General features: G+C 39.5%; 1 pseudogene; it reads right to left on the reverse strand.

Annotated features, from left to right (window-relative positions):
* Positions 1 to 39100: 39100 nt before the first annotated feature.
* On the reverse strand, positions 39101 to 39466 carry LOC122739812 (annotated as a pseudogene).
* Positions 39467 to 72089: the final 32623 nt, after the last annotated feature.

Consider the following 72089-nt stretch of genomic DNA (forward strand, 5'->3'; position numbering starts at 1 on the left):
TCAAATCCGGCCTCAGACACTTGACACATACTAGCTATGTGACCCTGGGCAAGTCACTTAACCCCAATTGCCTCACCACAAAATTAATTAATTAATTAAAAATTTTTTTTAAAGAGTTGTGGTCAAATGATTCATTACCAATTTCAACCTTCCAGGAATTGGCATCTCCTTGGAAAGTAAGGACAGTCTTTGGGTAACAGGTTTATTATCCTCACCTCCTAGTTTAGTAGCACCTACAGGAATTTTTTTTTAATTCTGTTGTCATTGCCTAGGAGAATCCAAAACCAATTCAAAAACAATTTAGTAAGCATCTGTTAAGCACCAACTACATATGAATAACTGTTCTAGAAATTGGGTAAATGTTTTTAAAGAGTTTGAATGAAAGATAATCCATATTCTTATGGATCTTATAGTCTAACCTGAGTTATGTCTGAATTATAATGAGTGAGGCATTGGGGTAGGGCTTAAGTGCAGAATGGTAATGATAATATATAATACCAACAAGCATGTACTAAATGCTGACTATGTGCTAGATGTTGCACTGGGGGGCTGAGAATACATAGCAAGGGACAAAAAAGGAAAAAGTCCATGACTATAATAATAATAATAACAAAAATAATAACATAACATAATATAATATGACATAACATAATATAACCTAATACAACATGTCACAACTTTTGACCATATGTCTTTTCACAAAGTTGATATAGACAAAGTTTTGCAAACTTTAAAAAGCTTTAAGATCTCAGTTGCTGGTAGTAATAGCAATAGAAGTATTAGGCCATCACAAGGTATAGTACCTCCTCTTCCTTCAGTAACATGGCCTTATGTGATATTGCTGTGAGGAAATGATACATACATGCAAACACAAAACAATTCCAGGGGAAGGGCAATAACAGAATATAGCACTTAAGACAGTGTATTATGGGCATGAGGGACAGACAATCTTGGGAGATGGAATACCATGTAGGGGGAAGAGTGAAAAGGTAAGTTTGACAGGAATGTAGAATGCCTGCATAAGAGTAATAGTTATAAAACACATTACAAATGTTATTTCATTTGATCCTCAAAACAATGCTGTGGGGCAAGAAGTAAAAGCAATATTGTCCCCATTTTTGCAGATAATAAAAACTGATGTTCATAGAGTCAAAAGTCACTTGACAAGGGTAACATTTGCTACTTCTATCCAGTTCTCTCCCAATTCTAACATGGGAGGAATATTAGCTTCTCAAGTCATATTCTTTTTTTTTTTTAATTTTCCGGGCCAATGAGGGTTAAGTGACTTGCTCAAGGTCACACAGCCAGTAAGTGTCAAGTGTCTGAGGTCAGATTTGAACTCAGGTCCTCCTGAATCCAGGGCTAATGCTTTATCCACTGCGCCACCTAGCTGCCCCCCTCAAGTCATATTCTTAAGCATTATCATTATTATTATTACTACTACTACTATTACTATTTCTGTTTTTACCCTCATAAGTCTAATTTTCAGCTGATTAGTGACAGGAGGCAGAAAATTTTCTTTCCCATGTCTAATGAGTATGAGGCCAATATCAAGATCCATTTACAATCCAGTTAAATATAATTACAAGTAATGATAGAAAGTTTGGCATGTTTTCAAATATCACAGTAGCACCACAAAGCACCTTATTATCCAAGGCACTGGAACTTGAGAAGATCTACTATTAATCTACTATTCATGCTAATAATAACTGACATTTTAAAGTTTGCAAAGCACTTTATCTGCATTATCTCTGTGCAAAGGTCTTTAGAAAAAGAACTTAGGAAAAGAAATTTGACCTTTTAAAAAATTATATGGTTAAAAACTAACAAAGATCTCTTCTTAAATATATGTATGTATATACACACATACACATACACACAGAGAGATGCACACATAATTTTGATCACTTATTAAGATGTATATACCAAAGAGCCCAGTGGGGACATTAATCAGTCCCTGAAACCATATTGTTTTAGAATACACTGGAATGGTTATACTTATATTTTATTTTCTATAACAGAGGCCTTCCATTCATTTCTTAGTAAAGTGCCTATATGTTATCCTGCCCTTCTTTAGTAGAATTGGTTTCTTTGCCCATTTCTAAGCCAAATCACTCAGTTTACCTCTAAATTCATTAATTCTTGTTTGGGTCTAGCTCTTCATCAGGTCTCGGGAGAGGCAGCAAGGCATAGTAAAAACATTAAATCTGGGGCCAAAAAGTCTGGGTTCTGGTCTTGTTTCTACTGCCAACTAGATAAGTGACATTGAGATAGTTGTTTTATCTCTCTGAGCCTTCTTTTCTTCATTTGTAAAATCTGTGAAACCTCCTCCTAGGCATGTTGTGATCAAATGAGATCAATCAGATAAGAAACACTCTAAGTGAATATTATATGCCAAGCTCTGTGCTGGGTTCAGGGTCTACAAAGACAAAAATGAAGCAGTATATTCTATCATATATGCCTATGCCTATGAAAATGCTTTATATAATGCTGCACAATTTGCAAATCCTGAATTACTCCCACAATCTGACTCTGATAGTCTCTTCTAAGTGCTCAAATAAGTTTACCATTATAGGTTTCTCTTGACTCTTCTGTTTGCATTACAAAGTTCCTACTCAACTCTGGTCTTTTCCTAAGAAACAGATCTCTATTGAAGACCTCTATTCTATTAAAGCTCCATTCCCCCCACCCCAAGAATTATACTCAGCTTTGGAGGATAAATTCTTAATGCCTAAAATCCTATATCTTATGTCTTTTGAAATACTCAGTTGCAAGATCTCATCTCATTTATTTCATTATTTATTTGTTCATTCATTTATTTGTTTATTCATTTGATTGTTTGTTTGTAGGTTGGGTCTTTTTATCTCACTCAGGCTGAAAGTACAGGGGTCACTCATGGGCCTTATTCACTTCAGACCTGCAAAGGAGTTTTGACCTGTTCTATTTCTGACCTGGGTCTGTTTACCTTCCTTAGTCAGTATGGGGTGACTCACCTCCCCCAGTCCCTAGCCCCACCTCTGGCAATGCTGATACTATACACTGAAGCTCAGAACTCCTCAGCTCAAGAGATTCACCAGCCTCAGACTCATAGTAGCAGAGATTCAGGTACACACCGTCATGCCTAGCAGCCTCCTCTTGTTTATGAAAGAAGGTACCATCCTCCTTATTTATAGGAGAAGCTATCATCCTGATCTTGCTTTTCTCCTTCTTACTTGAACTGTTTCTAACAACTTGGAGCATTTCTCTTTGATGTAGAAGCTCTGGTTTTGGGCTATAATATTCCTGAGACTTCTTTTGGTTATTTTTATTGGTTGTTTTCTTTTTGTTTGTTTCTTTGTTTTTAGTTTTGGTTATTTACATGTTGTCTACCCCAATAGAATGTGAGCTTCCTGAAAACAAGGATTTTTTTTTTCTTTATTTGTATCCCTAGTACTTAGTCCAGTGCCTAGAACACTACATTTAATAAATACTTGTTGATTTATTTTTATACATATATGTATATATACATATACCAAATAAATAGAAAGATAAGTACAAATAAATAAGATGCAGTAAAATGAAACATAGTTTGAGAAGGAGGATAATAGTATTTGAGAACATCAGGGAAAGTTTTGGCTGCCAGAAAACCTAGCACCCAAATGCAAGATAAAAAAACTGGAAAACTCCCATCAAAACCAGAGACTGCTAGACACAAATGTAGCTTGCAAGATACTGTTTCCAAAGGCAACAAGAGTGGAAGACTCACCTGAGAAAGCCTCAGGGGGAACTGGAAGGATGGCAGTAGCATTAAGAGAATTAGGAGTGTGGGCAGAGACTGAGTTTAGGGAGAAATAAATTGAAATCTGTTTTGGACATGATGAGCCTGAGATGCTTATAGGACATCCACATGGAGATGTCTACCAAGTAGTCAGTGATACAGAAATGGAGCTCAGGAGAGAGATGAAACTTGGAAATGGAGATCAGTCACACACCCCTGGATTCTCTACACTTTGTCCCTGAAATGCTGTGTCCTTTGCTAAACACAATGCCCCCAGGTGGGGTCTGACCAAGGCAGGGGACATCACTGATATCTTTTCTTTTGAACACTATGCCTGTTTGTATTGTCTAAGATGACACTGGTTCTTCTTGGTTGCCTTGTCATATCATTGACAGAGGTGACCAATTCTTTGTCACATTAACATCACTAACATGCCTCTCCCATCCTGTACTTATGAGGTTTGGGTTTTGGAACTCAAGTTTAGAACTTTACACTTAATCCTATTAAGGTGAAACAGGAAGGTGTGACTCTTTATATTTACACATTAGTCTCCATGGTCTTCTGTGGTTTAATTTTCCTTCAGGGTTGCCCTTGATGTTCTTAACCTGATTTTCCCTAGATAAAAATATTGGAGAAAAAATCCCACAGGGTGATTGCTCCATATTATTCTCCCAAAGGATGGGTTTTCTTCTGGCAAGCATGCCAAGTAGACAAGGTTTTATGTGACTCCTGAGAACAGACAGCCTATGAATTTATAAGCCCAAAGCCACCTTAGATGTTCCCATTACAGCCATTATCAACAGATTTAAAGCACGAGAAAGATAGTTTCAAAATCAAGAGGGTCCTGTCTTTTAAAATGACATTCCTTCTTTGTTTCAGTTTCTAATTTGTTAAAGGAAGACAACATGTGGTAATGGAAAGTACACTGAATTGAATACAGAGACCAGGGTGACCTTGAGTAAATCAATTCCTCTCACAAGGTCTCAAGTTTTTCATAACTAAATGGAACAGCTATGTGGGGGTGATGTGGGATAGAATTTGGGGTCAAATTGATTGTAAGTTGTCCCAAAAGAATTACCACACTCAGTGACTCGGTTTCCCAAGTTTTATTGCAATACTGTGGGTGTCCACAAGGAGAGAACCAGAATAGTGGAAAGTTATCTCTCAAAAAAGGAAAGGAAAGACAGTTATATTTGTAGTATGGCTAAATTGATTATCAGTCTCATTATAATAATCTCCACCTTGGGGAGGTACAAGGGAGGGCCTGCCCTACTCATTATAATATTCTCCACCTAGGGGTGTTACAGGGGAGGGCTTATCCTAATTTGAAGTTCCTGGGGGTCTTAAGACAACCCCTGAGGCAGGTACCTTTTTCAGTGGAGGTGTGTTTTGGGGGTTTATGCATCATAAGGTGAATCTGGGGACAATTTTTCCTTTTCTGCACATGTCTCTTTCTAATTCCCATGGCTAGTTTCAAAACATCTCCATTTTTCATTAGAATTTCTATAGGTTGTCTTTTTCCTTTATTGTTATTTTGACCTGATCTACTCTGGTCCTTTATGGATGTTGATCACTGTGGGTACCAGAACCTAGCATTTTGAATTGTAACTTATCCATTAACTGGGGTCTGACTCCCTTTTAGAGCTAATATCTGAATTAGAGCTTGGGTCTTGGGATTTTTTATTAACCCTTTTTTGCCTCCTACATCATGGGTACCATCCAAATCAATGCAATCGTGCCCACCCCTACTCTCCAGGTTGGCTTTCTCGCCCAACCTGTTATTACAGGGACAGGTGTGAATTCTCAAAGAAAAACCATGAACATTAAGTTACTATTAAAAATCTGTCAGGATATTAGTTGTAACCCTTCTGTGGGAAAGATACAATAATATAACATATGAGCCCCCATTGGCATGCTAATCCTCCACGTGAAATCAGTCATTCACAATAGTGATAGGATTAAGTCCTAAACATCCTTAACAATAAGGCAAAAGCAAAAATAATCCATGTATCACCAGTAAGGATTGCAACAGGCTTAAGTTCATTATATAATGAGGAAGATTTAAAAGCCCAAAATTCATAGCATCTCTCCTCTTGTTTGTATAGTTGTAGAACATTTAAATGGCTCATTATTAGGGCCCTATTGAAAGAGCAAAAACCCTCTTATAGTGAATGGGCTGGCAATTGGTATCTCAGTCCTACACTAGGAAAGGTCACTCTCTCCTGTGTAACTCCCAGAGTTGTCCCATGACCTCATTCTACAACAAAGATACCTAAGAAAAAGGAAAGGACAGGGACAACCACAATTATCTATGAGAAATATGATTAGATCAGTCAGAAGCCATCTTTAATAAAATAAAACTATACTTAGAGAAGGACATCAATCTCACCCAGAAGAAGATAGAGAAGGGGAAAATAATTTCTATTTCCTCTTTTTTTCCCCCTCAGCATTTGATTCACCTGAGTGAGGGTCCCATAATAAAAAGAAAATAAAACAAAATATAGTTTATACTCTGCCATTTATCCCTTTGGTTTTCATCTCTTAGAGTCTCCCTTGGAGGCTTGGTTCTAAGGAACTGAACTACTAATGTCACTGAAGCTACTACTAATGTCAGGGCTATTGTAGCCCTGCTACTGTTCCATGTATCTAAGAGAAAGTCTCTTCACTTTTCATGTGTTTTCTCATCTTTCTCAAGAGAAATCCTTAAAATTCCTTCTATAGAGGAAAAATTCTAGCCTCTAATCCTTATCTCAAGCTAGCTTTTCTCTCTTCCTGAGCTATGAAGAAAATATAATCCCCAGGGTCTTTAGAAACTTAGGACCCCTTGAAAGGCATCCAGTTTAAGCCTTGCCAAAAGGACTATTATAGATCTGTGTGACTCAATATAAACCAAATACAGAAATAATAAATATAACCCAGTCCATACATAAACCTGGGTTATATTTTTTTCTTCCTTTAATGTACACAGTATCTGTAGGAGAGGGCAGGCACATACTTTTGAAAACCTAACAGGAAGACAAATGAGTAAAAACAATCTTTGTGCTTGGGGCAGCTCATGTTTCTGGACTGCAGAGCCTGATTTTTTTGGTTCTTTCATGAACAATCTAAATTTCATGAAACTGCTTGTCTGATAGCTGCTTCCCTTCTGGTCCTTATCACTCTCCTGCTAGGCAAATCTGTTCCTCCCTCTTCTACTTTACAGCTGATGAAACAATGACAAGCTCTTTTAACTCACAATCACCTTTAAAAGGGCACTGCACACTATCATACTGACAGATAGTTCCCTTAAGTTAGAGAACTGAAATTTCCCCAGGTTAGCTTTCTGGGAAATTCAGAAAAATCCAGTCAGCTCTTCACTCAACAGGATATAATGCTGCCCAGTCCTCTCTCAGTTTAGTTTATAAAGCAGACCAGCTATAAAGCCTCTCTTGTCTCCTTCTGATTCTCACTACCAAACCAGATATGGCAATGTAAGAAATAAGCACCTCTGGGAGGTTTCATCCCTCTCAAGTTGTAAATAGCTAATAATAACAACAATAATAAAGTATTTATATTGCATCAACTAAGTACAAGCATCGTGCTAAGTGCTTTGCAAATATCTCATTTAATCCTCACAACTATCCCAGGAGGTAGATGCTATTATTTTCCCATTTTATAGTTGAGGAAACTGAGGCAAACAGAAGTTAAGCGATTTGACCGAGGTCACAAAGCAAATAAATGTCTGATACTATTTCTGAACTCATACCTGCCTGACTGAAGGTCCAGTGTTCAATTTAGTGGACCACATAGATGCCTCCAATCTGTCTCTAAATAGTACTAGAGAGAATTGTGGTCTGTCAGCCTTTGCCAATCAGCAACACCTAGTCCAGCAACTGAATCTTTCCTTTAAGGTGATTCTCTTGCTGTATTCTTAGCTGTTTCCTCCTATCTCTTCAATTCAGCTCTCTCTGTCCTTCTAACTTCTTTATCACTCTCTGTGGCATAAATAAGAGTCTCCTTGTATTCACTTCATCTTCCTCTGATGAGGTAAAACTTATAAAATCCACTTTCTATTAGCTATGGAACCAACAGCCCTTATTTAATCTTCCTAGACCCAAACAGCTATTTATCACTGTGTGAGTTTTAATCCTCTCAAACTCTAAAAACAGTTGCATGCAAATAAGCTGAGGAACAACAATGCCCAGGAGCATTGGTTATTCCTCTGCCCTTAACCAGGTCCTCTGGGTTCTCAATATGTACCTCATAAACCTGTGTCTATCTTAAAATTTAATGGGAAAGTTGCATTTCTTCACATATACAAATTCTCATACATAAAAGTTCTTTCTCTGCCCCTTTCAGGAAACCAAACTGTTCATATATGAAAGAGACAGTCTAGTGTAACTTTCACAAGTTTATTAATCCATTTTCTTTATATAACAGCTCACTTTCTGCCCCCCAAATTTATTTTCTTCTCCTTTCAACAACCAGACTAACTCCATATGAATGGTGCAATACCTCCCATAAAGTAACTAGCCTAGGTTCCATTAGTTCTGATATTCTAAGGGAATTGGAGCAAAGGGCTGTAATAAGAATATCTAAGGTAGCTTTGGACTTCCAAATTTTTAGTCTGTCTGTTCTAGAGAATCATATAAAGCCCCCACTATTTGGTATGCATGGCAGAGGCAAGGTCATTTGAAAGCCTACTGAAAAGAAGAAAGCAGTATTTAAATGAAAGAATACTACTAGCTGACTAAATATTCCTATGGAATCATCTTACAAAGTTTTACTCCACTCCCAGACTGGTTTGGATCTTAGATTATAACTCCTGGCATCCCCATTTCTACCCTTTGGTTTGCTGGACCCACAGGTGCTACTTCTACCTGTAACCACCTAATATATTGATTTCATCCACTTTCATATTGTCTGTGACTTATATTAGGAGTGGGAGTGAGGATTCAGGTGACAGCATCAGCTGTGAGGGCCTGAGTGGAATGTGTGGCTGCTATCTCATGCCACTGTTACAAACAGGGTAGAACTTGACTCCTATCTATTTCCACTTTCCCCTATTCTCCAAACTCCAAATACCCTAGGAAGTAATCCAACCATGACTGAACAGGGTTCTGTAGAGCCAGCTCTTAGTATTGTACTGAAGTCTGTTGTCATTCAGTCATTTTCCAGCCATGTCTGACTCTTCATGACCCCATTTGGGGTTTTCTTGGCAAGGAGACAAGAGTAGTTTGCTATTTCCTTCTCCAGCACATTTTACAAATGAGGAAACTGAGGCAAACAGGGTTAAGTGACTTGCCCAGGGTCACACAGCTAGTAATTGTCTGACATCAGATTAGAACTCATGAAGATGAGTTTTCCTGACGTTAGACTGGGCACTCTATATACTGTGCCACTTAGCTGCTCTACTATAGGTAAATTATAGTCTCTCTCTCCTAAGAAAGCCTGAGAGCTGTTATTAGCTGAGCCTAAACCCAAATGGAGGTTCTCAAGTTTCCATATTTTACTATTCTTTTTGCCTTTGATCATCCTTCTGAACCGGGATCCAAGGAGAATAGCAATCTGCTTCCAGTTCCTTGCTAGCTGATGTATCTGAGTAAGGATAGGAGCTGCATATGCACTGACATATTTTTTTTTTCAAAAAAAAATCTCTCTGGGGTAAAAATGTTAAGGCAACCTGTCATTTTCCAATGCTTCTTGCTGTTTCCTCCAGTGTCACCTAAGTGAGACCATGTAGATGTAACCCCATTCACAATGTCATGACTACCACCACTGTTCTGGCCTGTTGTACTAATCCTGCCTTGCCATCTGGAATTCTTGACATCAGTGAAGTCTTTGGCTTCACCTGCCTCTGAAGCCTGGCTTCCAACCTCATCATTCAACTGAAACTGCTCTCTCCAAAGTTACCAGGGATCAATGAATTGCAGAATTGATGTCGTCGCAAACCTTCTCTTTGATACTCTCTCTTCTCTAGGTTTTTATTATATTTCTTTCTCTTACACTTCTACTACCTGCCTAACTTCTCTTTTCTCGTGTCCCTTTCTGGATTTTCATTTTTGTCATGCTCACTGGCTCTGAGTTTCCTTCAAGACTCTATCCTGGGTCCTTGATTCTTTTCTCTGTATACCATCTTTATGATCTCTTTTCTTAGATCGAAATATCCCACCCTAGTCTCTCACCTGAACTTCAATCTGGCATCACCTGCCTATTAAGCATTTCTAATTGAAAGATTCATAGGCATCCCAAACTCAACATGTCAAACACAGAACTCATTATATTCTATCACCAACACCCCCCCCAAATAGCAAAACCTTCCCCTCTTCTAAATATCTTTATTACTTTCAAGGACATCAATATCCTCCCAGTCATTCATGCTTACAACCTCAATGTAAGCCTGGGATGCTCACTTTCACTTACTTCATATATACAGTCTATTGCCAAATCACATTATTTTATATTCACAATATCCCTCATGTATATATATATATATATATATATATATATATATATATATATACACACACACACACACACATACATATACATATACATATATATATGTGTGTGTGTGTGTGTGTGTGTGTGTGTGCGCGCGCGTGTGTGTGTGTGCTTTCTTACCTGGGTCATTGCTATGGTTGTTTAACTGGTCTCCCTCTTTAAGTCTCTCATCACTTCAATCCATTGTCTACATAGCTTCCCAAGTGATTTTCCTAAAGCACAGGTCTGACCAGTCACCTCTCTACTCAACAAGTGACCTTCCATTACCTTGAGGATGACATATAATTCCTTGGTGAGCATTAACAAACCAACCCCTTCCTACCTTTCTAGTTTCCTTATATTGTTTTCCCCTCCACACATGCTATAATATAGCCATACCGGCCCGAATGCTTGTCCCCAAACATGACAATCCATCTCCCATTCTCTGTACTTTTGTCTTGGCTGTCCTTCATGCCTAGAAGGCTCTCTGTCTTCACCTCTCCTCCTTAGAATTCCTGGCTCCCCTCAAGACTCAAATTAGATGTCACCTTCTGTAGGAGACCTTTTCTGGAACCTCCAGATGATAGAGAAGTCCCCTTTAAAGTTTCCTTCGGGGGACAGGTAGGTGGCGCAGTGGATAAAGCACAGGCCCTGGATTCAGGAGGACTTGAGTTCAAATCTGACCTCAGACACTTGATACTTACTAGCTGTGTGACCCTGGGCAGGTCACTTAACCCTCATTGTACCACCAAAAACAAAACAAACAACAACAACAACAATAAAGTTACCTTCCATTCACTCTGTAGTTATGTAATTAATATAATTATTTACAGGTTACCTCCACTACTAGAATGCAGTTTCCTTAAGGTAAGAGATTGTTTTTGCCTTTATTTGTATCCCCAGCACATAGCAAAGTGTTTGGCACATAGTAAGTGCATAATAAATACCTATCAAATAGAATAGTGTTCAACATGGGTGAAGGACAGTAATTTTTTTTAATTATAAAAGCATTTTATTGTTTTCCAGTTACATGTAAAGATAGCTTTCAATATTTGTTTTCATAAGATTTTTGGTTCCAAATTTTTCTCCCTTCCTCACTTCTCTTCCCTCCTCCCCAAGACAGAAAGAAATCTGATATAGGTTATATATGTACAATCACAGTAAACAAATTTCTGCATTAGGCATGTTGTGAAAAAATAATCAGAGCAAAAGGGAAAATACTCAAAAAAGTAAAAAGAAAAACAAAAGTAGAAACCGTATGGTTCAATCTGCATTCAGAATTCACTGTTCTTTTTCTTCTGGATGTGGAGAACATTTTCCATCATGAGTTCTTTGGAATTATCTTGGATTACTGCACTGCTGAGAAGAGCTAAGTCTATCACAGTTGATCCTCACACCATGTTGCTGCCACTGTGTACAATGTTCTCCTAGTTCTGCTCACTTCATTCAGCATCACTCCACTTAAACCTTTCCAGGTTTTTCTGAAATCTGCCTACTCATCATTTCTTACAGCACAATAGTATCCCATTACCTTCATATACCACAACTTATTCAATCATTCCCCAATTGATGGGCATTCTCTCAATTTCCAATTCTTTGCCACCACAAAGAGAGCTGCTATAAATATTTTTGTACATGTGGGTCCTTTTCCCTGTTTATGATCTGTTTGGGATACAGATCTAGAGTGGTATTACTGGGTTAAAGGGTATGCACAGTCTCATAGTCCTTTGGGCATAGTTCCAAAATGCTCTCCAAAATGGTTGGATCAGTTCAGAACTCCACCAACAATACATTAGTATTCCAATTTTTCCACAGCTTCTCCAACATTTATTACTTTCCTTTTTTGTTATATTAGCCAATCTGATAGGTGTGAGGTGGTACCTCAGAGTTGTTTTAATTTGCATTTCTCTAATCAATAGTGATTTAGAGCATTTTTTCCATATGGCAATAGATAGCTTTGATTTCTTCATCAGAAAACTGCCTGTTTGTATCCCTTGATTCTCTCTCAATTGGAGAATGACTTGCATTCTTATAAATTTGATTTAGTTCTCCATATATTTTAGAAATGAGGCCTTTATCAGAAAAAAAACAGTACAAGTTTTAATGGATCTAGTGATTTCAGAAAGGCCCTTGCCAGCAAGTTTTTTTTTAATATTTATTTATGTATTTACTCATTTTTAACAATCTTTTTTAAATTCCTAATTCCCTCCCTCCTTCCATTGAGAAGGCAAGCAATATGACACCCATTATACATGTGAAGTCATGTAAAACATTACTCTATTAGCCATGTTGCAAAAATATAAGAAAAATAAAGTGAAATACAACATGCTTTAAGCTACAGTCAGTTCATCAGTTCTTTCTTTGGAAATGGATAGCATTTTTTTACCATGGGACCTTTGGAACTCCTTTGGATCATTATATTGATAAAGTAGCTGTCTTTTCTTTCACAGTTGATCATTGTCACAATATCACTGTTGCTTTTTTTTTGGTGAGGCAATTGGGGTTAAGTGACTTGCCCAGGGTCACACAGCTTGTAAGTGTCAAGTGTCTGAGGTTGGATTTGAACTCAGGTCATCCTGAATCCAGGGCCAGTGCTCTATCCGCTGCACCACCTAGCTGCCCTTCACTGTTGCTTTTTATGATGGTCTCCTAGTTATAACTTCACTTTGCATCAATTCACATAAGCCTTCCCAGGTTTTTTTTTAAATTAATCCCCTCATCATTTCTTATAGCACAAGAGTATTCCATCACAATAAAATTCCTCAACTTGTCCAGTCATTCCCTAATTGAAGGGTATTCTCTCAATTTCCAATTTTTTGTCACACAAAAAGCTGCTATAAATATTTTTGTACATATGGGTCCTTTTCCTTTTTCTTTGAAGTCTTTGGGATACAGACCTAATAGCAATCGTGTTCGTTCTTTGTACTCAAAGAGGAACAATGATGTCACAAGGGTGATGTCTTAACTTGCCTATGAATTAGATTTAAGTGAAGCAGAGCTATGCAAAATCATCAGCTTCACTCTCTCCTCCAGAGTCATTAGAGTCCAGCAGCAAGACAATAGTCAAGATGACTGGTGATTTTCCAGTCCTAGTAACAGTATTGCTGGATCAAAGGGTGTGTATAGCTCGATAATCCTTTGAGCATAGATCCTAATTATTCTCCAGAATGGTTGGACCAGGTAAAACTCTACCAATAGTGCATTTTGCAGTAAATTATTCTCTACATCCCCTTCAGTATTTATCATTTTTTCTTTTCTGTAATGGTAGCAAATCTGAAAGATAGTATCTCAGAGTTATTTTAATTTGCATTTTTCTAATTATTAGTGATTTAAAACATCCTTTTATATGATTAATGGTAGAATTGCTTTATTCTTCTAAAAACTGCCTGTTCATATCCTTTGACCATTTATTAATTGAGGAATGGCTCTTATTTTTTGTAAATTTGGCTCAATTCTATATGTGTATGAAATGAGGCTTTTATCAGAGAAATTTTCTTGAAAAATCTTTTTTTCTCAGTTTCACAACAAGGTTTTCTTAGAAAAGTTAGGATAGGCCAAGATTTATACATTGACTTACTAATTGTAAACAAGTCACTTAGTCAATCAAAAAACATATTGAGCACCTACTGTATTCCAGGCACCATCGATGAAAATACAAATAATGAAACAATCTCTACAAATCAACAAGCATGTTTTCTAACAGAGAGTGTAGATATAAGTACAAACAAAATGAACATAAACGAATAAAATAAACATTTACAAATAAATACAAGGTCATTTGGTGGGAGGGTACTATCAGTTGGGGCATCAAGGAAGACTTCATTTAGAAAGTAGCATTTGAGCTGTATCTGGAAGGAAGAGAGGAATTTGGGGTCTCAGTTTCCTCATATATAAAATGAGGATGTTAGACTATGGGACCTCCAAGTTCCCTTCAGTGACTGGACCTATGAAACTATGAAGTTTATATGAATTCTATTAGATCAAGGAAATCATCACAGGTGAGTCATGGACCTCTTTGTCAATCTGGTAAAACCTATGGATCACCTACTGGAATAATTAATTTAAAGACATAAAACAAAATGCAATCAATTACAAAAGAAACCAATTATATTGAAATATAATTATCAAAGTGTGTGTGTGTATGTGCATGCGTGTGTCTGTGTGTCTGTGTTTAATTCACAGAGCCCATGTACAACTTGGAAGTCTTTCATTTGAGACAAAAGAGGTCCAACTGAAAGCTCACAGCAAATAACCTCCCCAACCCAAATATAAGCAAATATAGTGGATCAATGGGCATCTACCAGATGTTAAAATGCATCTACCAGTGTAGACCTATCAGACAGGACTATGATACAGGATGAATAGGGTGTCTATTACTCTACTACTCCCTCAGCAAAGATATCAGTAAAAAGAGAGCTTTAAGCCACTAAGGCCATCCATTCACTGTCTCTCCCCAGCTTGGAAATTCAGCACTTAAAGGAATAATTTTAAAATAATCATAAACAATTTCAAGGAGAAAGTTTGCTAATAACCTAAGAAATTCATGTTTTCATATACGCTGCCTATTAAATCTGTTCATATCGTATCAGCAAACATCATGTCGTCTTGGAGAGGTTCCTAGTTTTTCCTGTGAAATGTTTTTCAACGCCTGAGTGAATCAAAATGAATGTAAATGAGGTTTATTAAGTCAACCCCACATGGTGCTGTATTGTCAGCATTTGTAGGGGTATGACAGGTTAGTTATTGCAGTTTGAAGGAAATGTCACCAACACAGCAGTCAGCAAAAGGAACTTTTAAAAAAATCAAATTACGTCTCGGGACTTTCTGCTCCCTTTCAGACGCTTCTCCACACAAGATAGCAAGGCCTTGAGGTCTTTTGCTCTGCATTCAAGGACTTCTCTCTAGTGGCAAGGGGGCTCTGCTGGAAGTCTAATGCTACAGGTCGGCAGAAGGAACTTTGGACATCCTCTAATTCCATTCTCTAGTCTCACAGATAAGAAAGATGAAGCCAAGAGATCAAGCCAAGGTCACACAGGTTTGTCAGTGATAGGGCTGGGATTCAAAAATCTTAGACTTCAAAAAATCAAACCCCGGTTTCAACAAGAGTCCTATGCCTTGCCTCTGAGATTACCTCCCATATTACACTGTGTATTTCATTTGTCTATAGTTGTTTTCCCGTTGTTCACACATTAGAATGTTAACTCTCTGAGGGCCTAGGTCTGGTTTTGCCTGTTTTTGTATCTCTAGTGCCTGGCACATGGTAAGGAGTTCAGTCTCACAATGGATGGGGCTCTGGTGTCATAAGAGACTTGAGCTCAAACCAGCCCCATATACTTCCTAGTTGTGTGACCTGTACAAGTCATTTAACCTTTGTCTGACTCAGTTTATTCATCTGTAAAATGAGGATAATAAAAACATCAATCTTTCAGGATTGTAGTGAAGATACCTTAAAACACTATGTAAGTATGAGCTATTATTATTTTTCAATGTTTATGGACTGACTGTCTTACAATGAATGCATCGTGTAAAGGGGATATTATGAGATTGATTGAGGAGTACCTAATGTAAAAGATTCAAAGTGATCCTTGGGAGTCACTTCCCTCAACTTTCCAAGACACTTATTCTTCCTTTCAGGGCTAGTCCTGGGTCCCTTACCTTGGGCCCCAGGATGCTTGCCTTTCACTCATTATCAAGTTTCCCATATCTATGTGTCATTTTGACTCAAAGAACAGAGAGGCCATAGCCACTGAGCCAGCCAACTTGAGTAGCTGGCTTCAGAGAACTGTCCTACAACAGCCCCCCTTCTTCTGCTGTTTCCATTACCTCTGGATCCCATTTGCTATTTTCCACTTCTCTCTTACCCTTCTATCCCCTGCCTCCACACACTTCAGAACACCAAAAGATATTTTCTCTGATTTACTGAAAAAGAAAACGGTCCATAGAAATACAGAAATAATACACCATGGAAAGTAATTTGAAGCACAAATCAAAGAAAACTACGCAGACTCAGACTAAGAGATCTTAACTATCCTAATCTATACTATGTCTAAAATCCCCCACTCAGGCTTACCATCTTGCTTCCCACACTGAAGCTATCTCTGCCACCATGCTCCTATTTTCCTTTCATTACCAAACCAATTTCCATTCATCCCCAGACCAATTTTGAATCCACCTATCTGAGCTCCTGGACTCTTCTTCCATTCCAAGGTTCAATCTCAAGTCAACCAGGAACCATCTTGATAAAGTGCAGGGATTTTGGTACTCCACCCATAGATAATTTAGCTAAGTAGAAAATCTAATTTACTCCCTTTCCACCAAAAGACAAGTAAGTGTGGCAGGTAGGAGTTGAAGTAGAGAATAACTATATTCCCCAGAAGCCTGTGCCCAGAGAGTGGATGTTCATTGAAAGAAAGAAAAAGGGGCAGCTAGATGGTACAGTGGATAGAGCACCGGCCCTGGATTCAGGAGTACCTGAGTTCAAATCTGGCCTCAGACACTTAACACTTACTAGCTGTGTGACCCTGGGCAAGTCACTTAACCCCAATTGCCCCTCAAAAAAAAAATTTAAAAAAAAAGAAAGAAAGAAAGAAAAAAATCTCAAATACCCAGTGTGTGCCAGCTGAGCAGGTTATGTTTAAGGGATTGAAGGAGGGTAGGCATGAAAAGGAGACTCCATGAGACTTAAGTAGATTAGCAAACCAAAGTAGAAGCTGCATGGAGACTGAGAGAGGTCAGGTACACAACCAAGCCAAGGCTGCCCACACTGAAGCCTCTAACTTCCTTATTCCAGTTACAGGGAGAGATCTGGAATATATTGTCTGTATCTGAATAGTGAGTATGAAGGGATTCATTTCCCAAAGTGCTCTGGATGAGGGGGAAGAGATTATATATGTTCAGGAATATGTACTGATATTATTTCCTGTTACTTTACTACTGATTTCTGTCTCAATTAGATATTACTGTTTTAATTCTATTTCCTGCTTGAGTCTGTGGGCAGGGTGAGCAACTGAATACCTCTGACACTAAAGTCAATAGACTTTCCATTATCCCACTATTGGAAGAGGACCTTAGCTCAAATCTCATCTCTGACAATCTGTATGACCTAGGCGAGTCACTTACCTCCCTCTTCCTTGGTTTCCTTATCTATAAAACAAGAGGCTTAGACTAGATAGATGGTCTTTGAAGTCCCTCCCAATTCTATATTGATGACCCTTTGATTTATGTATTTATAAATACTTTCTAAGTTTCAATCACTGTGCTAGCTCCTAGGATACAAGGAGGAGGGAGGGAGGGAGGGAGGGAGGAAGGGAGGAAGGAAGGAAGGAAGGAAGGAAGGAAGGAAGGAAGGAAGGAAGGAAGGAAGGAAGGAAGGAAGGAAGGAAGGAAGGAAGGAAGGAAGGAAGGAAGGAAGGAAGGAAGGAAAGAGGGAGGGAGGGAGGGAGAGAAGAAATAAACATTTATTAAGTACTTGACTACATACTAGGAGGTAGAGATGCAAGCTAAAAGAAAGGTCTCAAAGAGTTTACCTTCTAATGGGAAAAGAACACATAAAAGGGAGTTGAAAGGGGAGGAAGAGGAGAGACATCTATTTGGAGGTATGGTTTTGAAGTTCAGAAGCCAGAAAAGGAGCCTGGGGGAGAATAAAGGCCAACCTAGGCCCCTCCCAAAAATGGAGGCTCCCGGAAGAATACAATGCAAGAAGGGAAATAGCTGGTTGAGAAGGGAGCAGGGACGGTTGGATATCCCAGGGTGAGGAGACCCTAGGTGCCAGACAACAAAAGAACCAATCCCTGATCTCAAGGAGCTTACATTCTAGGGGTAGGGTACCATACATAGTTTCCCATTTTTGTTTTTGTTTTTGTTTCTATTTTAACTGGAGGTGGGAGTGGGGGAGGTAAAACTGTGAACCGAAGCTGGTTAGAGCACTGGCTACTCAAGAAAAAACAAATAGACAAATAGAACAGTTTCTATTCATTTCAAATATGAATGATTGACTTTGACACACAGATTCCCCTCACCCGCATCAAAGCATACAAAAGAACATTTCTTCCTTTTATATGGAGAGCAGTGGCTGGAGACACCAGAGTAGTTTCCACCATGTTCTTTTCCTCTATAACTAGAATAGTTAGAAGAAAGGTATGATTGTAAGTGCATGTTCATGTACATGAATACAGGGACAGGAAGCTATGTAGAGCAGGACTTCTTTGTTGTTGTTGTTGTTGTTGTTGTTGTTGTTGTTGTTGTTGTTGTTGTTGTTGTGTTGTGGGGCAATGAGAGTTAAGTGACTTGCCCAGGGTCACACAGTTAGTAAGTGTCAAGTTCCTGAGGACAGATTTGAACTCAGGTCCTCCTGAATCTAGGGCAGGTGTTTTATCCACTGTACCACCTAGCTGACCTCTAGAGCAGGACTTCTTAAATTTATTCCACTTCCAACCCATTTTTACCCAACCCCAGGTATATAGGTATATAAAATAGGCATACATAACCTTTTACTATTGCCAAATTTTTCACGACTCCCACATTCAGTTACGGGACCCCTATATGGGGTTGCAACCCACAGTTTAAGAAGCTTAGATGTAGAGTGTTAGTATTGTCAGATAAGAGAAATTTTATGAATTATCAGAGGCCTAAGACATCATCATCTAAAGGGATTGAGGGTTCATGCCATCTCAGTGATTGGACTTGACCAGGGCAGCTAGGTGGCACAGTGGATAGAGTGCTGGCCCTGAAGTTGGGAGGATTTGAGTTCAAATCTCACCTCAGACACTTAGGAGCTGTGTGACCCTGGGCAAGTCACTTAACCCTAATTAACTTAAACATCTGGTGCCATCTTGAGTCATGCTGATATACATATTGCCACTGGACCCAAATGGCTCTGGAGGAAAGAATGAGGTAGGTGACTTTGTATAGCCCTCCCTCACTTAAATCCAATTCACTGCGAGTCATGGCTTCACCTCCTGATGTCCTTGTCCTGTTCCAGAAAGGACAAACAACAGCAATGATTCAATTTGACCAGTACTGAAAAGTTCCCATCACCAAAAATCTCTCAATACTCAAAACTTTTGAAATTTTACTATCCAAAATTCATTTACTCTGGTTCCTAAAGACTTTTATTCTTGAAGAATGCCTTATTAAAATGTACATACCCTTATGGGGTAATAGCTCAAGACTTTATCAGTAGTTAACACCTTAGTCAGGATTAACTTTCCAAGAATGACAGCTAGTTAAGAAAACAAGGTACTGAGAAAAGGAGACTCTTTTAAGGTAATCCTATAGATGGAGGGGGGGTGTGTATTATTTTAGGAAAGACACTAAATAGGCAGGTCAGTGGAAGGTAACCAGAATGATGGATTGACTTAACATAGTGCCATACAAGGAACTGATACAATTTAACCTGAAAGAGAGAAAAATGGGGGGATTGGGGGGTTGTATGTCTTCAATTCTTCAAAGGTTTCTCATGTGGAAAAAGGATTAGACTTGTTTTTCTTGTCCCAGGAGGGTAGAACTAGAAGCAATAGATTAAAGCTACAGGAAGATAAATTGGATTTCAACATAAAAGTAGAAAAAAATCCAAATAATTCGAGCTGCCCTCAAGTGGACAGAACTGACTCAATAAGCAATGAGTTCCCCATAATGAGAGGTTGTCCTAGGTCTCAAATGCAAGTTTATGATTTAGAGAGATTGAATCAGTCAGGCAGATTAAAAAGTAACAATAATGTTTTACAAAATACACTTGGTAAACACCAACGAACAAACCTCCAACAAGAATATCTAGGTGTAGCTTTCCAGGTCTCTACTTCAGGGGCCTGCCCCCCCACACACACACACCGCCCGCCCATCAACCACAACCACAGGCCACTGTGGGAATAAACAATTTGTCAAATCAGAAGTGCTACATTTCTTTCCTGATAATTGGTTTAAATAAGATTCCTCCAAAATCCATTGTCTATCCCAATCTGGGTCTCCATGGTTAAAGATTACATGTACATTTAAAATTATTAACTCCACACAGCCTGATCAGTCCCTTATGTCCTAAGGCAGAAGCAAAACAAATCACTACTGGATCTTCAAGAAGAAGCCAAATGACAACTTTTCAGAAATCTGTAAGTTGACATTTTTACACCCAGGATAAAATTAAAAAACCTTCAGTAGTTAAGGAAGGTGGGATGTGGGGCCACTGCAAGAAAACTAAGGGGCCAAGAAGGGAGAGAAGCTCACCCCATCAAGCCGAAGAGCTACAAGGACTTCGATAAATTTCTTAATTCAGCAGGCTGAGACAAAGCTCCATTCACTTCACTCTGCCTATATCTCTATGTAAAGGAGATTCATATTTTAGAAAGAAGTTGGGATAGAACACTTCCAAAATTCCTTCCAACTCTAAGATTCTCTGACTTTTATACATCAAACACAAACTTTTTCTGGTCCAAAACTGTATGCATATGCCCTGAATCTTCCTCCACCATTGCCACTGTCAATGCCAGATATTAGATTATAAATGGGGCTCATAAAAAACCAGGATCATGAGTGGGTAACTTTTGTCTCTCCCATCTATAGAGGCCATACCCAAGCTATCTGCCTGTCCTCAAACTTTGCATGGAGGAATAGAATAATAGAAATTTAAAGGTAGAACAGAGCTTAGAGTTCTGCCCACTTTCTTCATCATACAGATAAGAAAACTTCCCAAAATGCTAGGTAGACCTCCCTGGGGTAACACAGGTGACCTAACAAGTTGTTATCCAGACACTGTTTTAAGACCTCTGGTGATTTCAAACTGTCTCTCGAGGCAGACAATTTCACTGAGAAATGAACATCTGTTTAAAAAGATGGTATCTGAGAATGTCTTTAGCTTCTGGACCATGACTGGAAATAGAACAAAGGTAGTCTTCCAGCCAGGAATGGGGCAATACTGCAAGAGAGAGTAGATTGTATTTGCCCTATCCCATCACTGGTAGCCTGGCCCATTTTGAAATCCCTCGGTCTTGTAGTCTGATCTCTTTATTGGTGAGTTGTCTGGCCACGAATGCCGTTTCATAAGGGGCCCCAGCCATGTTCCCTTTCCTCCCAGCTCAAGTCATTCTCTAGATGGCTCCATATCCTCCCCAGCAGCCTTATTCCCACAGGGGTACTCTCTTACTCCATGAGGAACATGATTGCTTCCTTCAAGTACTTGAAGGGCTCCCATGTGGAAGATGAAATAGGTTGACTCATTCTACTTGGTTTTAGGGAGCAGAACTAAGAATGTCGGGTCAAAGTTTCAAAGAAGCGATTTCAGGCTAAATGTAAGGGAGAACAATTCCTAAAAGTGAAATGGATTGCCTTGGAGGCAGGCCAGGAAGGCAACCAGAATAATGGAAAGGCTCAAAATTGAACTGCCTTGGTGGGTAGTAGACTGCTCCTCAGTCCAGTTCTTCCAACTAAGATTAGGCAAGTTTTTCTCATGTATATTGAACAGCATTTTTGTTCAAGTATTTGGCGTGGACTTGCTGGCCTCCGAGGTCCTTCTGCACTGAGAAATCCTGTGTTTCTGTGACGCTTATATAATTCTAACTGTTAGAAATTTATTTCATATATGGATGGCCAGATCTAGAAGTCAGGCCTCCCAAATCGCATTCTACTGTCTTCCTTTTTACAGATGGGGAAACTGAGGCCCACAGAGGTAAGATGACTTATTCAAGATCCCATAGGGAGAAAGTGACAAAACCGGATCTTCTGATTCACAATCCAGTATTCTGTTCACTATCCAGTACACTCTACCCCCTTCCCCCCCCATCCCCCCAGGAGAATGTAAGCTTCATGAGTACAGACATTGTTTATTTCCATTTATCTACTATCTACTAGCAACTAGCACAATGACTTGCATATAGTAGTCACTCAATAAATGTTTATTGAACTAGTGCCTGGTAGATAGTAGATGCTTAAAAAAATATTTATTAAATGAAAAAATTGAATTTAAAGAGTAAGGAGGAGAACCAGGATAGTAGCATTATTTCCCTGAAGCCAAAGAGATGCACAGGTGAGCCAGAAACCCTTCATGCCAGCTTCCTATCCCCTCTTGCCTATCAAACCTGCTAACCAGAAGCAAAGTGCATGATTCATGTTTCTTTTTACAACATCTACTTGCCTCCTGATAAAATCAGTGAATGGGAAAATGACTAAAAGGCTGACAATAAAGGCATAACAGTAGGTATTTCCCTTCCACATCCAATTTAACTTAAAAAAATCATTAATGAGGAAGAAGAGATACAAAAGCTACATAGTTGTTGTCCTCAAGGAGTTTCCAGTCTAGAAAAGGCAGACATAAACTACTGGAAGGCACTGTGATTTTATATATATAACCACATACATACTTGTGTGTGTATAGGTAGATAGGTAGGTAGGTAGGTAATGGGCTAAGAGAAGTTGAAGAATGGAGAAATGACTGCAGGCTATTCTCCAAACTCCCTTTCCTCACCGCTGAAAACATTTATACCAAGCTTTTGCCTATTGAAACACACTAGTAGTTGAATTCTTATCATGTACTCCATGTGTCTGCCTGTCAAATCAACAAGCATTTATTAATTACTTACTGTATGCAACCATCTCCCCCTATATATATGCAAGCAGTTAAGTTATGTGAATACAAATATAAAGAGAGAGGCAGCCCCTGCCCCTTTATTCCAATCAGGGAAGACCAAAAATAAGGAAGTTGAAAAGTAGAAGGGGGTGAGGACAAAGGTACCAGACAAGGAGGCATGGTAGAGAAAGTCTGGAGCTCAGTCCAGACACAGATGAGACGAGGCTGTCCTGGGTACTCTTCTTATAGTGGTTCTGGGAAGAGCCATCCAACCAGAGGAAGAGGCCACAGGGCTGGAGAGTGCTTCTAATGTGTCACTCCTAATAACTAGATGGATGTGAGCTTTCCAAAGGTCCCTTCTAAATTCTTAGGAACGTTCTCCAGGTAACTGAAGGCTGGCTAGATGTCTGAGTTTTCCAGAAGATGTTTCTCCCTGCCCAGATCCTAATATTGGGAGTAAGGGAGGGAAGGAGGAAGGGAATGAAGGAAAAACAACACTCTGTGAGTAGTAGTAGCTGCCCCACTGGGGACCCAACTGGCCAGTTCCAGTTGGACAATGCTACTCCCTTCCTTCCTCCCTCCCTTCCTTCCTTTCTTCCTTCCTTCCTTTCCTTCCTTTCCTTCTTTCCTTCCTTCCTTCCTTCCTTCCTTCCTTCCTTCCTTCCTTCCTTCCTTCCTTCCTTCCTTCCTTCCTTCCTTCCTTCCCACCTTACCTCCCTCCTGCCTCTCCCTCTGTCCACATGGGGAATCATACCCTTACCTTGGGGAGCTCTGTCCAGCAGAGTATAAAATTTGATCGCTGAAATCTTGCAAGGTATCTTGAAGTTTACAAGTTAGATTTTTCTTTTCCCTACTTATTTATTCTATGATTAAAAATAAAACTGGGAAAAATGAACTCTTTTGCCCCATGTAGGTTCATTTATGATTTCTTGAAATACAGCACTAGAAAATCAGGCTTTGATAAATCCCATAGGGATTAATAAGGAGCTACTTGATCATACCTTAAATCCAAATCACTCTGGTTCTCATGAATTGGCCAACAACAGGTCCCAGTCCAAGCCTCACTTGGTCATTGTTTGGGGTTTTGATGGCTCAGGGTGAATGCAAATAGCAATTGTTTCTATTCTGGTCAGAAACCCTGAAGATCTTCCTCTCCCAGACTGATTCTCCCACCCAAACTGAGTAAATTAAAGAGGCCATTCTTTGTCTCATTTCTTACCTAGCCATAATCACTACATGGGCATTGCCTCAGACAAACAGAAGCCTGGGTAAGACCTTAGCTTAAAAAGGTCAAGGTCTCCTACTCCATCTGGGGCCATCTCCAGTTGTCCTGATCTATATGTTGCCACTGGACCCTCATGGCTCTGGAGGAGAAAGTGAGGTGGGTGACTTTGCACAGTCCTCCCTCACTTAAATTCAATTCACTGCAAGTCATGACATCACCTCCCTGATATCATGGTCTTCTTCGAGAAGAAGGACAAACAACAATAAATCTGATGTTACTAAAAAACAAAGTCTGGAAAAGCCCAGTCCTCATTCTTCATATGGAAGGGAGGAGGTTGAGTGGTCAGTATTAAGGAGGAAAATAGATTGGGTTTTTCTTGGGAAACGAAGCCTCAAGAACATGTTGAGAATTGCATTTCATTAATATTTCAAATCCTTCGCTGGTATTTATTTTCATCCCTCTTCAACCTAGAAATGTTCTGAGTCCCCTGGCCCATGTTCCTCCTTTAAGTCACTGCAGTTGTGTCCTGTCTCCTCCCATCAGCTCAGCCTCCTTTCCTCCTAAAAACCACATAGCCTGAATCAATCACCTTTGAACTCAGTCAGAGCTCATGTGTTCTCGTTCTCTGTCTCTCTGTCTCTCTCTCTCTCTCTCCCTCCCTCCCTCCCTCCTTCCCTCCCTTTCTCTCCTTTCTGTCTTTGCCTCTCTGTCTCTTTCCCTCTCTGTCTCTCTCCCTCTCTCTCAACATTCCCCCTTCTATCTTCTTTTAAAAATAAAATAACTTTTCTTGAGATGCCAAAACCCACAAAAACTGATTCAATTTGTTTTGCACTGACTTACACCCTCTCTAAGAAAAATAACCCTTATACTACTTGCAATACTTAGACCCAGGGGATCATTTAGTGCTGGAACAAGATAAAAACTTTACAGAGGAACGATTACCAAGAAAGGGCAAATAGGGTTTTCCTGTCAATGCCATATCTCAAGAGTTCTAAATTGACCAAACAGACATGGGAGAACAGCAACAGGATAAAGGCAGGAAGGAGAGTACATCAACATTCCTGATGGGCTCCACCAACAAAATGAAGTTGGAAATAGTCATCTTCCCTTCCCATATCATATTTACATACATTCCATAGAGCATCATGTACAACATTCCATTTCTTGTACCATGATGTTACATAGGCTGTCCCCCTACCTCATGCCTGGGATACCTGCCCTCTTTCATTCATGACCCCTTGGAATATCTATACCTTCAAGATTCAATTTAAATGTTACCTCCTACCTGAAACCTAATCCTTTTCTAATCCCCACAATTATTGGTACTTTCACTTCCTCTAGCCCCCAGTTACTTTGTATTTACTTACATGTTTACATTTGATTAGATTGTAAACTCGTTGGGGGTATAAAGAATTAATTGTTATTTGAGGTTTTTATGACCCCATCTTTTGGATAGAATTTAAAAAAAACAAACAAAAAACAAAAAACTCTGCACACACTGGCCTCTGGGGCTCCACAAAGGACATGGTGCTCCACCCACTGGTTGTGGCCGTCGCCATAGCGCTGGCACCTCACGCCATCACTACTTGCCAATGCCTACATGAGCCTGGCAAAATTACAATGACTGGAAGCCTAGTGAGGGCAGTCATGTGACTTTCAGAGCAGTGAACTAATTGGTTGGGGACTTCTGGGGTTTGCTGGGAAGGGGGAGGAGAATTGGCCATTCTAGCTGGAAGCTGGAAGGGAACAGGAGCAGGGCTGTGTATTCTCAGCTGATTCCTGGGCAGTGGTATTTTTTCAGGTTGTATAATTTCCCTTTCCCCATTTTATTTCCTTTCCCTTGATCCTACTGATCCTGTGTGTTTTGTTTTTTTTTTTAAGTTCATTTTTGTTAAAATAAATCCTGTTCTGTTTTGAGGGAGGCTGCCGGTCTCCTCCCTTGACCCAATATTGAGGCAAGCCACTTAGCTAACACTCCCCAATGAAAAATTGGTCCCCACAGGGGTAAAAGCTTTATCACTTTTGTTCTTTAATCCCATCATTTAGTAGTGTACCCGGCATATAGTAGGTGCCTATTAAGTGCTTTTAAAAAATGTTTAAATACATATAATGAATAACATTGAGTTATGATTAGCACATATACATAGAAAACAGAAACAGTCTCATACACACAAGTGTCAGCATTTGGGGTATCAAGTACCACAGGGAGGGGTTATAATCATATAATGTTAGAGCTAGGAGGGCCTTTTCATATCATTTAAACTAACCACCTCATTATCCATCCTTTGATGGGACCATGTTCCTGATGTGGCTGTTCCATTTCCTCCTGCAGATTCATACTCTGCAATCCTTAACTATGCCTTTCCACAAATTCTTCATTAGAAGATCCAGAAAAGATACTGGATATATACATCTACTTCTTTTGATATTCAGAGCTATGAGTGTTCACTCCTATACTCACATGATGGATTTACCTCTTTTTCCTAGCAAACATGGCCTTGATGGTGTCTGTTAGTACACCTCTCAAATGCAAAGCTGAGATAAATTATAACATAGGAATGACAACTTAGATTTGCTCAACATTATTCTTCAGAGAATCCTGTAATCCTTGATGCAATTTTGAACCTGCAGACAATTTAGTTTTGCTAATTCACAGAGTCATGAGACCCTAGAGCCAAAAGGGACCCTAGAAATAATCTGTTTCAACTCCCCTATTTTTCTGATGAGGAATTGACAACCATATAGGTTAAGTTACTTATCTAGGGTCATACAGGAAGCTAGAGGAAAAAGCTGGGACTAGAACCCAGGTATCCCTTACTGTGATCCACAATGCCATGTCCATTCTTTGTCATGAACAGGCAAATAAGCATACCCATGTCTGCCCTGGCATGCTTCACACTCATAACAGGAAACCTTCTGCTGTGACCCTAATGGAGAAAATTAAATTAGGTACTAATTGGTTAATTGGCAGCAGGCTCTATAGAGCAGTGAGGAACAAATTAAGTCAGAGCAGAAGTGCACATTTGTTAGGCCTGAATCCTCTTTTGTTAAGGCCCCCGTGGGCTTGCTGATTGTGCTCTGTGGGGAGGGGCTTGGCAAAGATTTCACATACTGAGGAAAGCTTTGCCATGGAGTTGGGGGACCAAAGGGGAGAGTTTCAACATCTAATAATACTAATGTGATTATCATTATTATTGTCATATTCATCACTATTGACATCCAAATGTTGAGTCTTTATGATGTTCAAGTCATTCTGTTGGGTCCTGAGGATACAATAAGTTATAGGACAAAAGACCTGCCCTCCTGGCAATTCCAATCTAGTGTGCTGATGCTTGCATGTTATCCTTTTTATTCAGTTGTTTCTGGTGGCACTTTGGAAGATCATTTTATGTTTAGTTAAATAGGAGGCAGTAGAAAATGATTAGGCAGAGCCCATCCCCATCTTTGGAAGGAGTGTTGGATTTGCAATCTCATGCTCTCCAAAAGTGAACTCCAGATCAATTATTTAATGAGTGATCATTGGCAAGAAATTATCACTAGAGGACCTCCCACTCTAAACCTCACTGCTTCTATCTATAAAATAGGGCTAGCTTGCACTTCTGACCTCAGAGTTTTATTGAGGAAGACACTATGGAATGTGAACTAATATTAGAAAAATGTCAATAGCTGAGAGTTAGTGTAGCTATAGTGGGCAGAAGGCCAATCTTGGGGTCAGGAAGATGTGGAGTTAAATCTGGACACATACTACTTTGATGATGATGTGATCTCCTTGAGGGCTCTCTTTTGTATTCCCCAATGCTTAACACATTGGAACATAGTAGGTGCTTAATAAATGCTTATTCAATGACTAAATGAATGTGGCATATGACTTAATCTTTCAGTGTCCCCAGAAAACTCTCTAAGACTAAACAATATATATGAGTTGTCAATACTGAATCATTGCAAAGAGTTTCTACACTGAAAGTTCCTTACATTAATGAAATAACAAATATGGACCCATTTAAAATATAGGGACATAGTATTTGTAACTCAATTAGCACAATGTCTGGCACATATAAAGTGCTTAAAAAACTCTTGTTCCTCAACTATCAGACCGGCAGAAAATGCTCGGTGTTCAAGGGGATGTAGGGAAATTGGGACATTAATGCACTGTTGGTGGAGTTGTAAAATGATCCAAACATTCTGGGGAGTAATTTGGAACTATGCCAAATGTCTACAAAATCGTACATGCCCTTTGATCCAACAATATCATTACCTGATCTGTATCCCAAAGAGATTAAAAAAGGGGGATGGGATGGAAGAATTTATCTGTAGAGAATTATTTAAAGCAGCTCTTTTTGTGGTGGCTAAGAACTGGACAGTGGAGGGATGCCCATCAAGTGGGAAATGGCTGAACAAGTTGTGGCATATGATTGTAATGTAATATTATTGTGCTATAAGAAATCATAATCAGGATAATTTCAGAAAAAAAGTTGGAAAGGCTTACATAAACTGATGCAGAGTGAAGTGAGCAGAACCAGGAAAACATTGTATATAGTAACAATAATATTGTATGATGAACAACTATGAATTAACTATTCTCAGTGATACAAGGATCCAAGACAATCTCAAAGGACTCATGATGAAAAATAACATTCACCTCCAGAGAAAGAACTGATGTAGTCTGAATACAGACCAAAATATACTGGCTTTCTTTTCTTTTCTTCTCCTTTCTTTTCTTTCTTTTCTTTTCTTTTCTTTTCTTTTCTTTTCTTTTCTTTTCTCTCTCTCTTTCTTTTTTCATTCTTGTTCGAGTTTTCTTCCACAAAATGACAATATGGATACATTTTACATATTTTACATGATTCCCCATATATAACCTATATCAAATTGTTTGCAAAGTCAGGGAGAAAGGAGGGGATGGAGAGAGAGAGAGAGAGAAAGAATTTGGAACTCAAAACTTGAAAAACGAACAAACAATGAATGTTTAAAAATTGCTTTATGTTTAATTGGGGAAAAATAAAATATTATTAAACATTTAAATTGCTTGTTTTTCTCCTCCACTCAAAAAATCAAATGCAACTCTGTATTATTATCAAATGGTAAGCACTAAATGAAAGCTACAAACAATAAATGCTGCCATATAGTTTACAAAACCAAACATTCTGAGACTTGGGCATAGGTTTCCCAGGGTAAGTGGGTTTTGCACTGAGCCTTGATCAATGGACAGAGAAGTGGAGAGAAGGTATTGTATGGGAGAAAAACAGGAGGAGCAGGGTAGAAATGGATGTAGTACACTGAGCTAACATGTTTGGTTCCAGGGGAAGGTTAGAACAGGAGATTAGTAGGGTAGGAGAGTAGTAACTTTGGAAAGCTAGACTAAGGCCAGAATGGAGACAGCCTTGAATAGTAAATTAAGAAATTTTGACATTATTCTGAAGGCAAAAGGAAGCCATGGCTGACAGAATAGAGCCCATAAAGGATTTTCTGGAATACTCAGGGACCTTACCTCACACTTCACTTGAATGTGTATTCTCATTGGTCTAGGGACTCTCTTCAGCAATGCAATTTGCAACCCACTCACTTAACCTCATCTTTTTTAACTTTCCTAAAGATTTTCCACAAGAGATCCATTCAACATTAAGAAGACTCCTTCTAAATCTCTTGACATTATCATTGCCCTTTGCTCTAGGTTTAAGTCTGGTCCACCTCCTTTTCCAGGCACATAATTTTTGGATCCTACATTTTTTTTAATGCTACATCCTATTTACACATGCATTGTTTCTCTTCTTTGGATGAATGACACTTCTGACTCTTCCCAGATTAAATTCTCCCATGCTTCACATCCTTATGTGAAGGTAGAAAAATCATTTTAAGAAGATAGTATTTTGTTTCAGGATGAAACTTACGGTCACTGAATTTGTTGTGAAATTTTCCAAATTCAATTCAGTCAACATTTTTTTCCTTCTCAGTTCTAAACCTGATTCACTGCCCATCTGCAGTGTCTGTTCAAGATATCTGAACTGATGAACTAGTTCTTTGGCTTATCCCTACAAATGCATACAAATGTAGACTATAGGACATTCTTTTTCAACTTTTTTTTTTTCTGGATGAATCATTTGGATGAGATTTTATGAGTAATTATAGATCTTAAGCAGGTAGGTGACACAGTGAATAGAGAGCACTGGGCTTAGAATCAGGAAGACTAATTATCATGATTTTAAATCCAGTCTGGGCATGTCACTTAACCCTGTTTGCCTCAGTTTCTCATCTATAAAATGAGCTGGGAAAAGGAAATGGCAAACCACTCCAGCATCTTTGCCAAGAAAACTCCAAATGAGTTCACAGAGTAGGACATGACTAAAATGACTAAGCAACAACAACAAGAGATTACTTAGGAGGCTCAGCAATGGTCTTAGGCTAGAGCAATCAATACAACATCAACCACAATCTAGAGGACCCTGCCAACTATAAAGAATCCTTTTTTTTTCCATTTAGACTCAACATTGGACATCCTCCATGACAGCAACATTTGGCAAAGTCTTTCTGGCTGTTCCACGAACAAGACACTACATCTCTTAGCTCCAGACATTTTCTCGGGCTGTCCCCCATGCCTGAAATTCCCTCTTTTCTCTGTTCCTACTATAGACTACCCTGGCTTCCTTTAAGTCCCAACTAAAATCCCATCTCCTACAGAAAGCCTTCTACAATCCTTCTTAATTTCAGTGCCTTCCCTCTATTAAATATGTCCTATTTACCCTGTATATAGCTCTTGATAGAGATATAGCTCTGGATATCAATATCAATATCAATATATTTGCATGTTGTCTCTCCCGTTAGATTGGAAGCTCATTGACACCTGGAACTTTTGCCTCTTTTTATATCCCAATACGTAACACAGTGCCTGGCACATGGAAGGTGATTAATAAATATTTATTGATTAATTTATTCATTGATGTTATCCTTAAGAACAAGATTCACAGGGCAGCTAGGTGGCACAGTGGATAAAGCACAGGCCCTGGATTCAGGAGGACCTGAGTTCAAATCCAGCCTCAGACACCTGATACTTACTAGTTGTGTGACCCTGGGCAAGTCACTTAACCCTCATTGCCCAGCAAAAAAAAAAAAAAAAAAAAAAAAAAAGAACAAGATTCACAGGATAAAAAAGACCCCAGGGGCTAGCTCTTCCAACCCTATACCTGCCCAGGAATCTTCTCTATATCATTACCTAACAAGTTTTCTTCCATTGTTCAACTGAATAATTCTACTAATAGGGAAAGCACCGCCTCATAGGATTATAGAGTACTTAGACCTGGCCACGACCTTGGATATTAATGAGCACAACATTCTCACTTTAAAACTGAGGTATAAAATGGTGAAATGCTCCCTATTATCTCCAGGATCAAATATAAATTTCTGTGTGGCTTTTGAAGTCTTTCACAACTTGATGACTTCCTATCTTTCCATTCTTCTAACAGCTGACTGCCTCACTGGCCTCCTTGTTCTTCAAAAAGGATCCTCTATCCCCTAATACTTGACTTTTTCACTAGCTACCCTCCCCGTTGCCTGAAATTCTCTCCTCCTCTCCATCTCCTGGCTTCCCTGGCTTTCTCTGAATGTCAGTTAAAATCCCATCTTCTTCAAGAAGCCATTCCTTATCCCCCTGAATTCTATTGAATTCCCTCTAAGATAAGCTACAATTTATCCTGTGTAAATCTTGTTTGTACACAATCATTTACATGTTGTCTCCTATAGATGGAGAAAAGGAATTGTTCTTGTCTTTGTATCCCCAGCATGTAGTACCATGTCTGGCACATAGTAGGTGCTTAATAAATGCTTACTGACATGGCTTGTTGGCCTACTCAAAATTGCACAGAGTTAAGTGGTAGAGTCAGGATTTGAGTGCGTATTTCTTCACTTCTATGGTTCTTTCCACTACATTATGCTGTTTCCTTGGAGAAATGTAGTCTTATGTTAGTATGGTTAAGTGATTTGGAACTGAATGAATGATTCTACCCAAGGAGTAATGATAAATGGATCCATGTAAAACTGGACAGAGAACTCTGGTATAATGCCCCCAAGGGTTTGTTCCTAAACATGCTCCGTTCGCTATTTTTTTTTTTTTGTAATCAAAGTAATCATACTATCCAACTCTTCACAGAATTTTCAGAAGACATAATTTTGAGGGCCATAGTTAAATTCCTCATCACCTCTATCTTGGATGTCTACCATCACCTTCTAACTTGTCTCCTTGCTTCACATTTTCCCCCAAGCTAATCCATCTTCCATTCAGCTGCCAAGGTAATTTTCTAAAGGGTAATTCTACTTATGTCAATCCTCCTTTCTCCACTTCCCAAGGAGCACTAGTGGCCCCATCTCAACTCCAGGATACAATATAAAGTCCTCACTTTGTTACTTTAAGATGTACATAATTTGGCCCCCTCCTACTCTCCCAGTCTGCCTACACTTTACACCTCTCCATGCACACTTCAATCCAGGGACACTGGCATACTTGTAGTTCCTCCAACATGACATTCTTAACTCCTACAGATTGGAACAGGTGGCCTACGGGGTCCCTTCCAGCTCTTAGATTAGGGAATTTAGTAAAATAAAAAAGATAAATATAAATAAACAACAAATGGAATAACTCTCCAGATAAAACCACAAAAATCTTAACTACTGACATTTTGACTGGGAAAATAATGATATAAATTACAAAAGAATAAATGCAAAAATAATTTGTTTTGTCATACTGCCCATGGTCTTAAAAGTTGTGTTACCTCAAAAAATATGACTATAGTCACTATGTGTAAAGCTCTTATTCCATTCATCTAACATTTATTAAATATCAAACTATGCTGTGCTTAGTTGTCTAAAGCCAAAGCAACCAATCTCTAAATGTAGAATTTCAGTTCATCAAGAGTAGAGGATACTTTCCTATTACCTGAAATTATATTCAGTGATTTTGGCCATAGGTAAAGACAGCTCTCATCCACAACCACACAGAGTTTGCTGAATATCTATCCTGCTATAATTCTCCCAGACTTCCAAACAAAGAGGCTGAAAGGGGTATTGATGGGCCAGAGAGGCCGACATGTTGCTAAAACAAATCTAATAGCACAGAGATCTGTGGCGCATGAGAAAATACCTTGATTTTCATTAGGGTATGAAGGAGTTCCCTGGTGCAAATAACAAAATGTCAGAGTTGCATTTTGCCAAACTCATGGACCTTTCCCTTGGGGAAGCCCAGCAGATGCCACTGAGGAACCTTGCATGTCTCCCTGCCTGCCTGTAATGCTCTCCGGCTGCCAGCATAACTGATGTAACTCAATATGAGGCCAAAACTCAGGAGGGGGAGACCCTGCTCCCTGGGGTTAGGCAGCTAGACATTGATTAGAGTTGACAGAAGGAGCGGGGGAGAGATTTCTGCTGACCAACAGCTATCTGTAGCCCTCTAGCAAGTCAAATTACTTTCCAAATGCCTTGATATCTGTCTGAACCCAACAGCTCTTCAAACCTGGAGCCATCCCTCTGAGCTGGAGGAGCTGGGAATGTTCCTGGAGGCATTTTCCATCTATATTGCATTCTCTGTGGGAGGATCCTGCCTCGGACAAAGTCCAGACACGAGAAGTTGGCAGGCAGGAAACCTAGTGACAGGTCGTCTGGCAAGTGAAAACAATGACAGATCCAATTCAAGGATCTGGCTAGTTGGATGAGACACACAGGATCCTAGAATTAAGAGCTGAAGGACTCTTAGAGAACTTCTTATCCAAGCCCCTCATTGTACAGATGGGGAAGCCTGAGGCTCCTCCAAAGGAGCAAAGTGACTTGTACAACGATAGGCATTTTGTATATCACAGATATAGGATTCAAACCTATGTCCTCAAAGATTAATGACACAGGACACCCCTAATGGAGAAATACCCAAGAAAGATTTTTAGACTATTCTTCAAACCAAGTCCTTCAACACTCTGTTTATGCCTAAGTCAGACTTCCATCAACATCTACATTTTAGAACACAACCAGAAGGGGGTACAAAATACCTCTGAGCATGTAAGAGAGCTCTCATGCAACACCCCCCCATACTATAGCTTTGTTCTTTAGAAGAATCCTGCAGCCCATCATTCAGAATCATTTTTCTCAGTTTGAACACAAAAATCATAAGTTTAGTCAATCTGGATTCTCAGTTGACTACTGACTAGAAGCAGCAAATATGAAGAGATAGACAACAGTGAAGTGGGAAACAGAAAGACTCAAAAGCAGATAGAGAACTGTGTAGTGTATGATTCCAGTGCTTGCAATAGTACAACATTCATGTCATTACAATGACTGTGCCATCAGAAAAAGATGAAAGGAGGTTTAAGACCCAAAGTAAAAAAGAAAAGGAAATATCAGAATGATGACCATTCAAAATGGTGAAAATAGATATGACTTTGGTACTTTGGAGGAAAGCTTCAGTTATCTGGAAAACTCATATAGATAACATTTTTTGAAGCAAAAGCACTTCATTTAATCACATGGTAATAAAAGTAAAACTGTAATTTATTCCTCTTAAGGATGGAGCTCATTTTCCCTCCAATACACATGCTGTCAGTGGGAAAAGTGAGCATGGGGAGGGATCATTCGTGGGATATATACACATAGGGAAGATGTAGTCAGAGCACATACATGGAAGGGTGACTCATTTCTCCTCATAGTAGACACTTAAGGAATGTTTATTGAATTCATATTTGGACTCATTCTTCAGGAATATATAAAACATGGTATAAACAAAGGTCACCATTTTCATAGGCTAAGGAAATAACAGAATTTAGAGTTAGAGAATTTAAAGGTTGTTGTTATTGTTCAGCTGTTTCAGTCATGTCCAACTCTTGGTGACTCCATATGGGGTTTTCTGGGCAAAAATATTGGAGTGGCTTGCCATTTCCTTCTCTGGTTTATTGTTCAGATGGGAAAACTGAGGCAAACAGGGTTAAGTGACTTTCCCAGGTTCACACAGCTAGTAAGTGGCTGAGGTCAGATTTGAAATCAGGAAAATTAGTCCTCCTGATTCCAAGCTTAGCACTCTATCCACTGCACCACCTAGCTGCCCCAAGCAGCTAGTCCAACTTGCTCGTTTTACCAATAGGGTGACTTTGTTGGCTTTTGTCTAATAGGTAGCAAAGCCACATGCAGCCAGGCTTTTAACCCAGGTCCCCATCTCCCGATCTTCTCGTTTCTATCCAATATACCATACAAGCCTGATAAACTTTTCTGTAGTACTTAATGTTTTAGATTTCTTTTTTTTTGAGGGGGGGGGCGGCAATGAGGGTTAAGTGACTTGCCCAGGGTCACACAGCTAGTAAGTGCCAAGTGTCTGAGGTCGGATTTGAACTCAGGTACTCCTGAATCCAGGGCTGGTGCTCTATCCACTGCATCACCTAGCTGCCCCAGTTGAGATTTCTTATATAGTGGTCCCCACCACTATATATACAGAGTCCAGGATAGCGGAAGATAGTCTTCCCTTTGAGTACCTCTTGAACTTCCTGATCAGAGCTTCTTGGTTACAGATCTTGAAGGATGAGTCAAGTCATCACATTGCTAACCTTTCAATCAATCACTTAGTCAATCAGCAAGCCTTTATTTAGTGTCTGTGTGCTGGGCATTAGGGATACAAGTAGCAAGAATGAAACAATCTCTTCTACAAAAAAGTGCTATTTGAGGAGAGGGAAGTAACATTTAATTACTATAATCTATAAAAAGAGAAGCTCAAAATCAGTTTAATCAAATTAGCTGGGCCCTTAAAGAATGAGACACAGGATAGGATCATAAAGTTAGTGCTGGAAGTGACCTTAGAGGTGATCTAGTCTAACCCTTTCTATTTACATATTTTGTAACTGAGATCCAGTCTTTGGTTAAATGACATGCCCAAGGTCATCCAGGTTATAAGTAGTAAATATGGAATTTGTACTCAAGTCCTCTGACTTAATAGAAAGCATTCTTTCCATTATATTCTACTGTGCTCCTCTATAAGCTATGGAGGAAAAGATCTGGACCATTCAGCAACCCTGATGGTTTGGCAGAATTGATGGTCCTGGGACAGAGAAAGATGATGGATGGCTAGGAAAAGTGGAATTATTTGGTGGAAAAAGCAGGGTTAAAGGAGATTTTAGGATAGCCTCCTGGACTTTTATTCTTTTTTTTCTTTTTGTACTGAGCAAGAAGAAATCCTTAAGACAGAAAAGTAAAATGTGTTATTTCTCTAGGCACATAGCACACTACCCCTCCAAAGTTAAGGTTTATTTATTTGATTATTTGTTTGTTGGTTTTATAACTGAACTACATTCCCGCATGACCCAAGCTACAGAGAAATGTTCCATGGCTAATTCTAGAGAAGTGACATTATGCCAGATATCCCAGAGAACTGAATTTCCTTTCCCAAGGGGAAAACTAGAATTTAGGAATAAGAATAATATATCTTCACACACACACACACACACACACACACAAGCTGTCAGGTGATTTTCCATGACCCATATCTTTTTTTTTTTTTTTTAGTGAGGCAATTGGGGTTAAGTGACTTGCCCAGGGTCACACAGCTAGTAAGTGTTAAGTGTCTGGGGCCGGATTTGAACTCAGGTACTCCTGACTCCAGGGCCGGTGCTCTATCCACTGCACCATCTAGCTGCCCCCCATATCTTTTTAATAGATTGTGAGTGTGGACTGCATTAGGACAAGCCTGGGTCTTGATTTAAACTTCACATCAGCATATAATCTATGAAAAATGCCTTAAAATATGACATCAAAGGTGCCTAGTCCTGAAAAAGGAAGTGGGATGGTCATAAAATAGGAGCAAGGAGTAACAAAAATCCCAAGGATTGCATGGTAGCCATGCAATATGAAAAAGAGCCAAAGAAAGTCCAGAACATTGGATAGCTCCTCTGAAGAGGATTTGTGGAAGGAAACAGACAACACTTGTACAGGGTGAGAGGGCATGGATAGACTCAGATATATACCCATGGAAGGAGTACCTACATTGATGAGATCTCAGCTCCATTGGAGAATTGAAATGTCATCTTTTCCACCATTACCCAGTACCCAGCTAAGTGATTCAAGCATCCAGGATTTTATGTGTAGGAGTATTCATTGCCCTGAAGATCATAGCCTCTTCATACCTTAGTAGATTTTTTTCATGTGTTGCTACAGCTGAAAAAAAATATTGATGGCCAAGAACCTAGTGATAAGTAGCTCAGAATTTAGGTAGACTAATTTCCAAATGCTACTCTGTCCATTGCAATCCCCATACTCAAACTTTTCTGGTTTGCCAAGAGCTTCCAGAGCTTAGATCCTGCCGGCAGCACCTTCTTCTAATGAAATGTAAGCTCCCTGAGGGCAAAGACTATTTCATTTTTTATCTTTTTTCATCATAATAAATAACAGTATTTATATAATGCTTTATGGTTTTAAGGCACTTCACATGTGTAATCTCATTTGTTCCTCAAAATAAGCCTAGGAGGTAAGTGTTATTATTATCCTGATTTTACAAATAAAGAAACTTTAGCAGACAGGGCTTAAGTGACTTGCCCAGGGTCATACAACCAGTGTCTGAAGCTAGGTTTGAGCTCAGGTCTTCCTGACTCTAAATCCAGAGAATTTTTAGTAGTAGTGAATAATAATAGTAATCGCTGACATTTATATAGCAATTTAAGGTTTACAGAGCCTTAATTAAATGCTAGTTGACTGACTTTATAAACATTGCTTCATTTGTGTCTCACAGCAACCACAAGCTAAGTACTATAGGCATCATTATGCCCATGAGGAAACTGAGGCTTTGAAAAGCTAAGCAACTTGCCCAGGGTCATTTGCACATAAATGAGTGTCAGGGACAAGATTCAAATCCAGGTCACTCCTTACTCCAAGTCCAGTATGCTTTCTAGAGATGCTACCATGTAATGAGGTAGAGTTTCCTTCACCAGGCCTTAGCTTCATGGCCCAGGTACCACACTGGGCTAGTCTCTCTCAGTACCCTTTCTTGGGCCAGAAGCCTTAATTATATTGAGAACAATAGGAGCCAAGTGGAGGAGATGAAGAAAGGGGGAAGGTAGAATGAAATGTTGGAGAATTGCTGAGGGAGAAGAAGAAAGAAGAAAAACAGCCCCCTCTGAAAGCTTTCCAATCACTCCAGTGAACACCATCTCTAATTCTTTTCTTAAAGTATAAAATCATTCTTCCACTGATCTCACTTGTGGTCAGAGCTCAGTCCAGGACCATCCGTCACCAAGCTGATTTGGTTCAGCAGGTGTTGGCTGGGCAATCGCTCATTTCAGGCTAATCTGCTAGCGGCTGTCAGGGGTTATGGAGTATTTATTGAGTTTGTGTCAGGTCCGGATGACCAATAGCCAACAGCCGGTGGATACGCACTGACATTGATGATATTGCTGAATTAAACGAGGTGATGTATACTGAACTTGCTTAGAGCCAGGAATGAACTGAGGATTATTTTATATATGATACAGAGAATCCCTGAGCTTTCCTTTTAGATGAAAATAACATAGATGTGGTATTTCTATTAAAAGAATATATATATATGCCCCTACTAGGAGTAGACAAGTCCTTATTTAAATGTAGGGTATTTCCTGGGAAGAGATGCAGGATAAAGGGAGGCCTATGCTTTTTCCCAAGCCCTAGCTAACTGAGGGGGGTCCATTCTACTCCATTCTCCGTAGTGCTCAGTTTCTTTAAGGTCCACCTAAAAGGCTTTGACTCTCAGGTCTTACCCAAAAGAGAGATGGTAACTAATGGTCACGACTTGTTGAATTGATCCCTAACAAAACCCCAAAACAGCCAGAAAGCTATGTAACCCTCCTATAACTTAGAGAGATTTCAACATAAGAGACCAAGACTTCTCTAAGGCTCTCTATGTGAGCAGAGGCTTAGCCATTTAAGGAACAGCTAATATTCCATTTGATTTCCAGCTCCACCATTGACTGTAAGCTTTCAAAGACTCATCATGGTACGATCATTCCTCTCTGTTTCTGTCCCACCATACATACCCCATGCCACCACAGTCAGGAATAGAAATCTTTTTTTCCCCTTAGTCCAATACGTTTATTTTTGAAAATGTACACAAAAATGTTGAACCTTTTCATGCATCTTCAGCAGCTGGAGCATCTCCACCCTTGGTGTTCCTAGTATATATCACTTGTGCTCTGTGTTTGGAAACTAACTTAATCAGACCTTTACTAAGCAGTTCCTGAAGGGCTTCCCAGACTAGAGAACCTGGAATCTTCAGTCTTTCTGAGACCACTGTAGGGGTGATAAGTTTATAGTTGGGGGCCTCCTTGCAGAATTTGTCATATGTTGCTATGTCAAACAGAACCAGATTGTTGAGCTTGTCTTGCACTTTTCTGTTGGATTACTTCTTACCTTTGCCCCCAGACTTGTTCATGGGGTCCTTGTCCTTGGCCAACTTGCCAGCATCTTTCTTCTTCTTATCATCCTTAGGCAGCATGGTGAGGCTCCAGGAACTCCTGCTGCTGCCACCTCCAAGGTAAAATTAGAAATAGAAATCTTCTGCCCATAAGTGAAGTCTTAACTGGTAGTGTAGAGTATGAAAAAACACTGGGAGATATTATATAATAAAATAAACTTTTGCAAAGCATTTTCTCTGGACAGTAAATTATGCATTTCACTGGGGGAAAGAGAAACCTTACATAAGGTTCCGTCCTGTCCTCAAGGAACTTATAGTTGAATAAGGGGATAAGATACCATTATACATATTACATGACTAGGGATCAAGAGGACTTGGGTGCAGATCCTATTAGCAATATGACCATGATAATTCATTTAATTTCTGAGCCTCAGTTTCCTTATCTATAAAATGAGGTTCATAATACTTGTAATACCCACATGATAGGATTGCCATAAGGATCATGAGTTAACATGCATAAATATCTTTGCAAACTTTGAACTATCATAAAATGCTAATTATTACTGTTGTTATTGCTGTTGTTGTTGTTACCACAAGTGCATAAATTCAGCCAGATGGCAAAATGATTAGAGCACTGGACACAGAGTCAGGAAAACCTGAGTTTAAATCCTGCTTTTATCATTAGCTGTGTGAAACCAGGAAAGTTACCTAACCTCAGTCTGCCTCAGTTTCCTCATTTGTAAAATGGGGGGGGCAATAATAACACTTAGTTACAAGATTTATTGTGAAGATCAAATTAGATTGTACATGGTAAGTGCTTTGCATACCTTAAAGAATTATAAAAATGTTAGCTACTGCTCTTTTTAAAATTAAAAAAAAAATAAAGTGTCATATGAAATACCTTTTATATTTTTAGACCAAGTATCCCTTTTCTCATGTAGGCTGAAAGGGTAGTGGCAACTCACAGGCCCAATCTCACTACTGATCATCACTATGGCCTTCTCCATTTCCAAACTGGCTTGGTCTGCTCATCCTCAGGCAATCTGGTGCCCCTTCCCCCAATCTGAGGGGCTCAATATATTGATGCCAGACTTAGTAGACACTCAATCAGCTCAGCTCTCTGTAGCTTAGAATTCCCAAGTTCAAGATCCACCATCTCTAGCCTCCTGGAAAGCTAGGTTTATAGGGATGTGTTACCATGCCCATTCTTAATTGAGTCTCAAAGGATTAGGTAGAAATTTAATTGATCTGAATTTGTTTGCTACAGGAAGGGTAGCAGATTCCCTCTCACCTGAGATCTTGAAGCAAAGGCTGGATGACCACGTCCTGGTGTAAAGAATTAATTGTTATTTGAGGTTTTTATGCCTCATCACGCACTGGCCTGGGGCTCCGCAAACCCCAGGGTGCTCTACCCACTGATTGTAGCCTTTGCCATGGTACTGGCACCTCACGTCATCACCACTCGCTGACACCTACATGGGCCTGGCAAAATTATAATGATTGGAAGCCTAGTGAGGGCAGTCACGTGACTGTTAGAGTGGCCATCCAATTGGCTAGGGGGTGTGGAGTGTGCTGGGAGGAAGGAAGTTTTGGGTTTTTTTTTCCCGCCATTCTAGCTGGAAGGCCCAGGAATCAGCTGAGAATACACCACAGCCTCTTCCAGCGCCTCCCAGCACACTCCACACAGCCCCCAGCCAATGGGATGGCCGCTCTGACAGTTACATGACTGCCCTCACTAGGCTTCCAAGCATTATAATTTTGCCAGGCCCATGTAGGCCTAGGTGAGTGGTGATGACTTGAGGTGCCAACGCCCTAGCAATGGCTACAACCAGTGGGTGGAGCACCATGCAGTTTGCTGAGCCCTAGAGGCCAGTGCGTGCAGAGGCATAAAAACCTCAAATAACAATTAATTCTTTACACTGGGAATGTTGTCAAGGGGATTTTTTCAGTTGGGAGAAGGTTTAAGTAGTTGACCTCTGAGATCCCAATCAACTCTTAAGTCCTGTGATATCATGTGATTAACAAGTCACTTTACTAGGTCTCAGTGTCCTCATCTGAAAAATAAGAAGAGAGGACCAGATGATTTCTAAGGTCCCCTTCCACTGGAAATCCCCTATGAATGGGAGAGGCCCTAGTAAATATAAATAGAATCTCTCTGGTAGAGCTGTTTGTTCCATAAAGGAGAAATGTGCATATGTCAGACCTTTCTTAGACTCTTTTCAGGAAGGGTTAGATTGTAGAAGTATGAAAAGGAGATTGGAAGAAAACAAACTCATATACGGGAGGGCAGGTGTTAACCCCAAGAACACCACAGACAGAGCAGGAGCCATACACGGTACAGTTCAGTTCTATATAAGAGAGAGAAATTCAATGCTTAGGCTCTTAGAAGCCTAGCTACACTATTTTCTATCTTTCAATAAGGAGCAGTCTCTAGGGATCTGTTTCTGTCCAGTAGACTAAAATCAACAAAGGATTATCAGTAAGGACTGTTCTCCAGGGATTTATGCCTATCCCAAAGCTAAGATCATTAGGAGATTGGAAAGTCTTCTTAAAGTGACAAGGATTTATTCTTTTTTTGTTTTTGTTTTTTTGGTGAGCCAATTGGGGTTGTGACTTGCCCAGGGTCACACAGCTAGTAAGCGTCAAGTGTCTGAGGTTGGATTTGAACTCAGGTCCTCCTGAATCCAGGGAAGGTGTTTTATTCACTTCGCCACCTAGTTGCCCCTGACAAGGATCTATTCTACAGGGAATCTTGGAGTCACAAATACTATATTCTGGCTAACAAGAGAGCATAGGGTACACACAGCAATCTTCACCTTCCCATGCTTCCATGTTCTACACTCTACTCCTGTCCAGGCACTCCAAGTACCCAGCCTGGGCCCTGGGCTTCTTATTTGTCAGTATATGTAGATTGTACTCAAACCTACCCTACCTCTCCCAGTCCTCTTTGTGCCAGGACACCATATCCATGCACAACCTCCCCTCTTCCTACTCTCTGGCTCTGAAAATGGAATCAACACTATCAAAACTCTTCTCTTTGGTCACCTTTCCCCTCTTCCCTTATATGTATTGCCTTCCTCATTAGACTGTGGTTACCTTTAAGGGCAGAAGGTTTTTAACTTGCTTTAATTTGTAACAAAACAAAATAAACAAACAAACGAATGAATGAATAAATAAGTTATAGCATTATGGGGGAGGGGATTGCATAACTGTGGAGATATGGCCAATAAATGAACTTTTGCATTTAAAAAAATTGTATCCTCAGTGCTTAGAACAGTGTCTGGCACACAATAATCTCTTCACAAATACTTTTCTATTCAATCAAAAACAAAACTCGCAAAAGATTCCCAAACTAGATTTTTAGTCCATGCTTTCTTTGTGCTCACCCCCTCTTTACCTCCAAGATCATAGGATCACAGATTTAGAGATGAAAAAGACCTTAGAATCCATCTGGTTCAAACCTCTTATCCAAGAAATGGGGAAATTAAGGGCTAGAGAGGTTAGATGATTTGCCCAAGGTCACACACGTACTAAATACCAAGGTTGACATTTGAACCCAAGTGCATCTTTCTACAGCACCACACTTCATCCCTTTTCACATCTCCTCAGCTCTTCCTTCTCTCCACTAAGAGGACAGAGAAGGCTCCACTTAGGCAATGAGAGGAAGAATCATTATCCCTTGAATAACTAAGAAGTGGTTGAATAAATATATATTTCACACACCCAGATTAATATAAATGATAGATATTGATGTACATGAACACCCCAACTGCATGCACACATATACACATGTGCAAATACACACGCATTTTTGCCACATTCTCAGGTGTTCTTTGGCGATCTGACAAGTTCTACCATCCTCTTACTAGGATGTAAATTGAATTTAAGTTACAAAACATCTTCTGGTCCAGTTGCCACTGAATTATTCTGCACTAAATATCAAAGTTAATTTCTGGCCCTGTCAGTCTGCTTGAGGAGTTGGGTGACTGTCAGCCTGGCCGCTATAGCCTTCAGTGCCAGAGAAGAATCTGAAAGTCACACAATCCAAATGGCAGCGACCTTGGCAGGGACGGGGGTTAGATTACCAGCATGATTAAATGCCAAAGTGAAGGCTCTGGAGCTAGGATTTGAATACCTGTTTACATGTAGCATAACAGATAGCCGCCTACTGACTGCAAGGTTGTAACTCACTCCCAGGAGCGCTGACGACACCATAAAGCATGAGGGCCTCGCTCAGGAAGTCTGCATCTTGGCAGGAGGGCCCAGGGAGTGATTTAGGGGCTACATTCAGTCAGAGACTATCTAATCTATTGTCTTTTATTACATGCACTACCCAGAGTATCTGTGTGTGTGCCTATCTCTGTCTCTGTGTGTCTCTCTCTGTCTCTCATCTCTTGGTCTTTCTATTTATCCCTGTCTCTGTCTCTCATCTCTCATTCTTTCTATCTATCTCTGTCTCTGTCTTTCCCAACTTTCTTTCCAAAAAAAAAAAAAAAAGGACTAGCAATTTAATCTTCCTTAAAAGATAGCTAGGCTTCTGCCTTTGTGTCAAGAGCATGATAGAGGGGGAAGGTAGAGAAGGGCACAAGGCTGAAAAGTGTGGTAAAAGCATTGACTCTGGAATCAGAAGATCCAGGTTCAAGTCTTGCTTCTGCCATTTACTAGATATACAACCTTGGCCAAGTCACTTAACCTTTGTAGGATCCAGGGTCCTCATCCATAAGCTAAATGTCTATGACATAAGAGCTGAATTTCATGTTAGAAGGCCTGGAATCAAATCCCAGCTGTGCTATCTACCATGTAACCTTGAGTGAGCAATCTAGAACCACAGGTCTTGAACTAGGAGGGACCTCAGAGGCTGTCCAGTCCAATCACCAGTTTTATTGCTGAAACCCAGGGAGGTTGAACAACTTAACCTGAGGACACACAGGGAGCAATAGTCAGATGTCATTCCCCATCCTGTGGATCTCCCAACTTCATCGCTGTCCCTAGTAACTCATCTTCCTGCAAGATTACATCAACTCTGAGACTCACTGCTCAGTGCTGACTGGCCCTGGGTTTAGATAAGGAGAGTAACTGATTAGAGAAGGCAGTATAACCTTTAGAGAGCTCCTCCCAGATCCTCTACTTAAGGAGCCAAGCCCGGTACAGACGCCTCATCATTTCCCATCAAGCTGCAGATCTTCATCTTACCCTCTCTTTTTAGATTGCATTCCCCCATTAAATTCTGGGCTCCTTGAAGGCAGCCACTGTCTTTTGCTTTTCTTTGTATCCTCAGAGCTGAATACAATGTCTGACACATAGTCAAAGGTGCTTAATAAATGTTTATTGACTAGTGAGGTGGAGGATTTGAACCCATAGAAACCCATAAAATCATATTTTTTTAATGGGGGCAATGAGGGTTAAGTGACTTGCCCAGGGTCACACAGCAAGTAAGTGTCCAGTGTCTGAGGCTGGATTTGAACTCAAGTCCTCCTGAATCCAGGACCGGTGCTTTATCCACTGCGCCACCTAGCTGCGGCACCCATAGAATCTTATGGCAGCAGAGACAGTTAACTTTCCCCCTAGGCTTTAGCTTCCTTCTCCATGAAATGAAGGGACTGTATGACGTCTACAATCCCTTCCAGACCTAGTTCTGTGAGGTGAGGTACTGCAGCTATGATCCAAAGATCTAGGTCTTGCTCAGCTCTCAGGGTCTATAAACCATCAATACAAAACATTTCCTTCCTCACTGACATATCCAGCTTCTCCTAACTTTGTCTCCTCCTCACTATTTAGTTCCATCCCTCATTTCTCATCCCAATCTGCACCTCTGCCCCAAGCCCACCCTCATCTCCCCCAAGGACTCCCCTTTATTGAAAGATAGGGGTGGGGTGATTTCTTCACATCTCCTGTGACTAATTGTCTCAGGGCATCTGACGTTGAAATAATCCATAATTGCTTAATCTATCCCCGTCTGTGTGGTAAGAAACGGAAAAGCACTTTAGAAAGATCAATCATCTAAAATCATTGAGCAGCATATTGGAACGAGGGTCGCTGCCTGCTCCCTGCTGAGAAAATGATGGTGGTGAGAGATAAAGGCTTGGAGAGGAGTCTGTCTCTGTCTCCATAGCTTTTTGATTCTAAGATAGATTACCAGCAGCATTAACTGCTCTCTGTTTCTGCCAAACAAAGATAATAGCATTGGATGTCGCATCCCCATAATAAACGATACAGCAATCAAAGGAACGACCCTTGGCCTTCTGTCCCCTGCCAGCACTAGCACACTAACAGATGAGGCAGCATGGTGGGGGGAAAACCTTTGTGGTCTGTACTCTGACCTCCAGGGACCAAAAAGGGGGGAAAATCTGAGTAACTAAACAGCTGAAAAAACATAAAAAGCTCCATCTACTCTCTATAAACGTGCAGTTAGAGAAATTCAGGCTGGAAAACACTTGGTGGAATAGGGTCAAATCTCTCATATGAATCAAATTAGTGGGCATTCAACTACAACTACAGTACACGAGACTGCAGGGACTAGGGAAACACAGCTATTTCCAAGGTTGAGTTTCTCAAATTCGTGTCTCCTCCTCCTCCTTTTCCTCCTCTTCCTCCTCCTCCTCCTCTTCTCTCCTTCTCTCCCTCCTCTTCTTTCTCTTCTTCCTCCTCTTCATCTTCCTCCTTCCCATACTCATCCTCGTCTTTCTCTCCATCCTCTTCCTCCTCCTCCTCCTCTTCCTTCTCCTCCCCACCTTCCTCCTTCCCATCTTCTTCCTATTCTCTATCCTTTTGCCCTTCCTCCTACTTCTCTTCCTCCTCTTCCTCCTCCTCCTCCTCCTTCTCTTACACAGTCTATTTGTTGCTGCTGCTGAGAGCCCTAGTCTTTCTGCAAAGACCCTGGTTGATACTTTCCATCTTTTAAGGAGATGAAAACAAAATATGCTCCTGGGAGTCAGAAGAAGGGGGAACAACTCTGTCCACAGAAATGAAGAAAGGCAAGCAAGGCATATTTATAATATCCAAAGCAGCATGGCATGGCAGAGAGGATTCTGGTACTGGAGAGAGAGAAGCTGGGTTTGGACCATATCACCGATACTTAGAGACTGTGTCATCTTGAGGGATCTACTTCTTTTCTCTGGGACTCAGAGTCTTGGTCTGTAAAATGTGAATGTGGGAGATATGCTAAGAGACCACTGCCTTATACATCCTTGTTAGTATTATAATCACAATGGGAAATCAAGTAATCTTCTAGCTTTTTGGAATGGGCAGCAGACTACATCCCCTTTACCCAAACCATCCATGATGGCACTGGTCCTCCAAAAGCATGTTGTTGCACCAAATTACCTTGTATTTATTTGTATTTGGTCTTTTTGTGTTTATTGAGCAAATATTTAGGTAAGTTCTTGTGACTTCCCCATTACAATACACTCCTTGGGAGTAGGGATAGTTTCATTTTTTAACTTTATAATCCCATCACCTAGCACATAGTAAGTACTTATTAAATGCTTGCCAATTGATAGATTTTCTTAATGGATGTCCACTAGCTTGAGCAAATGGCTCTCTGTTTTTTGTTGACATAATGGATAGACCACTGGATATGGAATCAGGAGGACCTAAGTTCTAATTCTGCCTCAAACATTTACTAGCTGAGCAATCCTGGGCAAGTCATATTGTTCCTCAACTTCAGTTTCTTCATCTGTAAAAGGACCTGGGGATATTGTTCTCACAGGTCTACAAAGGGGATGATATATGTTAAACACTTTGCCAGCCTTATAATGTAGTATCTAATATTTTTTATTATGTAGAAAGAAATAATCTGATTAAAAACTGACTTCCCTTGGGAAAACGGATACATCTCCACTGAGTTTCAGATGCAGCTGAAGATGGAATTCAGAAAATGTAGGGTGTGGTCTTTAGCTTTCACTAGAGAAGGGCTGAGCAGGACTAGATGCTCACATGTGAGATGTCCCGTAGGGAGATGTTACTTGGAAAGTTAAGGCTTAGTTCTTCTGAGGTCACCTTGTGGCCTTCTTCCACTCTTCACCACATAGACAATATGTTCTATAGTCTTGGTTATACCCATAAAATCAAGCTACTATGAATGAAAAAATGAAGTATATGTCTAGGCAAATACCAAATAATGATGCCAATTACAGACTGCAGTTAGGTTATAAATACAAACGAGATTTGGGAGGAGGAAAACTTTCCACTGGAGTGAAAAGGCCTAGGTTCAATTCTGAGTTCTGACACTAGCTGTATGACCCAGGACCAGTCAATAATCTCAGGGCTTCATTTGAGAGTGTTTATGCTAGAAAGAGACCTGCAAACTACAGCCTATTTTTGTAAGAATGAATCATTCCTGGCTCTCAGGCCATACAATCCAACTCAATCTAATCTAATAAATATTTATTAAGTGCCTACTGTGTGTACTATAGTGAGCTAGATGGTTCACTGAATAGAGTGTTGGGCCTGGAGTCAGGAAGATCTGAGTTCAAATCCAGCCCTGGAAATTTACTAGCTTTGTGACCCTGGGCAAGTCACTTAACCTCTTTTTGCTTTAATCTACTTCAGGAGGAAATGACAAACCACTCTAGAATCTTTGCAAAGAAAACCCCTGGACAGGATTGCTGTGCTATGGTCCACAAGGTCACTAAGAGTTGGACACCAATGAACAACAACAACAACAAAATACGCACTGTGCTATGCCCTGAGTTTACAATCTAAAGAAGACAACACACACAAAAATAAAGGAAGAGGGTGAAGTATGCCAAGGAGTGTCTTGTTCTGTGAAGTTGAAACCAGGCAGAGCAGCAAATGTAAAGTGGAGTGGGGTGAGCTGAGTTCAGTTTCTTCCCTCTCTAAAGGAAAGCATTAGGAGGAATTAGGTTCTCAGTCCTCCAATGTACAGGGGAGAGGAGGCTGAGGGAGGTGGTGTCAGCCAAGGCTTGAATTAGCCCCATGGTCGTAAGATGAAAAGCAATGAGCCAATCCTTGGAGAAACATCTTTGGAGTTGAAATCAGGGTGATTATTTCAAAGGTATAATGAAATGAAGTGGCCATCCATAGTCTGAAAACTCAGGTAACAAGCATTTAAGTACCTACTATGTGCTAGTCACTGTGCTAAGTGCTAGAGGTACAAAAAGAGGTAAATGACAGTCTGTCCTTAAGGAGCTCCCAACTAGCGGAGGAGAAGACATAGACAAAGTATATACAGGATAAAAAGGAAATAGTTAATAGAGAGAGGGCGCTAGAATTAAGACCTAGCCCCAGCAGTATAAATCCTTTAAGTTCAACAAGCCTTAATGAACCATTATAAGCCATGGTCCCTTTATTTTTTATTTACTTTTTTTTAGGCAATGGGGGTTAAGTGACTTGCCCACGGTCACACAGCTAGTAAGTTTCAAGTGTCTGAGGCGGGATTTGAACTCAGGTACTCCTGAATCCAGGGCCGGTGCTTTAACCACTGCGCCATCTAGCTGCCCCCAGTCCCTTTATTTTTAAAGTGGGCTTAGAAATAATTATACAACCTAGGTGGCACAGTGGAGAAAGGGCTTGGCCTGAAGGCAGGAAGACCTGAGTTCAAATCCAGACTTTGATGCTAATTACTTAACCTCTGAAGTCTGACTCAATTTTCATTACTGTAAAATGGAAATAATACTATTAACCTCTGAAGTCTGACTCAATTTTCATTACTGTAAAATGGAAATAATACTATCACCTACTTCACAAGGTTGTTGTAAGGATCAAAAGAAAGAAAAATTGTAAATAATTTAGCACAGCACTTTGCTACATAGTGGGTGCTTAATAAATACTTACTCCTTTCTTTCCCCATTCACTCTACTTGCCTTCCAGGGCTATTGTGAGCAAAGTGCTTTGCAGATTTTAATGTGTTTTATAAGCATGAGGAATAAAATGCTAGACCATGTGGTACAGACAATTCACTCTCTGAATAAATGCAAGATGTGCTTTAAGCAAACATGATACTTATTAAAATAAGTTTACTAAAAAGATAAATGAAGGCTGATTATTTACTTTAAAAAAAGACAGTCACCACAGGGTTCCTTTAAATAACTCGATCATAAATACATTTAAGATATGATTGATTAAAATAAATTCAAGCTTAACATGAGTCAACAATGTGACATGACAGAACATAAAATGAAGGTCTCTTAAATAGAGGTTTAATGTGCAGGATGAAGGAGGTGATTGATAGCTCTGTTGTATTCATCCCTGGTCAGACCAAGTCCTGAGTGTTGTGTTCATCTCTGACTACCTCCTTTGGAGTTCACACTATCTATCATCCAATTCAATTGAGGGTAAATATTATCTATCAACCCTGAGGACATTCCCCTTTCTTCTTCAAAGACTTCAGTGCCAAGTTAACATCATCTGTCTCCTCCCTACCTCCTGTTCCCATACTTAGAGACTTCAGCATATGCATTGAGGCTCCCTCAAATGCTCTGACTTCCTAGTTTCTCATTCTATTCAATTCCCATGACTTGATTCTCCACTCCCCCTGAGCTCCACAAAGAGATGGTTATGCCCTTGATCTTGTTGCATATATCCCACTTTATCTTATAATAATCTTTTATGATTCTATCTTTCCCTATAGTTTATTATCCCTAAGTTTATTCTTCATCCTCACCATGACCTCCACTCCCTCCATCCCCCAGTTATTTTCCCAACCATCACCCTTTCACTGACTACATTCTTACCTGCCTTAACCACTGTTTGAACCAACTCAACTATATACTATGTTATCCTCAACTCTAGAATCACATGCCGCCTTCTCATATCATTAATAACATCTTGATAAACCCAAACCTTGGATTATATACATCTGCTTTCACCAAACCACGTTGTCTGGATCCACTACGAATTTATTCTCTGATCCCAACTGGGATTTCACTACTACAAGGTAAACATTTTACCCCCCTTGCTTGATTCACCATCCCACTTTTCACAGTGATTGGTTATTCTAAGCATTCTCATCTCTTGTTAATCCCCCAAAGCATCCTCTTCCCTACCCTCTCAGTTGAGGACCTCACCTCATACTTCACTGGTTTTATGCCCTTTTTTATATCCCCAATACTTTTCATAGTACCTGGCACATGGAAGTTTCTTAGCAAATGCTAGTTGATTTCACAATTTGAAAAGCCATTCACCAAGAACTTCCTCTTCATGTCTTATCACTCAGATATCTTCCTCTCTTATCTCCTCTTTCCTGTCTCAAATGATAAAGTAGCCCTTCTCCTTGCTAAAGCCAACCCCTTTAAATCTACATTTGAGAGAATGATCCTACTCTCCCTCTTCTCCAGCAGATTTCTCCACCACCACCACCACCACCACCACCACCACCACCACCACCATCATCATCTCTATATCTGTCTGTTTCTCATGTCTACAATATTTCCCTATTTACTGGCTCCTTCCCTGGGGCCTACAAATGTCCTCATGTTTTTCTAGCCTTAAAAAAAAAAGCCTCACTTTTTCCTACACATACCTGCTAGCGATCACCCTATATATCATTCTTTGTCGTTTTCCTCATCATCATAATAACAGTAGCTAGGATTTCTATAGCGCCTTTTATATGCTAGGCACTTTACAAATAGTATTGCATTTGATCCTCACAACAGCCTTCTAGGAGGATGGTACTGTTATTTCCCCCATTTTACAGTTGAGAAAACTGAAGAAAAGAGAGACTAAGTGACTTGCCCAAAGTCACAGTTGGTAAGTTTCTGAGATCTCAGGATCTTCCTGACTCTAGGCCTAAGCACCACCTATTTGCCCCTTATGACTAAACTGTTTGAGAAAGCTATATGTATACTTGGCACCCCCATTTCCTTTCCTTACTCTCTAAGTGATCCACAATCTGGCTTCCAACTTCATAATTCACCTGAAAATGTTTTCTTCCAAGTTACCAATGATCTCAACTGCCAGATACAGTGGCCAAGTACTGGTTTTGATCACTTCTTATGAGTATCCCTCAAAGATCTATCTGGGGTTCCGCTCTTTTTTCCTTCTATAGTCTCTCATTTAATGGCTTCATAAGCTCCTTATAGATTTATTTCACATCTCTGTGCAAGTACAATCAATTCTCAACTTTCTCAAAGGTAACCTTCCTAGAAAACAGTGTGAAAGTAAAAATTGCAAATATTAATACATTGAACCTATGGGAAATAGGAGTTAGATTTCTGCAACCACCCTAAATTGTAATCTTTCACTAGAGATTGCTAAAAATACACTTTTCTGCATATAATTCTTTACAACATTAATTCTAATAATAGGTTCTTTTTCTTATACAGTAACCTTGAAATAATCTGATAAAATGCAGGGGAGAGAGGACAGGCAGTGCGGAGGGGCCTGGCTGGGGATGACAGAAGAACCCCGAGGTAAAAAACAAAAAAAAACAGGAAAGGGTGATCTGCCATCTCTAATCTCCCTTTCAGCTCCCATGGTTGAACTGTTCGTGGATGAAAAGCACATGCCTTAAGGTGAGTTCCCTGGCTGGTCAGAGCTGAGAACCCCATCTGGGGCTAGCTTTGCCTGTCCTAGCCCTGTGGGGTCCTCAGAAGACCAGACTAGGCAGGGGTGGACTGTGCTGCTCCACACCAAGACCTCAGGGATGCTCAAGAGCCCAGTGACAGAGGCATCAGGGAATCAGGACACTTGCACCCCCTAGCTAGCCCACCTCTCATTTTTTTTCTCTACTGCTCATAGATTCAACTGTGCATAGTTGCCAATGCAAAACTGAAAATGAAGTTGCTTATACAATTAGGCCAATCCTTGAAGTTGCTAAAGTTAAATGCCATGAATGTCGAGGAATGACTGTAATTCCCAAATGCTTATATTCAGTCCTACTCTATTCCTTAGCTATGGTCCCTTGTGTGTGATTGCCTTTTGCATACCTCAAACTGAATGTGCCATGGACATCTGAACCATACTGCACACACTCTCCCCTCTTCTGAACTTCACTATTATTGTCAAGGACAACACTCAACCACCTAGGCTCACAACTTTGAAATCATCCTTGACTCCTCATTGTCACTCACCCCACATATCCGATCTATTGCCAAATCTTGTTGTTTCTACCCTTACAATATCTCTTATATACCTTCCCTTCTCCCCATTCACACAGTAGCCACCTCAAATCCAACCCATCCTCCATTCAACTGCCAATGTGATTTTTTTTCTCCTGCTTAATGAGTTCTAATGCCTCCCAATTACCTCCAAGATCAAATATAAATGTCTCTGTTTGATATCCCCACTTACTCTACAATCCAGCTACAATGCCCTATTTGGATATTCTTCACACACAACATTCTATCTCTCAATTCCATGCCTGGAATGCTCTGCCCTTTCCCCTCTGTCTCATAGCTTCTCTGACTTCTTTTAAGATTCTTCTCAACACTCACCTTCTGCAGGAGGCCTTCCTTGGTACCTGGAAGGTGGGCCCCTTCCCCTCTGAGATTACCTTCTATATACTATTTACTTGTTTTGTATGGACCTAATTATTTTTTCTTTGTTGTCTCCCTCACTAGGAGGTGAACTGCTGGAATGGGAGAACTTTTTGCCTCTCTTTGTATTCACAGCACTTAACATAATGCCTGCCACATAGTAAGTACTTAATAAATCACTGTTGTATGCTGACTTGTTTACATCCAAAACATACAAACCTATGTCCAAATAGTCAGGTCCTTACTGTCATCAAAGTTTCCAAATTAATAGCAATCACATGAGCAAAAACTTCACATAAAGTGATAAGGCATAAAAGTGTTTGCTTAAAATACTGCTGAAATTCTAACTTCATCTCCAAAACCTCTCGTCAGGTAATTTTTCTTCCATTCATTTGCTTCATTTTTTTAATGACTATATAGACCATTAAAACTGAAGACTATAAACTCTATGACTATTTCCTTTTTATATGCCCAATAACTACTCTAGTGCCTTGAATATAGCCATGTTATAGCAAGAAGGCTCTCCCTTGCTTTGAGCATATTAGGCATTCAAGCCATATTTGTTGAATGAATGAATGAATGAATGTTCCCTATCCAAGAAAGTCCCACCATGTAGCTCTTCCTGTTTATGAAAATAGGTGCTATGCATTTGAAGTTGATGCCTTCAAAAAGTATGTTAGTGCCTTCTGGATCAATCAGCTGAATTCTCATTTCTAGACATCAAGGCCCCCACCATTTGGGTCTCATGCCCTAATTTCCCAGCTGTGTCTTGTCCTTTAGGACCAGGCACCAAACCCATCCCTCTCAGTGAAGCTTCCTTGATTCATCTTATTGTGTCAGGATGGAAAGAAGTTCAGCTTGGATTCATGGCAGCTCAGAGTTAGAAGATCACAACTTAAGTCCTGACTTGACCATTGAACTGCCCTTCACCATTTAACTTGACCATTAAACAAAATTTCCTGATCTCTAAGAGGAGGATAATAATCCTTGTATTTCCTCCCTTTCATAAAAGTGTCTTGTAAATTATTTTTTAAAACTATATAAGTGTGAGCAATTGTAGAATTGGAATAATACAAATTCTTTTATTCAATTACCAAAAAAAGCAATTATTCTTCCACTTGGTCAACAATTCATAGAGCATTAAATATGAAAGAATAATGGCAGGATGAAAGGAAGCATATAGCTGATAAAAGTTGACTGTATGGGGGCATCTAGGTGGTACAATGGATACAGCACTAGGCCTGAAGTCAGGAGGACCTGAATTCAAATCCGACCCCCCACACTTACTAGCTATATGACCCAAGGCAAGTCACTTAATTCCAACTGCCTCCAAAAAAAAAAGTTTGCCTTAAAACCAAGAAGACTTGGGTTCAAGTTCTGCGTCTTACACATACTGACTTTGTGAAGCTAGCAAGTGCTTCGAAACCTTTCAGTGCTCTAGGCAACTCTTTTAGATGATAAGTTGCAGAAAAGGTGCTGACATGATTTGGTATAGTTCCCCATTCCGGAGTTCTTATACCAATGAAATCATAGGTCCATTACCTATTCCTCTCCCTAACAACAAGAACTACATAAAAAAAGATATTAATGCAGTACAACAAAATAATAGATAACATATATGTAGTGCTTTAAAATTTGAAAGCATTACACTAATATTATCTCATTTAATTTTCACAGCAAGGCTGGCAGCTAGATGCTATTATTATTCCCACTTTACAGATGAAGAAAATGAGGCATAGCACAATTAAGTGACTTGCTCATAGTTAGTGTCTGAGAGTGGATTTGAACTCAGGTCTCCCTGTATCCAAGTCCTACACTATTACCTCCTCAACCTGGTGACCTACTTAAATGAACAATCAAAATTCCAACATAAACTTTACTACAGAAGCTCAAGAAATAAATAAAATACATTAGAGAGGTCCGAAAGAAAGATGTAGATCATCTCTGGTTATTTCTATGGTCATAAGAAGTCCAACACAATGAAAATGAAAATTGTATCAAACAAGAAACAGAAAGCTTCAACACTGTTCATTTAATGAATGACCTAACAGTTATATCACTTGAGATGTCTGAAACTCTAGCTTCTTTGTAAACAGGAAAATAGCAGAACCAGGTAAACCCCATAGTCATTGGCTCAAATGCTTCTCAGTGGCACATGAATTGCCATGGCCAAGAACTTTACCAGCTTCCTCTCATGTGGATCCCACCGTAAAACAAAAGGTACCATAAAACTATTGCCAAATATGAAGACACCTGTGATTGTATGACAAAACAAAAAGCAATACAAACACAAGTAATCAACATATTGGTCTAGGATCCAAAAGTATGTTCCAAAAAGTTTCAGTGGTGTTTATAAAGATCAGTTCATTACCCATTTGGAAGTTAATGGAGAAATTGCCTAAAAGCATCTTACTATTTATACTGACTTTGCTGATCACTACAAAGGTTTGGATTTTATCTCATAATCATGGTTTATTCATGTATTGCAGGTATATAAAATAAACTCAGGGATTTGATGTCCACTTAGAACATTCTTCTTCCTTCAAAACATTCTACCAACACAATATCAAGAAAAAAATATATAAAACATGAAATTTTTGAGAGACAATTTAATGCCATTATGACTCATCCTATCCTTAAATTAATATCATCTCTCCTAAATAGAACTAAGCATGGTATGCAAATTAAAGTGTGAGTTGAACCAAGGTATTATATGAATCACTTAGTGTCCATATATTAATATAAAACTATATGGTTCTACTTAAAAACATATTAAATATTTTTTTCATCTCATGGAATTCTTTAACTATATTAAAATAGTATTTGTGCTCAATAAATGTCAAAAATTTTAATGTATGCCAATGAAAATTAGAGGCAGAATGTCTTAATATTTAATCTGGATATCACTCTAAACCAATGAAGAAAAGTGATATTGTGTTCCTTAGGCAAGACACAGCAAGCATAATGTTATCAAGGAGAAGATGGTGACTGAATATGTTAAGAGACTTACTGGCATCCTGAAATCAAAGCTAAATAGGAAGAACATATTTAAATCAAATAATACCTATGTGATACAAGACTAAGTATATCCTCTTAGAAACATAAAATCAACCATAACAGATTTGAAAAACATGATAACAAAAAAACCCAATACAATATAAATGAAACTCAGGGTTAATCACCTTAATGCAGCTATTGAAAGAAAAACCCTTGTTTGACAAAAAAGGATAGAGATAGTAGATATTCTTAAAGGAAATGATGAACATGTCAAAAACCTGTATATTTATGTAAATAGTTTCACCAATTAATAGTAAAGACTGATGATACATAAATGCCTTTGAATTTATCAAATATAACTGAGAGGCTCTTGATGTGCCTATGAAACAGCAGAGATTCAAGAGTGGCATCAAAAAGCTCTCCCCTGAGCAATACCCACATGAACTCAGCCAACAATATATTAACAAAAAAGCATAAAATAAATGGTTTCTTCATAGCAATTTGTTTGTGGAAACAGAAAGGTTCATTATGGCCATGACCAGGTCACCATAGAAGGATTATCTTAAAGGAGCCCAGACTTAATGACCAATATAGATGATGCAAGAATATTGTAGAAATTGTACATCATCACTTGAAGACTATGAAAATATAATACCTACAAAATACTTAAGAAGACATGACCAGGTGGTTAGAAGTATAAATCAGACTCATTCTGGAGACTTTCTAGACAACATATCCTTATACTACAAATATAGTTCTCAAAATATCCTGAAGAACTCAATGAATAAAGAGTACTGATGGGGCCGCTAGATGGCGCAGTGGATAGAGCACCAGCCCTGGATTCAGGAGTACCTGAGTTCAAATTCGGCCTCAGACATGTAACACTTACTAGCTGTGTGACCCTGGGCAAGTCACTTAACCCCAATTGCCCCACAAAAAAAAAAAAAAGAGAGAGTACTGGAAGCAGAGCATTATTACAGACTGAACTATTGCCCATAATAACTAGAACATAATATTCATCTACAAAATTTTAAATATGGTGTTTTTAATAGAAGTTGCCTGACAAAATAATCAAATTCTCTAAGCTACATCAAACAAGAAGCTTTCAAAATATAGAAACTTTGAAGAGGCGATCTCATTTGGGAATAAGATGAGGAACAGAACCTCCCTGTTGTCCTATCTGCCACTGGATGTGTACTGAGAGTGTTTTCTGTGAGTCTACAGAGGATGAACTTATATCCTAATGGTTTTATTCAAAAAGCAATAATTTTAGCCACCTGTGTGATAATGTATAGAACATGAAACATAAAAGAATAACAGTCAAATAGCAACTCTTATAAGGACTCTATCAACCCCAATGACAAAGATAAAATGAATGAGGTAATAGTAATAACTAGTTTCATTTAGTGCTTTAAAGTTTTCAAAGTACTTAGCATCTTCCTCCTGTCCACTCACTATGGATGTCCCCTGAGGTTCTGCCCAAGGTCTTCTTTTCTTCTCTTTCTATATTCTTTCTCTTGGTTATCTTAATAGCTTCCTTAGATAGACTTATGATCTTTATACAAAAGATTCCCAAACTCATCTAGCTCTAACCTTTCTCATGAGTTTCAGGTCCATATTACAAACTGCCTAGTAGACAGACACCTTTCCTTGGATAATCTGTGGGCATCTCACACTCATAGATCCAAAACAGAGCTGGGTGTCTTCTCCACTCCTAAAAAAAACAACAATTCCCTCTCTAGACTTCCTCAATTCATTCTCTCTCTCTCTCTCTCTCTCTCTCTCTCTCTGAGGGTTAAGTGACTTGTGCAGGGTCACACAGCTAGTAAGTGTCAAGTATCTGAGGTCGGATTTGAAGACTTCCTCAATTCTCTTAATGGAATATTACCCTTCTAATCACCTAGGTTCACAATCTGACCCTCTACTCTGACCACCATTGAATCAGTTATCGAGTGTTGTCACATCTACTTCTATAATCTCTTATATTCATCTCCCTTTCTCCATTTATATACTTCTACACTAGTTCAAGGCAGCTAAGTGTATAGAGTGTTGCACTTGGAGTCAGAAAGACTCATCTTTATGAGTTCAAATCTGGTCTCAGATACTTACTTAACTGTGTGATCCTGGACTCCTTCTAGCAAATGCCTTTTTACTGTTTGGGTTTGTGGGCCTGGGATAACCGATGCTAGACTGGATGTTACTGAGAAGGTAGCAAAGGCTTAGTAAAGTTGAACAGCTGAGCTCAGAAAACTTTGTATTCTGATGGTTTTTGTAATTACTCTGAGCAGAGGAATGGACCTGGGACGTAGGGTGACAAATTCAGGCTTCAAATCTCCTAGGCAATCATAGGGATAGAACAGGAACCTGATGTCTGGATCAGTTCTACAAATCTTTATGCCCATTTGGTGGACAGTGGAGAGATTTATGTGACACCCAGACACTTAATCCTGTTTGCCCTAGTTTCCTCATCTGTAAAATGAGAAGGAAATGGCAAACCATTTCAGTATCTTTGTTGAGAAAAACCTAAATGGAGTCATGAAGAGTTGGACCTGACTAAACAACAACATTCTAATTCATGTGATGAGGGTCTAGTTCAGACCCTCATCACCTCTCAACTGAACTATTACAGTAGCCTCCTAATTGGTTTCCCTGTATTTAAACTCTTTCCTCACCAATCCATTGTTTGAGGAGCTGCCAAATTGATATTCCTAAAGCACGTCTGACCAAGTAATCCTCACTTTATATATCTTCAATGGTCCCCTATTGCCTTTAAGATAAAATGCAAATAGATTAGCCTATCATTTAAAGCCTTCGCCAATTTATTTTCCTAACTCTGTTTCCAGTTTTATTTCATTAGTCCCTTTCATGACCTCTCCATTCCATGAAACTGCACTCTGTTCTGCCTTTGCACAAATGGTTCTGGATGCTGGGGATGTCCTGCCTTCTCACTTCTACCTCTTAAAATCCCTACATTCCTTCAAAGCAGAGTCCAGGTACTCCTACTACATAGGCCTTTTCTTATCTCTCCACACACATTCCCTCAGAATTATTTATACTCTTTACCTCTTGAAATTACTTTGTATTGACTTATGCTGTTTACTACTCCCTCCCCCCATCTCATCCATACCTAGTAGAATGTAAGCTTTCTGAGGACAGGAACTGCTTTAACGTTTTTATTCCACTGACCTACCATAGGTCTTGCACTTTGCAGGTACTTAATAAATACATTGAATTAAATCCATTTACAGGTATTATCTCATTTGATTTTCACAAGTACATATGAAATGAAACTATAAATGTCATATATGTGTGCATGCAGTGGGGAATTCATGTGTGTGTGCATGTGCACTTGTGCAAGCATCTGTATATAAAACTTTCCCAGGGTCAAACAGTTCCTAGTTGCTATAATATTCAAATAATTTGGAATGTCCTCACTCTTGGTAAATTTTCACCCTTTGATGGTGTTTAATTTTTGGAAGCAACCTAAATCCGCATGAAGCCAAATAGAATGAATTAAATTTGATGATTAATCTGGATAATACTGCTTTTGGTAATAAAATTTTAAAATACATGTACATATGTTGATTTACATTTTTGTTTCTCTTCTGGGTTCTATGGAGAGTTTTCTAAGAATATATGTGTGTGTGTGTGTGTGTGTGTGTGTGTGTGTGTGTGTGTGTCTGTATATCATCCTTGTATTCCTTGAGGGTAGAGACTGGGTGTCACATAAATCTCTCCACTGTCCACCAAATGGGCATAAAGATCTGTAGAACTGATCCAGACATCAGGTTCCTGTTCTATCCCTATGATTGCCTAGGAGATTTGAAGCCTGAATTTGTCACCCTACGTCCCAGGCCCATTCCTCTGCTCAGAGTAATTACAAAAACCATCAGAATACAAAGTTTTCTGAGCTCAGCTGTTCAACTTTACTAAGCCTTTGCTACCTTTTCAGTAACATCCAGTCTAGCATCAGTTATCCCAGGCCCACAAACCCAAACAGTAAAAAGGCATTTGCTAGAAGGAGTCCATTAGTAAGTCTGTCTTTATCTCAGAAAAGATATTCACAAATATTTTGAGACCACTAGTATACAGCAGGTTGCCAAGAACTAGTAAGCTCTGAAGTTTTTACTCCATCTTTTCCTCGCAGTGATGGTGGTTGTTGTTCTTTGTCTTTCACTCTCAAAGAAGACCATGGCATCAGGAGCTGATGTCATGGCTTGGAGTGAGGATTGGATAAGTGAGGGAGGGCTGTGTAAAATCACTGGAATTAAGATATGAACTCAGGTCCTCCTGATTCCATGGCTGGTGCTCTATGCATTGTACCTACCTGCTTCTTGCAGTGGTAAAGGGAAAAGCAAGTATAACATAAACACCTACAAAGAATTTGCTGCCTCACAGCAATAGGTTTGCAAACAATCTGCAAAGAAAGTGCAGATGACTTGAGAAGTGGATCTCCAGAACCACTGCTGCCATGATTAAAACTATATCTTATGGCAGCTAAGTAGCACAGTGAATAAAGCACTGACCCTGGATTCAGGAAGACCTGAGTTCAAATCCAGCTTCAGACACTTGACACTGACTAGCTATGTGACCCTGAGCAAGTCACTTAACCCTCATTGCCCTGCAAAAACAACAACAACAAAACCACCTATATCTTGTCTTTTTTAAGGGGGTTAAATTTTAGCTATACTATCTAAAATCTAATAAGTGTTCACCAATAAATTATAAGCTTTAGCAAGAGTATTTAAGTGTTTAAGTATTTATTACAAAGCATTAGGATTAGAGAAAAAGGTAAAAATCTAACTATTTCTAAGAGACCCCATCATCCAACCCACCATGGTGAGGGCAGGAAACAAAAGAGAAAGAACCCCTGCACCTGCATCTGCTTCCTACTTCATGTCCTCCTCCCAGAAATGGGAGAACTGCTTAAAAAGTAGAATTGGCCAAATGGAAAAGGAGATAGAAAAATCCACTGAAGAAAACAACCCTTTAAAAAGTACAATTCAGGGCCAGCTAGGTGGAGCAGTGATAAACACTGGCCCTGGACTCAGGAGGACCTAGGATCAAATCCAGCATCAGACACTTGACATTTACTAGCTGTGTGACCCTGGGCAAGTCACTTAAACTTCATTGCCCCACAAAAAAAGTACAATTGGTCAAATGAAAAAAGAAGTACAAAAGCTGAGGAAAACAATTCCTTAAAAGTTAGAATTGGGCAAATGGGAGTTAATGACTCTGAGACATCAAGAATTAATTAAACAAATTCAAAAGAAGGAAAAAATAAAATAACTCATTGGAAAAACAACTGACCTGGAAATTAGATCCAGGAGATATAATGTCAGAATTATTGGACTACCTGAAAGCCATAATCAAAAAGAGTACCTGGACAGCATCTTTCAAAAAGTTAGCAAGAAAAACTGTTATCCTGGAACCAGAGGGCAAAATAAGTAATGAAAGAATCGACCAATCACTTCAGGAAAGAAATCCCAAAATAAAAGTTCCAAGGAATATTATAGCCAAATTACAGAGCCATCAAGTCAAGTTAAAAATATTGTAAGTAGTCAGAAACAATTCAAATATTGGAGAGCCACAATCAGGATTACTCAGGACTTAGTAGCTACAACATTAAAGGATCAGGGGTAACGGAACATGATATTCCAAAAGGCAAAGGAATTAGGATCACAACCAACAATTACCTACCCAGTGAAGTTACTTCAAGGGAAACAATGGTCATTCAATGAAATAGAAGGATTTTTAGCTTTTATAAGCAGAAGACCAAAAATTTGATCTCCAGTATCCAGACCCAAGAAAAGCCTAAAAAAGGAAAAAGGTAAAAGAAAACATAAAGTATCCAATGGAACTGAACTGTTTACATCCCTACAGGGGAAGATACTTATAATTTTTAAAAATTGTATCACTAATAGTACAGTTAGAAGGAATATACATAGACAAAGGGTACAGGTATAAAGTGAATTTGAGGAAATGACATAAATAAGGAATGAGAAAGAGGAGTACACTGGATGAAAAAAGGAAGGGAGAGGTAGAATGGGGTAAATTATTTCACATGAAGAGATGTAAAAAAACTTATTATAGTAGAGAGAAAGATAGGGTGGTGGGTAATGGGCATTGCTTGATCCTTACTTTCATCAGCATTGGCTTAAAGAGGGAATAATAGACACAATCAGTCAAATATATAAATCTGTCTTGCCTGACAAGAAAGTTGTGGGGGATACTGACAGAAGAGAGGGCATACACACACAAAAGAAAAATAAAGGTTTTTTTGTTGTTGTTGTTGTTGTTTCTTTTTTAAGTATGCTTCAATCTGCATTCAGAGTTCATAGGTTCTCTCTCTAGAGGTAGACAACATTTTTCATCATGTGTACTTTGGAATTGTCTTGGATGACTGTCTTGATCAGAGTAGTTGTTTTTCACAGTTAATCATCCTTACAATATTAATATTACTGTAAACAAAATTTTTCTGGTTCTTCTCACTTCACTTTTCATCAGTTCATATAAGTCTGCCCAGGTTTTTCTGAAATGGTCCTGCTTGTCATTTTTTCAGCACAATAGTATTCCATCACAGTCATATGCAACAGCTTGTTCAACTATTCCCCAGTTTATAGGCATCCCCTCAATTTCCAACTCTTTACCACCACAAAAAAGATGCTATAAATATTTTTATACAAATAGGACTTTATCCCTTCTCCTTGTCCTCTTTCAGATTCAAAGCTAGTAGTGGTATTACTGCCTCAAAGGTTATGCATAGTTTTATAGCCCTTTGTCTATAAGTTAAGAAGGTCACATATGTAATAAGTAGCAAAGCTAGTTTTCACAACCAGGTCCTTTGACTACAAACTCAGCTCCTTTTTCAATAAAACACAGTATGTTTTTCATGGACAGCCATAGCTCAGTGAGCTACACTGAGCCTAACCTCAATACTCCATACAAATAGCCATTGTCTTCCAAATAAAGTATCACCTCCCAAAGCATTCTTTTCAATTTAACTTTCAGCTTTATGTCATAGGATGTATTAGGAAAATATGGGTTCATTTCTGGTAGAATTTTGAATAGTGCTGATAATGGACATCCTTGCTGATAATTTTAGATAATTACTACTTATTTTAACAAAAGCTCAATTTATTCTTATGCTTTCTAGTGTTTTTAATATGAAGGAGTATTTTATTTAGTCAAAAGCATTTTCTGCATCTATTGAGATAATCATGATTTTGTTGGTTTTGTTATTGATATGGTCAATTATGTTGATAAATTTCCTATTATTGAAGGAGCCATGCATTCCTGGTATAAATCTTACCTGGTCATAGTGTATTACTTCTGTAATATATTGTTGCTATCTTCTTGCTGGTATTTTATTTAAAATTTTTGTGTCAAAATTGATTCGGGAAATTGATCTATAGTTTTCTTTCTCTGGTTTTACTCTTCCTGGTTTTAGTTATACCCTGCACCACTCCCATACCAGTGAGACAGACCTTTCCTGTTGGCCTAATTTTTCTTGGGCTGGAAAATTATTTTACCCTGTCATTTTATTGTTTCTACTGCTTGCAGAATTTGTTTTGAAGTACTATTTAGAAGTTTTTAAAAAAGATATCCTTGCTTTTATTCCACCATTTTGACTCCACATCCCAGGAGCTTACATTCTAATCTGAAAAGACAAAACAAAAAGGAAGTAGTGGCCATCAAAAGGTGTTATGGTCACAGATATCACAAGGTAAATTAATAAGGCTATAAATTATTTTACTTATCTTTTCCATGAAAGGTAACATGAAGTTGAATACTATTCTCAGAGGCAATATGGCATAGCGGATAGAGTTGACTTCAATGCCCCTAAGACCTAGGTTTAATTCTTACCTCTGACACATACTGGTTATATGACCCTGGGCAAGTCACTTACATTTTAGTGCTCAGCAAACTTCCTAAAAGACAATAAGTTTCAGAGACATTCTGACTGCCATTAGTAGAGGGAGTTTCTTCACCTGGGAATTTCTATTTCCTATTCCATTCCTATTCCTGAACTTTAAGTGGAAAGCTGGTTGGGGTGGGTAAAGACAGAACAGGGAGGTAGAGACCCATGGTTAGATGAGAAGGGAAAGTAAGATTCACAAAGGGAAAGATTATAACAGACATAACACAGAGCACAGTTGTGTAAGTCCCAATCCACTTTCCTCCTGACTCTAGCCAAGAAAAAGAAGGGGGAAATAAAAAAGTAAAGATAAAAATGTTATCTCTTGACAAGTTATAACATCTTCCCAAATTATTAGAAGAGAAAAGTTAATAAATTAAAACCAGCATATCTTGTTATCTTGTCAGGAGAAGGTGATTTCCATTTTTCCCTTAATATATTTTTTTTATCTGACAGATGAGCAAATCTAAAGATTTGATTTTAAATTAATACTGTCTTCCAGAATGATCTAAGGTTGGAGAGACTTCATTTACCCAGCCCAGTAAATCACAGTGTTGTAGGACTGGAGGGAACCTAAAAGGTCTCTATCTTTTACAGATAAGGAAACTGAGTCTCAGAGAGGTAAAGGAGACACAGATAGTCTGCAGAGAAACCAGCACTTTAAAATATAGTCCTTTTGACTCCAAATCTAATATGTTCCATATTATTTTTTTCCCTTCTCTTGGAATAGCCATTGTGTTTGTGGGGCAGACAGAAAAGCTAGTCCTGGAAGAATAAAGAAAACTTTTTTTTTCTGGGGTCCTACTTCCAAATAAACCCTAACTCAAGGCTCTATGTGGCTGAACCCCAAACTGATGGCTGGAGCAAGCATGTAGACTAAAAGCATCTCTTGTCAGTCAATAAACATTTATTAGGTAACTACTATGTGCCAGGCACTCTATTAAGAATTGGAGAACTAAAGAAAAGCAAAGATGATCCCTGTCTTCAAGGAGCTCACAGTCTAATGACTGAGACAACATGGAAACAACTATATACAAACAAAAGATAAACTAGTTAAATTGTAAATAATCAAAAGAGGGAAGGCACCAGACGTAAGGATAGGGAAAGAATCCTCTAGAAGGTGGAATTTTAGCTAAGACTTGAAGGAAGTCAGGGGACTCAGGAGGTGGAGATAAGGAGGAAGAACATTCTAGTCACTGGGTATAGTCAGAGAAAATGCCTAGAGCCTAGAGATAGAGTATCTTTGTCCAGGAACAACAGGGAGGTGAGTGCTACTGGATTATAGAGTATATGGAGGGAGATGGTGGTATAAAGTGAAGACTGGAAAGTGGGAGGGAGTAGATCTTGAAGGGCTTTGAATGACAGAGGATTTTATATTTGATCCTGGAGGTGATAGGTTATTTATTGAGTAAGGGAGTGACATATCAGACATGTGCTTAAGGAATAACACTTTAATTTGAGTGGAGAATGGACTGGATTGGGGAGAGACTATTCGCAGGGAGACCAAGCAGCAATTATAATAGTAGCAAGAGATGTTGTCACAGCTCTTCATAACTTCATATGTTAATGGCAAAAGACAACTATTTTTTATATGAAACTTATCAAATGATCTTCATCTGTAATATAATAGTTCACAGTTATTTGGTGCTCTCCTTCCAAAAACCATTTGAGGCAAGTACTATCTTCATTTTAAAGATGAAGAAACTGAGGCTTAGAGAGGTTAAATGATTTACCAGAGACAAGACCTTCCAAAAGCAGTGCTCTATTATCCCTACTGCCATTCAAGACATCAGAGTGATCTCTTTAAAGATAGCAATCTTGTTTCTATCCCTTCATCCTTGTCTCCCCCTACTGCCTCAACTCCTTTTACCTCTTTCCCTCTTAATTGTATTTGCTATCAAGAACTTTCCATTTCTATTCAATTCAATTAAGCTAGAATTTATTCAGCTCACATAGTGTACCAAACACCAAACAAAGCTAACGCCACAAGGAGATGAGGGTAGAGTTAAAAAGGCAAAGCATTCTTGGCATAGAGAACAAGGAAGCAAAGGTATTGTGATAACAAAGTACTAGATTGTAGAAGTTTATTCCCTATGAGGATCTATTAAAGGTCAGTCAATAAGCATTTATTAAATGCCTACTGTATGCCAGGCATTGTGCTAAGTGCTGGGGTTACAGAGAAAGACATAAACCTGTCTCTGCCCTCTAAGAGCTCACAATCTAATGAGAGACAAGAAGCAAAGAAATAGGTATGAATAAGCCATATGCAGGATTAGTAAGAAATTATTAAGGGAGGAGTCAATATAATTAAAAGAAATTGGAGAAAACTTTTTATGGAAGGTTGTATATGAGTTGGAACCTGAAGAAAGCCAAAGAAGCCAAGAGTAGAGATGAGGGAAAAGAAAGAGCATTCTAGTCATGGAGGATAGCTAGAGGAAATTGACAGAGCCAAGATTTGGAATGTCTTGTTCAAGGAATAAGAAGGACACCAGTGTCAATGGATGGGAGAGTACATCTCTGCAGAATAAGATATAAGATAACTGGATGCATAGAAGAGGGGTAGGTTATTATAAAGTCTTTAAATGCAAAATAGAGAATTTCAGGTGATTTTCAGTAATGTTTTGGTCATGTCCAACTCTTCATGACCCTATTTGGAGGTTTTCTTGGCAAAGATAGTAGCGTGATTTCCTTTTCCAGCTCATTTTTTACAAATGAGGAAACTGAGGTAAACAGGGTCAAGTGACTTGCCTAGCGTCACACAGCTAGTAAGTGTCTGAGATCAGATTTGAACTCAGGAAAATGAGTCTTACTGAGTGCAGGCCTAGCATTCTATCCACTGTGTCACCTAGTTGGAGGTGACAGGTAACCACTGGAGTTTATTAAGTAGGGGGTGACATTGTCTGACCTATGCTTTAAGAAAATCAATTTGGTGACTGAATGAAGGATAGATTGGAGTAGAGAGAGACTTGAGGCAATCAGAAGCACCAGCAGGCTATTGTAATAGTCCAGGGATGAGGTAATGAGGGCCTACCCCAGAGTGGGGGCAGAATCAGAGGAGAGAAAGGGATATATACAATACATATGCATATATGTGGATATATGTGGATATGTATGTGTGTATATATACACACCCCTATATACATATATGTGTATATAGATATAAGTGTGTGTGTGTGTGTGTGTGTGTGTGTGTTGCAAAAGTGAAATTGACAGGGCTTGGTAACATATTGGATATAAAGGGTGAGAGATAGTGAAGCATTGAAGATGATGCCTAGATTGGGAGTTCAGGAAACTAGGAGAATCATGGTGCCCTCCACAGTAATAGAGAAATCTGGAAGGGAGTAGGCTATGGGGAGAAAGAAAATAAATTCAGTTTTGGACATGTTGAGATTGACGTCTACTAGAAACATAATTCAAGGTATCTGAAAGACAGTTGAAGATGTGAGACTGGAGGTCAGCAGAGAGGTTAAGTGGCTGCATAGGTAGATTTTTGAATCATCAGCATAGAAACGATCATTAAATTCACAGGAGTTGATGCAATAACCAAGCAAAGTAGTACAGAGGGGGAAGAGACGAGGAAATGTCTTCCCTGTAGATGGCTCAGGATGGACCTGATTGATAGATAAATAAGAAGGTACTTTCTTCAAGGCGCTAGGTGACCTAGTGAATATAGGGCTGTGCCTATAGTGAGGAAGACTCATCTTCCTTAGTTCAAATCTGACCTCAGACACTTACTAGCTATGTGACCCTGGGCAAGTCACTTCATCCTGTTTGCCTCAGTTTCCTCATCTGTTAAAAGAACTGGAGAAGGAAATGACAAATCACCCTAGTATCTTTGCCAAGAAAACCCCAAATGGGACCACAAAGAGACGGACTGACAATAACAACAAAATCCTCCACTACTTTCTTCAGTACTTAGTGACTTTGACATACTTAACTTCTCTGGGCCTCGGTATCCGCATCTGTAAAATAATGGGATGAGATGACCTTCCTCCCAGCTCTAAATTTGTTCCTTAGTTCCTAAGGTCATTTCAAAATAGGGCATTTCAAAATTGCTTCCCTGCCCCCAGAATCACAGCCCCTTATAATGGGTTTTAGCACACAATGCTCTGGCAGACAGACAACTGGTGATGCTTGCTTCTGGTATCCATCGTGCACATTGGTGGTCCTGAGTGAACATCACTGCTCATCCTGCCTGTGGAGCTCCAAGGGCTCAGAGTTTCCTCTTCCATATCACATTCTTCTTCCCTCCAGCCTCTTGACACCTCTTTAGATTTCCCTCCACTTTATCTCAGAAACCAAGAGAGTGCCCACACAGGTACTAGTTAGTTAGGAGTAAGAGAACTGAATGGAGAGAAGTTAACAAGCGAGATTGAAGAATCTTCCTGACTCCAGTCTGGATGGGCTCTGCAGACGCACGCATCACCAAAAATACAACCTTCAGATGCCAGTTCTGACACCCGTGGGTGCATTTGCTTAGAACAGATGTTATAAATTGTGTGGCAGAGAGAGGGGGAGAGAAAGAGTGAGGGCCTGGGCTGTTGATTCCTTGGGATCGTCACACTTCTTGAAACACCCCCCTCCCCCGCCTCAGTTGTCTTGAACCCACACTGGAAGCCTGCTCCTTCATCTAGACACTTCTCAAGAAAAAAAGTGGCTTCTATGCTAGTAGATACTGTAGTACAAAGCAATATAACCTTACTAAGCCTCAGTTTCTTTACCTATAGAATGGGAATAATAATACTTGTACAACCAACCTCACAGAACTGTTGCGATGAAAACCTATTTGGAAGCTTTTAGCTGCCATGGAAATGTGATTTGTTATATTATCATATTATTATACATGGCATTATCATATTATACATCACTTTATTGTATGTAGGAGGGGACATTCCATGGAGCAGATGGGAATGGGCCTAGCTATAATCCCTTTCAGTGGACCACAGGAGTTCTGGACCTTTGGTAACAATAATAATAACAATAACAATAATAATAGCAACAATAATACAATTTATAGAGCACTTTAAGGTTTGAAAAACATTTTGCAGGTTGATCCTCACGACAACTCTATGAGATAGATGCTATTATTATGCTCATTTTATAGGTAAGGAAACTGAGTCTGAGAGAGATTATATGATTTCCCCAGAGTTACACAGTTAGCGTCTAAGAAAGGATTCAAGTCTTCTTGACTCCAAGGCCAACGGTCTAGCCTCTGGGCCCTTGAGTGATTCCTTGATACCCATGACACCGATGGTGATGATGCTGTGTCAGTGAGGAACAGCAACTGGGCCAGGAAGAGCAACTTCATTTGAGGCCCGAAAGTAGCAAGGAAAGGTGGTTCCTGGTTTCTTCTAAGCAGCTCCTTTGTTGAGAAACAGCCAGGAACCATTGGTGATATATGTCCTTTCACAAGGGACCAATCACATGTGCTACCCTGGAAATGGTCAGAGAGCAGGCCCATCTTCCCAGAGATGGGCTCTACTACATATAATAATAAGCAGCACCATTAATATGAATGCTGAACTTGGACTCAGGAAGGTCTGAGTTTAAATCCTCCCTCATACTTATTAGCTATATGACCACCATGAGCAAATCAATTAATGTCTCTAATATTTAGGCAATTCCATAAGGTATATCTACGAAACTATAGACAGGATGAAATAAAGCTGGTGGAGGGGATTCCCACACTCAAGAAATCACAGATTTTTTTGTAACATTGATGTATTGCTTTCTATACAGCACTTTGGCCAGCTGAAGGGCCCCATCTGCTACTTGTTTGTGTCCATTCTGTGAATGCAAATGTAATGGACCAAACAGAACATAACCCAGGGGACTAAGACTCCAGCAGTCAGTCAAATGAGCATTCTTCTAGTGTCAGCTATCTATCATGCACTGTGCTGAATTCTGTGAGAAAGCTAAAATTAAACAATGCGGTCTACACCGATAAGGAGTACATGGTCTAAGTGAAGAGACCAATGCAACAGTTCACAGTGAAACATGCCCACAAAATCCCACTAGTACATGTGACTCAGGAAAGGCGTCAAGAAGAGAAAAAACAGTGAAATTGCACCCTACAGAGTGCTCAGAGATTTGCAAGGCATTTTCCCCATTGCAATTTAGTGAGGTAGATAAAGAAGTATTATCATCCCCATTTTATGTATAGTCTTATGCGGAAGTTGAAGCCTAAAAGACTATATGACTTGCCCAAAGTTGTAAGTAGCAGAGTTAGCATCTGAACCCAGGTCATTTAGTTCCAAATCTAGCACACTTCCAACATTATGTGATGCATCCTTATTGGTAGCTACAGAACCAAGGACATTGAGGCCTCCCTGGAATGAGGAAAGGGAAAGGCCAGAACTTTAAGAAAGAATGAAAGAGAAGAAAACAGAAGCCAGGATAGAGTCAGAGCAATGTCTATCCATCAAAAGACTTAGGTTCCAGTTCATCTCCGAGACCTTTGCAAACCAAACAGTTTTAGGGTTATGAATTGGGAAGGACCATAAAGCTCATTTCATAGGCAGCAAGGTGACTCAGTGGATAAAGTGATGGACTTAGAGTGAGGAAGACCTGAGTTCAAATTCAGCCTCAGAAACTCACTAGCTACATGGCCCTAATCAAGTCACTTAAGCTCTCTGTGCCTCAGATAACAAGCACACCAATCTCCCAGGTTGTTGTGAGTATTAAACTATATTATCTTTGTAAAGTTCTTTTCAAACTTTAAAATGCTAGATATTTAATCCAAATCCCTCATAGTAAAAATGAAGAAATGTTGGCCCAGATTGGAGAAATGACAAAGCTGGGATTTAAAATGGGGTTTCCTGACTTAGAACCCAGGGTGGCATTGCCCCACCCAACCAAGAGGAATCTCATCTCTATACGCTCTTATCGTCTGCACCCCTCACACACCAACTATACAATATCTCGAATGGTCAGTCATCTTTTCATGTGTATATTTCTTGATTCTTCAACTAGACCAGGAGCAGCTTGATTCTTCTTTGTATCCCTCACTGCAATTTAAGGAGTGTTCTGTACCAACCAAATGATGGATAAAGGAAGTACAAGGAGGTAAAAGCTCAGTTGTCTCTTCTTCAACCAGAGTACCAGAGCCTAGCTGGTCCAACCTTGCTTAGCAGAGATGAGGACCAATTTACTTCTGTTTGACACGCATTTACTAAATGCCTGATATGGGCTAGGCACAGTGCTAAGCACTAGAGATACAAAATAAAAAATGAAAACAGTCCCTGCCTTCAGGAACCTTGTATTTCTACTGGGGTTAAAGGGGAAATAACATGGACACAGATAAGTAAACATAAAATGTATCCAATATAAACATGATATTATTTTTGGGGGAGGGCTAACAATTGGGAGGAATGAATACAAAAGCATTTGTTAAGCACTATGTTGCAAACAATATGAGAGGATTAGGAAAGGCCTCAAATAAGATATAGCATTTGGAAAATGGTTAAAGACCATAAAGGACAAAGATATAGAGGGAACTACAAAGAACCTAGGTATAGGACACAACCTGTGCAAAGGCCTGGTGGTGGGAGATAAAAATGCTATGTAAAAGCATAGAATTTGGTTTCAATGTAGAGAACAATGGGGCCCCATTCTCCCCCAATGGGAAATAAGTCACTTGCCCAATGCTGTCCAATCCCTCCTCCCATACACATACATAAATGTACAAGATTTATGAAATTCACTTCCAAGATTCCCTGAGTCAAGAGAAGAGGCTAAGGGAGGGGGCTCTCCTCCCCCTGCTCCCACTGTATTAATCAAGCCTTCTTCTGTAGGGCCAAAGCCCAGGCCTGAGCCCATCCCCTTCTGTGAGAGTGAAGCCTGGCTTTGAATGCAACAAGAGTTCCCTGAAGCTTGAAGTGTTCAATTTTACTTCACCATGGCCCCCAGTATAATCCATTGAAAGGGCGCTGTCCTTCAGGCCTTTCAGCTAGGCTGACAGCTGCCCGCTGATTAATTGACAGGTTAAAAAGATTGATTCCACATGTCAGAGTTGTAACCCTGCCAGTACAATACAGCTGTCAATTGGGCTGTAAACCAGACGCTTACATTAGCAGTCCTGACAGCAGCCGCACACCAACACATGCACCTGCCTTTATGGAGAGCTGAAGCACAGCAGCCATGCAAAGATTAATCATCTCGAAAGCAGCACTGGAAGATCAAATAAATGTTTCTGCAGTGGAAATAGTGGTAAGGGCGCTGCCTTGGCGAACGCTTTCCCTGCAGATGGTGCCCACTGGGCATGCCGAGAATGGAGTTGGGACCAGGGTGTGGCTCCAACAGTTGTCTTTGGTTGCAGACTGAATGTCTAAGGCAAGATTCCTCCAGACATGGA

This window comes from Dromiciops gliroides, chromosome 2 (genome assembly GCF_019393635.1).
Source record: "Dromiciops gliroides isolate mDroGli1 chromosome 2, mDroGli1.pri, whole genome shotgun sequence".
Classification (NCBI taxonomy): domain Eukaryota; kingdom Metazoa; phylum Chordata; class Mammalia; order Microbiotheria; family Microbiotheriidae; genus Dromiciops; species Dromiciops gliroides.